The 72,089-nt window shown below is 44.7% G+C and overlaps 1 protein-coding gene across 1 annotated transcript; it reads left to right on the forward strand.

Annotated features, from left to right (window-relative positions):
- The first annotated feature begins 11,239 nt into the window (after window positions 1-11,239).
- On the forward strand, window positions 11,240-45,770 carry COPZ1 (COPI coat complex subunit zeta 1). The gene is made up of 9 exons (XM_073546265.1): window positions 11,240-11,424; window positions 25,128-25,196; window positions 26,392-26,473; window positions 27,226-27,317; window positions 31,388-31,443; window positions 33,933-34,010; window positions 34,646-34,697; window positions 36,058-36,096; window positions 44,901-45,770. Exons 1-9 carry the CDS (start codon window positions 11,311-11,313, stop codon window positions 44,946-44,948), a joined length of 630 nt encoding a protein of 209 aa, XP_073402366.1. The 5' UTR covers window positions 11,240-11,310; the 3' UTR covers window positions 44,949-45,770.
- Window positions 45,771-72,089: the final 26,319 nt, after the last annotated feature.

Genomic DNA, 72,089 nt, shown 5'->3' on the forward strand with positions numbered 1-72,089 from the left:
GGATGATCCAGAGGAGTTTTGGGAGAATGTCCTATGGTCTGATGAAACCAAACTGGAACTGTTTGGTAGAAACACAACTTGTCGTGTTTGGAGGAAAAAGTATACTGAGTTGCATCCATCAAACACCATACCTACTGTAAAGCATGGTGGTGGAAACATCATGCTTTGGGGCTGTTTCTCTGCAAAGGGGCCAGGACGACTGATCCGGGTACATGAAAGAATGAATGGGGCCATGTATCGTGAGATTTTGAGTGCAAACCTCCTTCCATCAGCAAGGGCATTGAAGATGAAACGTGGCTGGGTCTTTCAACATGATAATGATCCAAAGCACACCGCCAGGGCAACGAAGGAGTGGCTTCGTAAGAAGCATTTCAAGGTCCTGGAGTGGCCTAGCCAGTCTCCAGATCTCAACCCTATAGAAAACCTTTGGAGGGAGTTGAAAGTCCGTGTTGCCAAGCGAAAAGCCAAAAACATCACTGCTCTAGAGGAGATCTGCATGGAGGAATGGGCCAACATACCAACAACAGTGTGTGGCAACCTTGTGAAGACTTACAGAAAACGTTTGACCTCTGTCATTGCCAACAAAGGATATATCACAAAGTATTGAGATGAAATTTTGTTTCTGACCAAATACTTATTTTCCACCATAATATGCAAATAAAATGAAAACAAAACAGACAATGTGATTTTCTGGATTTTTTTTTCTCAGTTTGTCTCCCATAGTTGAGGTCTACCTATGATGTAAATTACAGACGCCTCTCATCTTTTTAAGTGGTGGAACTTGCACTATTGCTGACTGACTAAATACTTTTTTTCCCCACTGTAGCTCCCAGTAATCTGTGGCCGTGTAGCTCCCAGTAATCTGTGACCATATAGCTCCCAGTAATCTGTGACTCTGTAGCACCCAGTAATCTGTGACCGTGTAGCAGCCAGTAATCTGTGACCATGTAGCACCCAGTAATCTATGACCATGTAGCACGCACCAAGCAATCTGTGACCATGTAGCTCCCAGTAATCTGTGACCATGTAGCTCCCAGTAATCTGTGACCATGTAGCTCCCAGTAATCTGTGACCATGCAGCAGCAGCCAGTAATCTGTGACCATGCAGCAGCAGCAGCCAGTAATCTGTGACCATGCAGCACCCAGTAATCTGTGAGCATGCAGCACCCAGTAATCTGTGACCATGTAGCTCCCAGTAATCTGTGATCATGTAGCACCCAGTAATCTATGACCGTGTAGCACCCAGTAATCGGTGACCGTGTAGCACCCAGTAATCTGTGACCGTGTAGCACCCAGTAATCTGTGACCGTGTAGCACCCAGTAATCTGTGACCGTGTAGCACCCAGTAATCTGTGACCGTGTAGCACCCAGTAATCTGTGACCATTCAGCACCTAGTAATCTGTGACCATGTAGCACCCAGTAATCTGTGACCATGTAGCACCCAGTAATCTGTGACCATGTAGCACCCAGTAATCTGTGACCATGTAGCACCCAGTAATCTGTGACCATGTAGCAGCCAGTAATCTGTGACAATGTAACACCCAGTAATCTATGACCATGTAGCACGCACCAAGTAATCTGTGACCATGTAGCTCCCAGTAATCTGTGACCGTGTAGCACCCAGTAATCTGTGACCGTGTAGCACCCAGTAATCTGTGACCGTGTAGCACCCAGTAATCTGTGACCATTCAGCACTTAGTAATCTGTGACCATGTAGCACCCAGTAATCTGTGACCATGTAGCACCCAGTAATCTGTGACCATGTAGAACCCAGTAATCTGTGACCATGTAGCACCCAGTAATCTGTGACCATGTAGCACCCAGTAATCTGTGACAATGTAGCACCCAGTAATCTATGACCATGTAGCTCCCAGTAATCTGTGACCGTGTAGCACCCAGTAATCTGTGACCGTGTAGCACCCAGTAATCTGTGACCATGTAGCTCCCAGTAATCTGTGACAATATGTAGCAGCCAGTAATCTGTGACCATGTAGCAGCCAGTAATCTGTGACCATGTAGCTCCCAGTAATCTGTGACCATGTAGCACCCAGTAATCTGTGACCATGTAGCACCCAGTAATCTGTGACCATGTAGCAGCCAGTAATCTGTGACCATGTAGCAACCAGTAATCTGTGACCGTGTAGCTCCCAGTAATCTGTGACCGTGTAGCAGCCAGTAATCTGTGACCGTGTAGCACCCAGTAATCTGTGACCATGTAGCACCCAGTAATCTGTGACCATGTAGCACGCACCAAGCAATCTGTGACCATGTAGCTCCCAGTAATCTGTGACCGTGTACCACCCAGTAATCTGTGACCATGTAGCAGCCAGTAATCTGTGACCATGTAGCAGCCAGTAATCTGTGACCATGTAGCAGCCAGTAATCTGTGACCGTGTAGCTCCCAGTAATCTGTGACCATGTAGCAGCCAGTAATCTGTGACCATGTAGCACCCAGTAATCTGTGACCATGTAGCAGCCAGTAATCTGTGACCATGTAGCACCCAGTAATCTGTGACCATGTAGCACGCACCAAGTAATCTGTGACCATGTAGCTCCCAGTAATCTGTGACCGTGTAGCACCCAGTAATCTGTGACCATGTAGCACCCAGTAATCTGTGACCATGTAGCACCCAGTAATCTGTGACCATGTAGCTCCCAGTAATCTGTGACCATGTAGCACCCAGTAATCTGTGACCATGTAGCACCCAGTAATCTGTGACCATGTAGCAGCCAGTAATCTGTGACCATGTAGCAGCCAGTAATCTGTGACCATGTAGCACGCACCAAGTAATCTGTGACCGTGTAGCACCCAGTAATCTGTGACCATGTAGCAGCCAGTAATCTGTGACCATGTAGCAGCCAGTAATCTGTGACCGTGTAGCACCCAGTAATCTGTGACCATGTAGCAGCCAGTAATCTGTGACCATGTAGCACGCACCAAGCAATCTGTGACCATGTAGCTCCCAGTAATCTGTGACCGTGTACCACCCAGTAATCTGTGACCATGTAGCACCCAGTAATCTGTGACCATGTAGCAGCCAGTAATCTGTGACCATGTAGCAGCCAGTAATCTGTGACCATGTAGCAGCCAGTAATCTGTGACCGTGTAGCTCCCAGTAATCTGTGACCATGTAGCAGCCAGTAATCTGTGACCATGTAGCACCCAGTAATCTGTGACCATGTAGCAGCCAGTAATCTGTGACCATGTAGCAGCCAGTAATCTGTGACCGTGTAGCACCCAGTAATCTGTGACCATGTAGCACCCAGTAATCTGTGACCATGTAGCACGCACCAAGCAATCTGTGACCATGTAGCTCCCAGTAATCTGTGACCGTGTACCACCCAGTAATCTGTGACCATGTAGCACCCAGTAATCTGTGACCATGTAGCAGCCAGTAATCTGTGACCATGTAGCAGCCAGTAATCTGTGACCGTGTAGCTCCCAGTAATCTGTGACCATGTAGCAGCCAGTAATCTGTGACATGTAGCACCCAGTAATCTGTGACCATGTAGCAGCCAGTAATCTGTGACCATGTAGCACCCAGTAATCTGTGACCATGTAGCACGCACCAAGTAATCTGTGACCATGTAGCTCCCAGTAATCTGTGACCGTGTAGCACCCAGTAATCTGTGACCGTGTAGCACCCAGTAATCTGTGACCATGTAGCACCCAGTAATCTGTGACCATGTAGCTCCCAGTAATCTGTGACCATGTAGCACCCAGTAATCTGTGACCATGTAGCAGCCAGTAATCTGTGACCATGTAGCAGCCAGTAATCTGTGACCATGTAGCACCCAGTAATCTGTGACCATGTAGCACGCACCAAGTAATCTGTGACCGTGTAGCACCCAGTAATCTGTGACCATGTAGCAGCCAGTAATCTGTGACCGTGTAGCACCCAGTAATCTGTGACCATGTAGCAGCCAGTAATCTGTGACCGTGTAGCACACACCAAGTAATCTGTGACCATGTAGCTCCCAGTAATCTGTGACCGTGTGCCACCCAGTAATCTGTGACCATGTAGCACCCAGTAATCTGTGACCATGTAGCAGCCAGTAATCTGTGACCATGTAGCAGCCAGTAATCTGTGACCATGTAGCAGCCAGTAATCTGTGACCGTGTAGCACCCAGTAATCTGTGACCATGTAGCAGCCAGTAATCTGTGACCGTGTAGCACACACCAAGTAATCTGTGACCATGTAGCTCCCAGTAATCTGTGACCGTGTAGCAGCCAGGAATCTGTGACCGTGTAGCAGCCAGTAATCTGTGACCGTGTAGCAGCCAGTAATCTGTGACTATTCAGCACCTAGTAATCTATGACCATGTAGCACCCAGTAATCTGTGACCATGTAGCACCCAGTAATCTGTGACCATGTAGCAGCCAGTAATCTGTGACAATGTAACACCCAGTAATCTATGACCATGTAGCACGCACCAAGTAATCTGTGACCATGTAGCTGCCAGTAATCTGTGACCGTGTAGCACCCAGTAATCTGTGACCGTGTAGCACCCAGTAATCTGTGACCGTGTAGCACCCAGTAATCTGTGACCATTCAGCACTTAGTAATCTGTTACCATGTAGCACCCAGTAATCTGTGACCATGTAGCACCCAGTAATCTGTGACCATGTAGCACCCAGTAATCTGTGACCATGTAGCACCCAGTTATCTGTGACCATGTAGCAGCCAGTAATCTGTGACAATGTAGCACCCAGTAATCTATGACCATGTAGCACGCACCAAGTAATCTGTGACCATGTAGCTCCCAGTAATCTGTGACCGTGTAGCACCCAGTAATCTGTGACCATGTAGCTCCCAGTAATCTGTGACAATATGTAGCAGCCAGTAATCTGTGACCATGTAGCAGCCAGTAATCTGTGACCATGTAGCTCCCAGTAATCTGTGACCATGTAGCACCCAGTAATCTGTGACCATGTAGCACCCAGTAATCTGTGACCATGTAGCAGCCAGTAATCTGTGACCATGTAGCAGCCAGTAATCTGTGACCATGTAGCAGCCAGTAATCTGTGACCGTGTAGCTCCCAGTAATCTGTGACCGTGTAGCAGCCAGTAATCTGTGACCGTGTAGCACCCAGTAATCTGTGACCATGTAGCACCCAGTAATCTGTGACCATGTAGCACGCACCAAGCAATCTGTGACCATGTAGCTCCCAGTAATCTGTGACCGTGTACCACCCAGTAATCTGTGACCATGTAGCACCCAGTAATCTGTGACCATGTAGCAGCCAGTAATCTGTGACCATGTAGCAGCCAGTAATCTGTGACCGTGTAGCTCCCAGTAATCTGTGACCATGTAGCAGCCAGTAATCTGTGACCATGTAGCACCCAGTAATCTGTGACCATGTAGCAGCCAGTAATCTGTGACCATGTAGCACCCAGTAATCTGTGACCATGTAGCACGCACCAAGTAATCTGTGACCATGTAGCTCCCAGTAATCTGTGACCGTGTAGCACCCAGTAATCTGTGACCGTGTAGCACCCAGTAATCTGTGACCATGTAGCACCCAGTAATCTGTGACCATGTAGCTCCCAGTAATCTGTGACCATGTAGCACCCAGTAATCTGTGACCATGTAGCACCCAGTAATCTGTGACCATGTAGCAGCCAGTAATCTGTGACCATGTAGCACCCAGTAATCTGTGACCATGTAGCACGCACCAAGTAATCTGTGACCGTGTAGCACCCAGTAATCTGTGACCATGTAGCAGCCAGTAATCTGTGACCGTGTAGCACCCAGTAATCTGTGACCGTGTAGCACCCAGTAATCTGTGACCATGTAGCAGCCAGTAATCTGTGACCATGTAGCACGCACCAAGCAATCTGTGACCATGTAGCTCCCAGTAATCTGTGACCGTGTACCACCCAGTAATCTGTGACCATGTAGCACCCAGTAATCTGTGACCATGTAGCAGCCAGTAATCTGTGACCATGTAGCAGCCAGTAATCTGTGACCGTGTAGCTCCCAGTAATCTGTGACCATGTAGCAGCCAGTAATCTGTGACCATGTAGCAGCCAGTAATCTGTGACCATGTAGCAGCCAGTAATCTGTGACCATGTAGCAGCCAGTAATCTGTGACCGTGTAGCACCCAGTAATCTGTGACCATGTAGCACCCAGTAATCTGTGACCATGTAGCACGCACCAAGCAATCTGTGACCATGTAGCTCCCAGTAATCTGTGACCGTGTACCACCCAGTAATCTGTGACCATGTAGCACCCAGTAATCTGTGACCATGTAGCAGCCAGTAATCTGTGACCATGTAGCAGCCAGTAATCTGTGACCGTGTAGCTCCCAGTAATCTGTGACCATGTAGCAGCCAGTAATCTGTGACATGTAGCAGCCAGTAATCTGTGACCATGTAGCAGCCAGTAATCTGTGACCATGTAGCACCCAGTAATCTGTGACCATGTAGCACGCACCAAGTAATCTGTGACCATGTAGCTCCCAGTAATCTGTGACCGTGTAGCACCCAGTAATCTGTGACCGTGTAGCACCCAGTAATCTGTGACCATGTAGCACCCAGTAATCTGTGACCATGTAGCTCCCAGTAATCTGTGACCATGTAGCACCCAGTAATCTGTGACCATGTAGCACCCAGTAATCTGTGACCATGTAGCAGCCAGTAATCTGTGACCATGTAGCACCCAGTAATCTGTGACCATGTAGCACGCACCAAGTAATCTGTGACCGTGTAGCACCCAGTAATCTGTGACCATGTAGCAGCCAGTAATCTGTGACCGTGTAGCACCCAGTAATCTGTGACCATGTAGCAGCCAGTAATCTGTGACCGTGTATCACACACCAAGTAATCTGTGACCATGTGGCTCCCAGTAATCTGTTACCGTGTACCACCCAGTAATCTGTGACCATGTAGCACCCAGTAATCTGTGACCATGTAGCAGCCAGTAATCTGTGACCATGTAGCAGCCAGTAATCTGTGACCGTGTAGCTCCCAGTAATCTGTGACCATGTAGCAGCCAGTAATCTGTAACATGTAGCACCCAGTAATCTGTGACCATGTAGCAGCCAGTAATCTGTGACCATGTAGCACCCAGTAATCTGTGACCATGTAGCACGCACCAAGTAATCTGTGACCATGTAGCTCCCAGTAATCTGTGACCGTGTAGCACCCAGTAATCTGTGACCGTGTAGCACCCAGTAATCTGTGACCATGTAGCACCCAGTAATCTGTGACCATGTAGCTCCCAGTAATCTGTGACCATGTAGCACCCAGTAATCTGTGACCATGTAGCAGCCAGTAATCTGTGACCATGTAGCAGCCAGTAATCTGTGACCATGTAGCAGCCAGTAATCTGTGACCATGTAGCACGCACCAAGTAATCTGTGACCGTGTAGCAGCCAGTAATCTGTGACCATGTAGCAGTCAGTAATCTGTGACCGTGTAGCACCCAGTAATCTGTGACCATGTAGCAGCCAGTAATCTGTGACCGTGTAGCACACACCAAGTAATCTGTGACCATGTAGCTCCCAGTAATCTGTGACCGTGTGCCACCCAGTAATCTGTGACCATGTAGCACCCAGTAATCTGTGACCATGTAGCAGCCAGTAATCTGTGACCATGTAGCAGCCAGTAATCTGTGACCGTGTAGCTCCCAGTAATCTGTGACCATGTAGCAGCCAGTAATCTGTAACATGTAGCACCCAGTAATCTGTGACCATGTAGCAGCCAGTAATCTGTGACCATGTAGCACCCAGTAATCTGTGACCATGTAGCACGCACCAAGTAATCTGTGACCATGTAGCTCCCAGTAATCTGTGACCGTGTAGCACCCAGTAATCTGTGACCGTGTAGCACCCAGTAATCTGTGACCATGTAGCACCCAGTAATCTGTGACCATGTAGCTCCCAGTAATCTGTGACCATGTAGCTCCCAGTAATCTGTGACCGTGTAGCACCCAGTAATCTGTGACCGTGTAGCACCCAGTAATCTGTGACCATGTAGCACCCAGTAATCTGTGACCATGTAGCTCCCAGTAATCTGTGACCATGTAGCACCCAGTAATCTGTGACCATGTAGCAGCCAGTAATCTGTGACCATGTAGCACCCAGTAATCTGTGACCATGTAGCACCCAGTAATCTGTGACCATGTAGCACGCACCAAGTAATCTGTGACCGTGTAGCACCCAGTAATCTGTGACCATGTAGCAGCCAGTAATCTGTGACCGTGTAGCACCCAGTAATCTGTGACCATGTAGCAGCCAGTAATCTGTGACCGTGTAGCACACACCAAGTAATCTGTGACCATGTAGCTCCCAGTAATCTGTGACCGTGTACCACCCAGTAATCTGTGACCATGTAGCACCCAGTAATCTGTGACCATGTAGCAGCCAGTAATCTGTGACCATGTAGCAGCCAGTAATCTGTGACCGTGTAGCTCCCAGTAATCTGTGACCATGTAGCAGCCAGTAATCTGTAACATGTAGCACCCAGTAATCTGTGACCATGTAGCACCCAGTAATCTGTGACCATGTAGCACGCACCAAGTAATCTGTGACCATGTAGCTCCCAGTAATCTGTGACCGTGTAGCACCCAGTAATCTGTGACCGTGTAGCACCCAGTAATCTGTGACCATGTAGCACCCAGTAATCTGTGACCATGTAGCTCCCAGTAATCTGTGACCATGTAGCACCCAGTAATCTGTGACCATGTAGCAGCCAGTAATCTGTGACCATGTAGCAGCCAGTAATCTGTGACCATGTAGCACCCAGTAATCTGTGACCATGTAGCACGCACCAAGTAATCTGTGACCGTGTAGCACCCAGTAATCTGTGACCATGTAGCAGCCAGTAATCTGTGACCGTGTAGCACCCAGTAATCTGTGACCATGTAGCAGCCAGTAATCTGTGACCGTGTAGCACACACCAAGTAATCTGTGACCATGTAGCTCCCAGTAATCTGTGACCGTGTACCACCCAGTAATCTGTGACCATGTAGCACCCAGTAATCTGTGACCATGTAGCAGCCAGTAATCTGTGACCATGTAGCAGCCAGTAATCTGTGACCGTGTACCACCCAGTAATCTGTGACCATGTAGCACCCAGTAATCTGTGACCATGCAGCACCCAGTAATCTGTGACCGTGTAGCACCCAGTAATCTGTGACCGTGTAGCACCCAGTAATCTGTGACCATGTAGCAGCCAGTAATCTGTGACCGTGTAGCACACACCAAGTAATCTGTGACCATGTAGCTCCCAGTAATCTGTGACCGTGTACCACCCAGTAATCTGTGACCATGTAGCACCCAGTAATCTGTGACCATGTAGCAGCCAGTAATCTGTGACCATGTAGCAGCCAGTAATCTGTGACCGTGTAGCTCCCAGTAATCTGTGACCATGTAGCAGCCAGTAATCTGTAACATGTAGCACCCAGTAATCTGTGACCATGTAGCAGCCAGTAATCTGTGACCATGTAGCACCCAGTAATCTGTGACCATGTAGCACGCACCAAGTAATCTGTGACCATGTAGCTCCCAGTAATCTGTGACCGTGTAGCACCCAGTAATCTGTGACCGTGTAGCACCCAGTAATCTGTGACCATGTAGCACCCAGTAATCTGTGACCATGTAGCTCCCAGTAATCTGTGACCATGTAGCACCCAGTAATCTGTGACCATGTAGCAGCCAGTAATCTGTGACCATGTAGCAGCCAGTAATCTGTGACCATGTAGCACCCAGTAATCTGTGACCATGTAGCACGCATCAAGTAATCTGTGACCGTGTAGCACCCAGTAATCTGTGACCATGTAGCAGCCAGTAATCTGTGACCGTGTAGCACCCAGTAATCTGTGACCATGTAGCAGCCAGTAATCTGTGACCGTGTAGCACACACCAAGTAATCTGTGACCATGTAGCTCCCAGTAATCTGTGACCGTGTACCACCCAGTAATCTGTGACCATGTAGCACCCAGTAATCTGTGACCATGTAGCAGCCAGTAATCTGTGACCATGTAGCAGCCAGTAATCTGTGACCGTGTAGCTCCCAGTAATCTGTGACCATGTAGCAGCCAGTAATCTGTAACATGTAGCACCCAGTAATCTGTGACCATGTAGCAGCCAGTAATCTGTGACCATGTAGCACCCAGTAATCTGTGACCATGTAGCACGCACCAAGTAATCTGTGACCATGTAGCTCCCAGTAATCTGTGACCGTGTAGCACCCAGTAATCTGTGACCGTGTAGCACCCAGTAATCTGTGACCATGTAGCACCCAGTAATCTGTGACCATGTAGCTCCCAGTAATCTGTGACCATGTAGCACCCAGTAATCTGTGACCATGTAGCAGCCAGTAATCTGTGACCATGTAGCAGCCAGTAATCTGTGACCATGTAGCACCCAGTAATCTGTGACCATGTAGCACGCACCAAGTAATCTGTGACCGTGTAGCACCCAGTAATCTGTGACCATGTAGCAGCCAGTAATCTGTGACCGTGTAGCACCCAGTAATCTGTGACCATGTAGCAGCCAGTAATCTGTGACCGTGTAGCACACACCAAGTAATCTGTGACCATGTAGCTCCCAGTAATCTGTGACCGTGTACCACCCAGTAATCTGTGACCATGTAGCACCCAGTAATCTGTGACCATGTAGCAGCCAGTAATCTGTGACCATGTAGCAGCCAGTAATCTGTGACCGTGTAGCACACACCAAGTAATCTGTGACCATGTAGCTCCCAGTAATCTGTGACCGTGTAGCAGCCAGGAATCTGTGACCGTGTAGCAGCCAGTAATCTGTGACCGTGTAGCAGCCAGTAATCTGTGACCGTGTAGCAGCCAGTAATCTGTGACCATGCAGCACCCAGTAATCTGTGACCATGCAGCACCCACACATTATGTAGCACACTGCTCTGTACTGGACAGACTGCTTAGTGCAGAGGCAGAACCTCCTCCATTCCAGTCTCTGCGGACGGAAACGTCGATACTCGCCGAAACCTGACTATGACTGCGTTAGTGCGTTTCTGAAGCCACGTCCTCAGCAGTTACCATAGTAACTGGTGAACAATTGCCATTGGTCTACATTCTAGACCAATGGGAACTTAGAGCAATTTTTTCTTATTAGAAACTGAACCAATCACTGGGAAGCCGGAAAAGCACGTGACTACAGTAGGTGGGCGGGGTGTATTCGCAACGTAAACCAATTAGCTTAGGCCTTGTGACCTAACTTCCGCTTTTGATTTAGAATCGACGTGCAGTTTTCACTCAGAGCCCGGAGACGTACACCAATAGGAGCGCTCAGCGCCCACACTTCCGGGCTCTTACCAACAGTATCCAATGGGCAGTCATGTAAGGGCGGGGTTTAGTGTGGAGAGTGACAGCTGTGGTAACCAATCAGTGGTTTGGTCCACGTCGGCAGGACTGAGGAAGAAGATGGACGCGGTGCTGCTGGTGAGTGAAGCCGCTGGTGTGTGTATGGGCGGGCGGCCTCTGTGTCTGAGGGCAGGGAGTGTGTGACGGAAGGGTCGTGCGGTGCCGCATTCTCCTCAGCAGCTGCCTGTACAGGTGAACGTCGGGCGGTGACATGAGCGGTGGAGGCTGCTGCTGAGGCCCCGTCCTGCCTGAGCTGTGGCTGCAGCTGCCCGCCTCACTGGGCTCAGGTGCTGCCTCCTTTTCTGCGCCCGGCTCTTGGCCTCAGCCCCCGGCTCTGTCCTGGAGGTCGGGGCTTGTGCTGCACGGGGCCTGTTCTGTACCTGGAAGATGAGGAAAGGAGAAATGCTTTCCCAATAGCAATGTCTCCTGATCCCTGGCCATGCAGTGTGCTGACGGGACCGCTGCAGACAATCACTGGCCACAAAGACCGGTGGGAAGCAGAGGATTGGGAAGACTAATGCTGCTCTTTATTTTATGCTATTAATGGCAGCTGGATGAACATGATTTTTTTTTGGGGGGAAATGCCTCAGATTTGTTCTGAGGCATATAAGTCACTACAAGTCGATATAAGGCAGATTTAAAAGGTTCCAAATTATCAAGGTATATCAAAGGGGTATGTCTATCTCCAAGATCCTATCCCTTTATGTAGTAGGTGTAATGATATTAGAAATGTAGTATAGTTCTTCTGATTCACCATGTCACTTACCCCATGTGCAGGGAATTGCTGCAGGTATCCGTGGTTATGACCACTCATATATTGACAGTTATTGTCATAACCATGGATATCTAAGCTACTGCAATTACCTCAACATGCAGTAAGTGGCATAGATAATCAGAAAAATTATGCTACATTTCTAATTGGACGTATTTGCTAATATTATTATTACTACACCTACTACATGTTTGGATAAGAGCTTGGTGATGGGAATACTCCTTTGACGGGGTATAACTTGCTGACGGCTGGAGGTTTGACTGCTGAGACGCCCTGCGATCTCGAGAGAGGGGCATTGCAGTACATCTTGGATGGCACAGTGGCTTACATAATCAGCCACCGCTCTGTTCCCTGTCTTTCAGGCTGTCGGGAATACGAGAGCGGTGTACTCTGCTTTCTTCGGCAGTCTTATAGACTATGAAGTCATTGAACCTCACTATTTGTGCCTTGCCTTTGTTGACTTTATACATGCTAAAGTGACATGACAGAGAAACAGGAGTACGCGGTGACAACAAAAGAAATTCTTTTTTATATATAAATATAAATGTTTGTTATACATACAAAATATATAAATAGTAATACATAATAAGATAATAGTAGTGCACCAAGGAGCATGCGGGCAAAACACAAGGGCCACCCCTCTGGCAACACAATCCTATATAGGCAAGTGCTCCGGTCAAATGACCAGAAGAAAGAAATATATAGAGGGCTGATCAAAAAATTCCCACCATGGATCACAATAATATCGTAATATAGCTTAAACAGCCGAAGTTAACAAATTAACGGTGCAGCTTACCGGGATCAGAGAAGCCAGAAAGGGAGCCCCAGGGCCAGATGTCCGCCCCGACGCGCGTTTCGCAGGCACTGAAGCCGCTTTCTCAAGGGGATAGTGAGTGGTGAGGAATAGGACCTTAAAATAGCTCATGTGATAAGTCACGTGATGTGGGAGAGCCAATGACAGTGGTTTGTAACGGCGCATGCGCGGTGTGCGCGCCAGGTCCTCCACTCAGCCCGGGCGTCATGCCATCTCATGCACAGACGGGACAAGAACTATACCGGTGTGCATGGAGGCATAGAGACGCCCTGCAGCCAGAGAACACAGGCGCTCACCACCGCGGACGCGCTCATCCACTTTGGCTCAGCAAAGTTTGCCACCATGGGACATAATAATGAATACGAACCAACCATAAAGTACATAGTACATATGAGGACAGATAATCCGCCCCAATAATAATATTACAATAAACACCCGAAAAATAAGGAGAGGCTACAGTCATAATGTAACAAAAACAAAAATAGAGGCAGAATAGACAATAAAAACAAATACAAATATATCCACCAACGTGACGAGAGTAGAAATACAAACAATGAGCGTATAGTACAAAGTGATATAAAATTCAATACAAAAAATATATAGATGAATAAGTCAAGCTGCAGAGCAAATAGGGAAGAAATCATCACAGTGTGTCCATCAGTTTGGTATTTTTCCAAATTTCTGCAGCCATTTCAAGTATGAGAATTCTGAATATATCACAAAAAAGAAGGGAAGGATCTTATAATCACACAAAAATTAAAGAAGTTTAGAGTTAAAAACAATAAAAACAAAATAAAATAAAAACAAGGACATATGGCAGTGATAGAACCAACAAAGGATGGACATAAGCCATTTTATCAGGAACTAGATCTCATAGAAAAGGCGCAAAACTAAGATGTTCATTTAGGCCCTTAGGGGCCATAGTGTCCAACAAAACAATCCAACGAGTCTCCATCTGGGCCAAGATCTTTTTATAATTACCCCCTCTAATCCCCAGGTGGAGGATGTCAATGCCACGTATTCTAAGAGACCCAGCATCACAATTGTGATGGGTTTTAAAGTGGCGAGGGATTGTTTTGAGTTCCGAGGGGTCCGTAACTGCTCTTGCAGCGCCAATATCACGGACGTGTTCGCTCACCCGTACACGCAGCTCCCTTGTAGTCAAACCAACGTATATCCTGGCGCAGCCACAGGTGGCATATTAGACCACATTGGTGCTGCCGCAGGATATACGCTGGCATGTTAAAGTGAATAGGTTTATATTTATTACATACAATCGATTAACAAGTTTTCTGATTAATTTGCTTTAGCTTAGTGGCACCAGAAAATATGAATGGTAATCATTATTAACCACTGCATTTTGCTGTCGCTTTGGAAATTTGATACTTATGTGAAAGGTTGTGTCAGGGCTGTAGTGAAGCTCTATTGTCTGCAGACTTTGGAGGATGTTTTCACCAGTCGTAGCACTCGTCTCATTGGCACGTCTTGCTGTGTTCTTCTTACACTCCCTGTTAATCTTCTAAACCTTCCTTTGTGCTTCATATTATGTTGATCCATAGTATAATCTTTATTTATTTTTTATATAGCACTAACATATTCCGCAACACTTTACAATTTGCACACATTATCATTACTGTCCCCGATGGGGCTCACAATCTAGATTCCCTATCAGTATGTCTTTGGAATGTGGGAGGAAACCCACACAAACACGGGGAGAACATAAAAAACTCCTAGTATCTAAATTATGCTAGAATGTATTAAAAATCCCTTTTTTTAAAAAAAGCAGATTTTCATGAAAGACATTGTTGCACAATCACAAGGGAGATGCCATAAATTTCTAATACATGCGGCTCCCACCTCTGGTGCCATGGCCACTGAGACAGGAGAGGTGGCCTCCCATGCAAGTCTCTTGTACATCCTATGAAATCCCATAACATTGAATATAGAAAGCCGCACATGTGCGGCCAGATCTGACACTGCTGAGGGGCATCGAGGAACCCCTGTTTTGGAGATGGATGGGGTCCCGTACACCTACTACACAGTAATTTAAAGAACACGGGAGGAACTCTCAGCCATGCATCGACTCTCAGACCCTCTCATTACACCTATCTGTGTATCTTGTTTTTCTGGTGTTTACTGCTGAGCTGGTAATGTCATGAGGCCTAGTAGGATGTTTGTTTCCATCTACAGGAACAATGACTGAGTTGAGTCAGTAAATCTCCTTCATCCACTAGTCTGTTATTCCTTCTGGAATAGTGTCAACCTTCCTTTTTTTATTTTACCTGCTCAACTGTCCCACCAATAATACCTGACTCTCTATGGGGCAGTTGTTTTTGAATCCTATCTCATTAAAAGGGTTGTCTTTTCCTTCACTAGCGCTGTTCCAGGGATGTTGGCGCCAGGTCCCAGCGCTCACGTGATATTATGGCAAGTGAGGACTGCAGCCTTTACTATTTCTTTAGAATGGAAGTCCACTCTGATTTTATATTTATATATTTATGAGCATCAGATGATCAGTGACTACTGATTGGCTGCTGCATTGATATGACATGACAATGTCATATTACCCATCGGGAGTCACAGCGACAACATCGCTAGAACGGCACCATTGCGGGAGTTGAGTATATGTTTTTATTTTCTACGGAATGCTAAAATGATTAAGCTGGGGTTGTCCAATAGTGGACTAACCATTTTAATGAAGGGTTGCTTATGTTCATAAGGTCTATAGGGCATTGTCTCCTTATGCAGACTGGGAAGCCTGTGTAATGAGACTTTTAGGCATTTGCAAATTGGCTCTCCTCCAAAGGAAATATAGCCTTCTCTATAGCACAACCCATTAAAAGTTGCTACTGTATAATCTAACTTGCGACTCTTTTAATGCACCTTTCTATACGACTAGAGATACTCATCCAAACCAGAGTCTCCTCTAAGAAGAAAATATATCAATTCACGAACAGCAGGTTCAGGGCTATTGCCACTCATCGGTGCAGATCAAGTTACTGGTTGACTGAGTGAGAGATCTTTGACCAATATTTCGGATATATGGTTTTTCCTTGTGAAGGACACTAAACTATTGTAGGGAGACCTATAGGCTAGGCAATGCTTCCTTGTATAAAGGCATATCGATTAGCTCACCTCCAGAAGTAAGAAAAATGCTCATTGACCACAGTCACTAACCGTATATTATTATTCTTTGAAACTTATATTTTGGTTAAGGGATACTTGGAAATCTTTCACTCCTTTGTAAGATTGCCTGGAATTGGAAAATGGATCTGCAATTGGTTTGTAAGCGCTCCTCGACTTGCCTAGGTGTGCTAGAGGCGATTCAGGTGACTGCGCTATGAAGACATATGTCATTTGCACAATTTCATAGTGCAATAGTTCTTAGCAGCAATAGACCCACTCAGACCCTGTATTGAAGCACCTTATGAGCGTGTGCAAAGGATATTGTGAAGGAATTGGGAACAAGGACAGCTGTGACCGCCTAAGGGCTTGCTCACACCAGTGTAAACATCGGACGAGTGCTATCCCTTTTTTTATCAGATGGCACTCGGACCAATTTTATTCAATAGTACATTACTGATGCATGATTTTTTTTTTTCACTGACCGAGTCTGTCAGTGAGAAAAAATCGTAGCATGCCACAATTTCACTTTGAATTTGGATGCCACTCACCCATTCAATTCTCTGGGTGTGTGGAAATCACTTTACTGCGCTCTGATTACATCGGAGTTCAGTCCGATTTCTGCAGTGTCTCTCAGAATGGAGAAGATAGAACAATTTTCTTCTCCATCTGCTCCTCAGTGTACTATGGTTCTCTCATCAGTGTTTGGTCTGTGCAATTTGCATACTAGGTCTGGTTTACTGTGATGAATCTATGGCCATCTAACCGTAGCCTACTTGTGTGAATCCTGTGTACAGAAGTGTTACCTGTCATTGTAATCCTTCCTGTGATGATAATTGAGGCTTCTGAAAAGTTCTCTGGAGAACAGAAAGAATGAATCTAAAATAGTACCAGTGGCCAATATAAAAATTGCAAGATTGCTACTTTTTTTTTTTTTTGTGGTCTAAAAACATTTCCAAATAAATAACACAATAGAAGAAAAATCTGTGTTAGCAGTTCGGGCGTGCTGACTGCTTAACGGAATTGGCAATTCCTACTACAGTTAGGAGCTGGGATGCTGGAGGTTGAAGGAAGGGAACAGGTCTCGAGGACACTATCCGCATCCAGTGCTTTGGTTAATTCCCTGAATGCAAAAAATAGGGTCAGACTCTGTTGATGTACTTGTGGATTTTCTGGAAGAAGATTAAGAAACGCCCCAGTGACCAGTGAGAAAATTGCATGGTTTCTATTGTTTATTTCTAAAACTGTGTTGTGATTATTGCAAATTTAAAAAAAAACATTTAACACAAAAACCTAATTTACTCACTTCATTTCCTGACTTCCCTTTAAATTCAGTGCTCACCTGTGGAGACTAGTATACCACTGCTTTTCGTTTGGTGGAGTATTTAGGTATACTATTCAAACTAGGAGTTTTCCCAGGGTACACACCAACCCTAGCTATCATGGCCTAATAGAGAAAAATATCAAATCTGCACTGTGTGAACAAACCTCACTGGGGAATTGATCGCTGTTCCCTTATTTGTGTATATATAAATCTTCCTGCAATGAAATGTAATGTGCTGGGAACAATCAGCAGCTAGTAGATTTTGCATTTCTTGCATAGTTTATCTGGATTGAGGGAGAAGGGCCACCTCAAGATCTGATTACAGGTGTGTGAGTGATTTGAAGTCCCAGGCACAATTAGCGTTATGTCACACAGCAATGTCGCAGTCTGTCCAGCTTTTAATGGCCAGGCCACTATTTATTTCCAGTAATTGCAGCACTAATAAATAATGCTCACATAAGAATTAATTACTTCCATTCCACCAACACATCCAAATCACTCATCTTCCATCACGGGAGTGAGATTAATCATGTGTTCAGCGCATCATAGCTGCTCTGCTGCACTAGCAATAGATCTGTGAAATAATAAAAAGGGCTCTGTAAATGCCCGTGGTTTATTAGTAATGGGATATGTTCTGATTCATTAACACAAAAGTCTCCTGCTGATAAATGAGGATTGTAAGGGGCTTTAGCTTGGCTTGGTAAATGCTTAGCAGGCGGTTATGTATACAAGTCAAAAGACAAGAGCGTCTCCAGCTAAAATCAAATTTAATTTGACAGAGGTGCGCTCTCCTAAAACTTTCTTGTTTCATACCCCATACATATATAAAAGTGGTTTAACATTGATAAAAATATGATTGCTGCCACCCAGTGATCAGACCCCCAGAGATCAGACATTTATCACCTGGTCTGTGGATGGGTGACATATTTTGTTTATAGGTCATTCCATTTCATGTGAACCAATGCAGTTTTCCTCTGTATTTTGAATTCTTTTGAGATTATATACTCTGGTAATAGTGTGTTAGAGTGCCAAATATGAGGGGAAAAGAATTTTATATACTTTTTTTTTTTTTTTTATAATTTTTTTAAGTTTTGAAAAACTGTGAATTTCTGTGTTGCCTTTTTATTTTTCTTCATAACTCAGACCATAACCAAGATATCGAAACGGAGAAAGCACCATTTCACTTAGAACTGTACAGGCTTTCACCCAATATGTCACAAGTATCTTTTGTTTATATTTTACCCATGTGGACTCAAACACACAATTTTGAAAAGCATTTCCAAAAAACTGTTATATAAAATGTAAAAAAAAAAATAAAAAATAATCACATGTGCCTCCTTGCCTCTAATGCTCCTAAGCTCATCTGTAGCAAAATTCAAGTTGGGATCTCATAGGGACCAAACGTAAAAAAAAACAAACAAAAAAACATCAGTGACGCTTACTTCAGGGGCTAGTCCCTGCTCTGTCTACCTTGTGTAATGTGTCCCCCAGCGCAGTGTGCGATGAGCGCAGCGTTAGGTCTGTTGTCTGCTTAGCTGAACAGTAATAAGCCGGCAGCAGAACCGTTTCACTATACCCAGGGTGCAGGAGGACTAGTGCAGCCCCCGCAGGTGACAGCCCTGCTCTCTGTTGGGCATAGTGACACCTCTCTGCTGTTGGCTAAGGCCTCTTTCACACTTCAGTTTTTTGTGTCAGTTAAAATCCGCCAAAAAGGCGGAAAAGTGGATCCGTTCCTAACTGATGTGAACGGATGCAGCAGGATCCGTTTTTTGACGGATCCGCAGAATGAAGAATTGTAAAGGAACCACTGGCTGGGAAGGAGAGAGAGAGAGAGTGAATTTTTTTTCGTCCGCCAGAAAGGATTTCAGGGTTAATTTTCTCCCTGACTTCCTTTCTCTGGGCATGCGCACTGGAAAATGCGGATCCACCAACAAAAAAAACGTTGCAAGGTCCGTCCAGGCATGCCGGCGGACGCAAAAAATGTGGCGGATCCTCACAAAAACGGATCCAACGGATGGCCATCCGTCAAGATTCGCCAGTAATGCAACTCAATGGGGAAAAAAACGGATCCTCAAAAAAAAATAGCGGATCCGTTTTTTTTCAAAACCTGGCGGATTTTGACTGATGGTCAAAAACGGAAGTGTGAAAGAGGCCTTATTACTATTCATCTATGCAGACCGTAAACTGCTTTCATTGCACATGGCGCTGGGGGAAACTGTGCACGGAGGAGAGACGTTTCGTTTCAGGTTAGAAAGGGGGAGTTATAGCAGTTTCTGACAGCAGATGACTATTTGTTTGAGTATCCCATCATGCACTGGGGACTCTCGAACAAAGGAAGTGGGTAATACTGACAGGATTGCAATACAGAGTGACTGGTAGGAAATTTTACCACGGCTTAAAATGCAAAAGTTATTGGTTTTTAAAGATTTATTAATTGACATTTACCTTTTGGGTTTCAGACTAACCCTAAAAAAAAAACACATTTCTAGCTTGCCAACACTCAGACTACTACAATCGCCTCAAAGAAAACATCAGAATGAGACAGTAATAAGTTTAGACTTTTCAGAGAACTGTCCCTTTGTTATTCAGAATGAAGCATAGTCAGAAATAAAACACAAAAGTGTTATGATAAGTGAGCTGAGTGCTTACTTTCGTGATTTAAATAGCTGTTTATTTGAAAAAAATAAAAAAAAATTCAACAATATAATCTGACATTCTACCAACTTTGAGCAGTGCGCGCTGCCTGGGAACCGCCATAAAGCTATCGCGCCTGCGTGTTTCTGCGTCCCAAGATTCCCAGCCCCGCAGTGTGAATACTTCATAACACAATGCAGGGTGGGATCTGTGGACGCAGAAACACTCAGGCGCAATAGCTTTATGGCAGTTCCCGGGCAGTGAGCATGCCCGAGGACTCTTGTCACAGAGCAGGCGCCCGACAACATGTAACAGCAAATACAAAAGAAGGAAGCGGTGCAGGGATGCTGTAGTGGGGGGTTGATGGATAGCTGGGAGGCGGCAACACTCCATACCTCTGTGACAGAATGTAGGTATGAGCAATGATTTATAAAAGTCTATATTTTGGCGTTAATGGGGGTCAGAAACAGAAGAGCCACCTTCACAGAATGCAGCCTTAGTGCTGCCGAAGGTGGCTCTTTTTAGTTAAAAAAGCCCTGGGGGGTGACAGGTTTCCTTTAAGTGACCTGTGATTATGATCAGCACTACTGGCTGGCTAATGTACTCTACAAAGATTATGATAATGTAGAAGTGAGTTTTCTGCACCTTCTGGTCCATCACCGTCCATCCTGTATCCAAGAATACCAGATATATTAAAAGTAAGCAAAAATCAGATATTAATCCCATATCATGCCAGACATACTCTGACACAAGGAAACAGCCATTGTTAGTAAGAGATTGCGGACAAGATTACACTTCACCCAGTACAAGGGACAAATTGATAAAAGGTCAGTTTAAGGAGTTAGGGTACACATACACGTAGCGATGCACCAGCGATCCCGACAACGATATGGATCGCTGGTGCATCGCTAAGTGGTCGCTAGTGAGCTGCCACACAGGCAGATCTCACCAGAGACATAGCAGGGGTCGGGGGTCGCTACTTACCTGTCAGACAAGGCGATCCTGACGTCCTCCCGCCCGCGTCCACGCGTCACTCGTCGGCACCACAGGAAGCCCAGCAGGAAGTGGCCGACGAGGAATGGTCCAGGCCGTTCTCGCGCGACCAACGATGAGCAGCGGGGGAGCCAGTTGGAGGTAAGTATCACATGTAGCGATATCGCTAGCAATATCGCTGCTGCGTCACAAAATCGGTGACTTTACAGCGATATTGCTAGCGATATCGCAGTGTGTAACGGGGGCTTTACTATTAATTAATACTAGACTAGTTAATTTCTTATTTCATAGCTTGATGATTGAACTACTGTATTATTCTTAACATTTGAAAAAGGACACATCTAGTGATGTAATAAAAAAAAATGGTTACATGTATATTTAAAAAAAGGTGTTAAAATATTGATTCTTTTAATGTAGTATTAAACATATATCATTAGGATGAGATTGCATTTAGAAAATCACACTTAGAAATATCATCCTACAGGTATCCCAACTTGAGTCCCTGAACAAATGTAACCAAGAACACAAGTAACACACATGCATTTTTTGAATAATTTATAACATATTGTTTTCCAAAAATTGCATATCAAAATTGAGTATGACTCCTCAAAAACAAAATATTAACAATCATATACTTGTGACATATCAAATTAACGCCTGTAGAATTCTGAACAAAATGGTGCATTTCACATCTCTTTATCTTAATTCTAGCCCCAGATCTGATTAAAAAAATGTGAGGTCATAAAAGCCCAAAATTCTGGCTTTTTCGAAACGTTAGAACGCTATAAAAAATTAACTAATGAAGATAAAAATGTAAAACCTATTTATTTATTTTTTTTAATTCACTAAAGTAGCACTAAAAAAACAAAGAATAAATATGCTAATATGTCTGGTAAAAAAAATAATTCAGATTTGGATCACTTGACATGGAAGGGTGATCTACCATGTATACCGTTGTTATCTTTCATTGTGATCCTGTCTGCAATGATAATGAGACAGCTGGAAAGGGTGAATCTAGTATAAGGTCTAGTGTCCAGTGTTGAAAAAAATACATATAAAATAAATTTATAATAAAGACTAATTAAATAATAGGTCATTTTCTGATGACACATTTCCTTTAACTTCCAGTAGTTGCTCATAATGCAGAGCAGAAAGTTGAGTCGTTCATTGACATTACCCTGGTATCTACACTTTGTTTCTGTCACATATTGTTTATTGACTCATTTTATTCAGTTCAGTGCCCAGAATTGCTCTCCGACACCTGCTCTGTATTCATAGCTGTCTGCACAACACTTATGATTATTACACTGCGAAGAAGTATGGATCTGCACATAGTCCGTATGTAGGAGGGGAGGACAGTGTTCAGGAGTCTTTTTTTTTTTTTTTTTTTTTTCTTTCCCCCCCCCTTCTTATTTTGAACTTGCAGTTTTCTCATGGCACAGCTTATGTAAGTGTAAATGTTGTACAATAGAAATTGTGCCTCATATCCAGACTTTTGGAGCTGTGATACGACATCCATAAAGGTGTATGAGTCCAAACAAAGTAAAAACAGTCCTGTCCATTTTGTGGTTTGAAGTGTAAGTAAACCTTTTAGATGTATTTATATAATGAACCCCTTCAACTCCCTGTAGATTATGCTATTATGCTGTTTGCATCCTGTGACCTTCAGAAATTGCCGAGCAGGAGTGGTGAGCAGAGGTGTGTGGACCCATAGATTGCTTTTTCAGCCCCTACACTGCTATGTATGCTCTCATTCTGTTCTGTTCCTTGGGCGATCAGTGGTATCTTCAGACCCTGATTTTCACCAATCTATAGGGAGTTTAAATATAAAATAATTTACTTGGTTTTAGTTAGACTCCAAGGGTATAATAATATTTCCATAACACAGCACATGAAATTCCTTTGGCTATTTTGGCCATTTTCAAACAAGCATATTATAGCTGGTTGTGTATTCTTTTTACAGACACAAGTCCTGGCCTGGTTGCTGGGTTAGAACCCAAACTGACAGCTTTAGGGCTTGTGCAAACGGCAGTATTATTGGTCCTAGTGCACTACGACAAAACATCAGGAGCATTGATAGTTTATAGCAACTAATAGAATGGTTTTTAACAGGGAGAAATGCAAAGTACTACATCTGGGCAATAAAAATGAAAAAAGCATATATAGAATGGGAGGAATAGGGCTAAGTGACAGCACATGTGAAAAAGACTTGGGTATACTAATAGATCACAGACTGAATATGAGTCAACAGTGTGATGCAGCAGCAAAAAAGGCAAATGCAATTCTAGGATGTATTAACAGAAGCATACAGTCTAGATCACGTGAAGTCATTATTTCCCTCTACTCCTCTTTGGTCAGACCTCATCTGGAATATTGTGTCCAGTTTTGGGCACCACATTTTAAAAAAGACATCAACAAACTGGAGCAAGTTCAGAAAAGAGCGACCAGAATGGTGGCCGGTCTGCAAACCCTGTCTTATGAGGAAAGGTTGCAGGATTTGGGAATGTTTAGTTTGCAAAAGAGAAGACTGAGAGGAGACTTAATAGCTGTCTACAAATATCTAAAGGGCTGTCACATTGTAGAAGGATCAACTTTATTCTCATTTGCACAAGGAAAGACTAGAAGCAATGGGATGAAACTGAATGGGAGGAGACACAGATTAGATATTAGAAAAAACTTTTTGACAGAGTGATCAATGAGTGGAACAGGCTGCCACGAGAAGTGGTGAGTTCTCCTTCAATGGAAGTCTTCAAACAGAGGCTGGACAGACATCTGACTGGGATGATTTAGCGAATCCTGCCTTGAGCAGGGGGTTGGCCAGATGGCCCAGGAGGTCCCTTCCAACTCTACGATTCTATGATTCTATAGGGCCGTGCACTTTTCCGATTTTTCTTTATCCAGAGTCTGTCCGAGGAAAACTTCACTGCATTCCCAGCCTCAATGAGTACGGGGAAACCACTGGACTGCACAGAGAAGACATTTGAGTGCAGTCTAATTTCCGCACACTGACACAATTAAGAAGATGGAGAAATTATGTTGTCCATCTTCTCAGTGTGCTCCGATTGTCTCATCCAAGGGATGCATCCAGAGTTTGATCAGTGTCATTTGCATAATCTGCCCAATTCTCTCATATGAGAGGATCTATGGCCGTCTGCACGAGCCCTTATAGGGATCTATGAAGTACAGTACAGATTTTTAGACTGGGTTGGGGTGTGACTTGCGCCTGTAAGACTATCAACTGAAACTGGCCATAATATGTAGTACTATTAGGGTATGTGCACACTCTGCGGATTCTGCTGCGGTTCCGCAGCGTTTTTGGCCCTGCGGTTCCGCAGACATTGTACAGTACAATGTTAGCCAATGGGATTTTCAAATCGCAGTGCTCACACTGCGGATTTTTCCTCGCGGACTTGCTGCGGTTTTAAATCCGCAGCATGTCATTTCTTTCTGCAGATTCCGCTGCGGTTTGACACATGTTCCATTGTCCAGGTGTCATACCGCAGGGGAAAACTGCTGGCAAATCCACAGGTCACTTTACCTGCAAATCCGTGCGGAAAATTCCGCAGGTGAATCCGCAGCGTTTGCACTCACCCTTAAGGACTCGTGTTGTTGTACAGGATCTTTGTGCTGAGTGTTTGAAGACTCATCATTCTAAATAAATGAACCCTTGAGGATAAAAGTGCAAGTATCTATGTGATGACGATCGGCATTTGAGGTGAAGTTCTGTTATACACTCAGGCTGTGAGTATGTGGGAGTCAGTGCATCACAGAACTTTGTCTCGAGGGCTTTGGAATGTCTACAGGATGGACAACCATGAAAAGGCGCAAGCTGAATGGCAAGGTGTGAAGGGGAGTGACGGTCATAGAAAATATTTCATCTGCAGGTCCTCCTCTGTATCTCTTTCATAAGGTTCATCATGTGTTGACGTTTCATAAAGGGTATAAAGTAGGTAGAAAGTACATGGCAAAATAATCAGAAATCATAGTGGTTTCAATTGTGTCCATATTAAAGACAATAAGCACTCATCATCATAGGGGCTTCCCTAAATGAGGATTGTGTGGGAGGGAAGTGGGGTGTGGATGGCGACTGATAGTGATTTCTTTGTATTTTTTTATGGCAGGACCCTTCACTGTACACAGTGAAAGCTGTTCTCATATTAGACAATGATGGAGAGAGGCTGTTCGCTAAGGTAAATATTCAGTCAATTTATAGTCTGTGTTTGACTGTGAGAAAACCAATTCTTGGTTACAGCTGCAACTAATAAAGTAAGGAATAGTGTAGTGCACTAGTAAGATTTTTATTAGTTTGTGATATTAAAGGTTTTCTGTGAAATATAAACCACTCCACACATGCAAAACCTGTATGTAAAAAAAAGTTTTACTTAAGTCGAGTCACAAGATATTGATGACCTTTCTTTAGAATAAGTTTCATCTGATATTGATGAGCTATCCTATGACAGCTGGTCACTGCTGTATATTGCAGAAGAGCTCATATTAACAATAGTAGGAGCTGATCTGCAGCACCTGGCAACGGTCCCTACACATGGAGTGCAGCCTCGTAGTGCAGCGCTTTTCCATGTGTTTTCATTCAGCAGCTGGAGCTGACCTGATAGGGGTGTGGGTGCCAGACCTGCATAGGTCCTCAATGATAAAGCTTTGGAAATAGGAATAAAGAAAAATATCTTATGATTTTGTGCACAGCTCCTGTGCAGACCTGTGTTTTCATGTTTTCTCACGATGAAAAAAAACTCCCTTATATCTTTTTTACTTCTTGGAACTCTACATTTTTGCATGGGAGGCAAAAAAAAATGTGATCATGTTTACCATACAAGTTACATAAATGTATTTTTTTTCCTCTTGGCAGAGTGTAGGAGCCGATAGGTACACATACATGACGGGCCTGGGATCCTCTTTCACAGGGTTACAAATATAGTTACAGAAGATGCATCATCCCTCTAAGTCTTTGGTTGCTATTGACTGTGGCGTCCAAGGGGTTGAGAGGTTAGTTCTCTCTAAATCTAGTCGGTGCAGGGTGACGCCCACTGTGCTGTGCAGGCTCACATAATGTGCTAACTTGATCGTGCCATCAGATTGATAAGGGTCTCCCTGCCATCATGGCACTACTTATAACATAGCCATAGGTTTGGACAGTAAAATTCTGTCCTATCCAATTCTTGTTTTACAAACCACCTAGGTAGGATGTAAAGGGGTCCCTATCTTCTCCAAAAAGTTAACCTTTTTATCCTTGGAACCTCAAGCCCTTTGAGTCGGATTTGGCATTTGATGCATTAGTTGTGGGTAAATATTGGCCACATTGTAGACTACACATATTGTATACTGTAGAGACAGTGAATTGGATCACATGCTGTCCTGTTAACTCCACAGTACTATGATGAGACGTACCCCTCGGTGAAGGAGCAGAAGGCTTTTGAAAAAAACATCTTCAATAAAACACATCGGACGGACAGTAAGTGTGGGGTAGTATGAACTGCTTGTACCATTACTGAATATATGATACCTAGGAAAAGAAGCTGAGCAGATGAGGTATGAAATTAAGAACAGTGGATGTCTAATCACTTGAGCTCCAACCATTGCAGAGAAAGGGGACTGTTGATGAATAACTTTTACAGCATTTTTTTTTTCTTACAGGAATAAAATAAGTGGCTTCCAAACCCTGGCTCTTCCTCAGTCTATTTGTCTGCCTTTAGCTGCATTGGTATCAGAATGTACTCATTTGGAGTACAGGTGATGTCAGTGACAGGGTCATCTCAGCACCCATGTCTCACTAACTCTGGAAATAAACTGCTGCAGGAGATTGCTCTGATGAGAACAGGGCTCAGGATGAGGCAGTTGCTGACTTATCATTGCCATCATCCGTACTCTGAGTACCTGCTGATTTCAGTGCATGTAAATCGACAGTGGGAAAAGCAGGCGTTTGGAAGCCACTTACTTGCAATTTCTTTGCAATGAAAATCCCCTAATAAAGTGGTTTACAAAGCTTTGTAACTTTCCATGCTGCATAAACTTATTAAAAAGTATGAAAGTTAAAGTCCCTAACATCTGTCAGCTGGAGAGCAGCATGAAAATGTCCGTCACCACAGACTTGGGTGTTTCAGAAATGGCTTAATGCTCTTATTCAGACAACCCCTTTTGCAGTGAATGTATGTCCCTCTGTACTGTATCTGTCGACGCATCACTTATTGCTTTCTACCTGTGCAGGTGAAATTGCCCTCCTGGAGGGCCTGACCGTGGTCTATAAGAGCAGCATTGACTTGTACTTCTATGTCATTGGAAGTTCCCATGAAAATGAGGTATGTTTCACAGCTTGTTCTGCTAATACGTTTCAGAAGCTGCAGTCATTTGGTTAGATAACATCACCCCTGCCTGTGCTCAGAGCAGTTATATTACTGTGTACATTAGCTAATATTAATGAACTGCATTCGACAGCATGTTAATAGGGTGATATAAGCTAATGGTGATGATTAAGTCTGCCTACCTAACAGAAGTGAGCGCGCAAAGACATTCATCCCATAAACCTCTAAAGTGTCTGTGTGCCGTGAAGATAGATGGGTGCTATAGGTTCGGTCTCTTGCTTTATCTCGGTAGTCTTTCCTTTTAAAACCTCTTTGACTTCAGCAGCTGTTCATATTCCATAGTCTTTCATGGATTCTCCTGATCTAAAGTCATTTTATACGTGCCCATGATGGGGCTGTAGTTTAGTTAACGTCCTGCGGAAACTTCTTCTCTAGATCGATCTACAAGATCAAGGCTGTTTGGGCATACAAGTAGTATAGTTTATAGTTGTGTGTATGCATGTGTACTGTTTGGTATGTCCGTTCCTTGACCGTCCCAGACCGCTGGTTTCCTTAATCTGATAGTCTTTTATTCGCCTTACTAAAGTCTCTATCATTTAAAAATGTACTTGTATTCTGCAGTTTGCATCTGCTGTTAAGGCAGGACTAGTCCTGCAGGGAGTCGTTTCCCCAAGACTAGTCCTGCTTCAGATCCTATAATCCCACCCCCTTAGGTATGATTGATAGTTTAGAAGCCAATCTCCATATGGTAGTGCCTATGTGTGCAAGATATTCAGAAATCCTATTCAAATATGCAGAACAGAAAGGATAGGCCGCAGGCTGGATCCTTCTCTCTCCCTACATTCTCTGTAGGGGAAGACTCGGGAGGCTTCCACGCACATTAGATGATTTGCCAATCCCGATAATTTTTATCTGATGTGTTTCAGGGGCCTTAGCTATAGTTCCGATGCTGCATAAAACTATTAACCCCTTTATCTTGGCATTTTTTAATTCTTAAGGGCCCGTTACACACAGCGATCTCGCTGGCGAGATCGCTGATTTTGTGACACATCAGCGATCTCTCCAGCGAGATCGCTGTGTGTGACATCCAGCAGCGATCGCCCCCCGCGGGGTCTCGCTGATCGTGCTGGATTGTCCTGGCCCGTTTTTTCATCGCTGGTCTCCCGCTGACATGTGGCAGCGGGAGCCAGCGATGAGCGACGCTGCACGCTGGTTACCAACATAAACATCGGGTTTCTAAGGGCCGCGGGGCCCTTGGAAACCCGATGTTTACCCTAGATACCAGCGTGCACTGCAGGCAGAGCGGCGCACAGACCGGAGTAGCTGTGCCATCTGCTACTCCAGTTTGTCAGACCGGAGTAGCAGATAGCACAGCTACGCCGATCTGTCTGCGCCACTCTGCCTTCACCTCCTGCACTGCCTACAGTGCACGCTGGTATCTAGGGTAAACATCGGGTTTCTAAGGGCCCCGCAGCCCTTAGAAACCCGATGTTTACGTTGGTAACCAGCGTGCTCGCTGGTCCTGATCGCTGGAGGGGCTGTCTGTGACAGCTCACCAGTGATCAGCTAACAATGTCCCTGCGAGCCCATCCACGTCGGATCGTTGGTGGGATCGCTGGGACATCGTTACGTGTATGTAACGGTACCCTTAGTCTTTTGCTCCCCCTCTTCATACCTTTTTTTATTTTCCGTCAATATGGCCGTGTGAGGGCTTGTGTTTTGCTGGATAAGTTGTACTTTTGAACGACACCATTGATTTTACCATATAGTGTACTGGAAAAGGGGGGTGAAAAATCCAAGTGCAGTGAAATTGCAAAAAAAAAGTGCAATTCCACAATTGATTTTTGGGTGTTCTTTTTACCATGTTCACTAAATGCTAAAACTGACCTGCCTTTATGATTCTCCAGGTCATTATGAGTTCATCGATACCAAACATGTACAGGTTTTTTTTAAGTGGTGAAAATAAAATCCTAACTTAAAAAAAAAATAAAAATTTCTGGGACTGGGTGAGACCTTATTTTTTGTGCACCGAGCTGACGTTTTTATTATCATTTTGGAGTAGATGCAGTGTTTTGATCACCAGTTATTGCATTTTATTGCAATGTTGCGGCGACCAAAAAAACCTAATTCTGGCGTTTGTTTTTTTCGTTACGCCGTTTCCCAATCGGATTAATTCTTTTTATATTTTGATTGGGCGTTTCTGAACTCTGCGATACCAAATGTTTTTTATTTTTTTTATTTTGAGCTAGCTGAAGAGCCCGGCGCTGCCCGGGCATAGTAAATAACTACGGTTAGTTATAACAAATTATAATGATTATATCTATCTATCTGAGTGTATAGCCCCGCCCACTCCGCATAGCCACATTCACTATAATATCCCACATCATCCTGTCAGCCAGAGCCACCGGAGTACTAATATCCGCCATCATCCCGTCACAGCCGCCGGACTACTACCCCTAATATCCCACATCATCCCGTCAGCCATAGCCACCGGACAACTACCACTATTATGCCACATTATCCTGTCACAGCCGCCAGACTACTACCCCTAATATCCCACATCATCCCGTCAGCCAGAGCCACCGGACAACTACCACTAATATCCCACATCATACCATCAGCCTGGGGTCAGAACCAGAGCACTGAGTGGAATGGCCCTAACTTCCATACCGGGGATCCCTTTGAGAGGCCTGGCATCAGAACCAGAGCGCTGAGTGGATTTGACTTCCATACCAACGATCCCTTTAATAGAAGCCTGGGGTGAGAATCAGAGCGCTGAGGGATTTACCCTAACGTCTATACTGGAGATCCCTTTGAGAGGCCTGGGGTGAAAACCAAAGCGCTGGATGGATTTGCCCTGACTTCCATACCAATGATCCCTTTTAAGAGAGCCTGGGGTCAGTACCAGAGCATTTGAAGGCAATTGCCCTGACTTCCGAACCGGGGATCCTATCCCTTTAAGAGAGCCTGGAGTCAGAACCAGAGCGCTGAGTGGAATTGCCCTAACTTCCATACCGGGGATCCTGTAAGAGAGGCCTGGTGTCAGAACCAAAGCCCTGGATGGATTTACCCTGACTTGACTTCCATACCAATGATCCCTTTAAGAGAGGCCTGGGGTCAGAATCAGAGCGCTGAGAGATTTGCCCTAACTTCCATACCGGAGATTCCTTTAAGAGACCCTGTAGTCAGAACCACAGAGCTGAGTGGGTGTGAGGATGTGTGATGAGTATATAGGCACAGGAGGGGGGGATTCATTTCTGTCATGCGCTCTCTGCTCCTTTTTGGGGGGCAGACAATGGCTGGGAGCTTATGTTTCCGGGGATGCTAGATTTCTCCCACCTGGTCAGTGTCCGCTGAGGCGTTTTCTGGAGTGTGAAAACTGTTGCTCATAGCAACCAATAACAGTTCAGCTTCTTTTAAACAGCTCCGGTGAAATGAAAGATGTTTCGTGATTGGTTGGTGACACACACACACACACACACACACATTCAATTTTATATATAGAGATGGGACAAAAAACGGGGTGATTTGAACTTTTTATATTTTTAAAAACTTTTTTTTACTTGCTTCATGGAGACTTGGACCTGCAAGCTTTTGATCTCTTGGGCTACACATAGCAGGTCTGAAGCCCTGCTATGTCTAACAGAAATGCTCATCTGCTAAGAACGCTGGCCACGGGGCGGCACTCATAGCAGATCGGCAATTATCAACCACAGGGGTCTCGCCAACCTATTGGCGTCCTGCAATCATGTCACAGTATCACCGATGAGCAGAGCTAGTGACGCCCTTCCGGCGATTCCACCTGTGGCTGTTAGGGGCACATGACAGCCTGATCAGATCAGCTGTCATGTGCCTAAAAGCATGCCCATCAAAGAGGGGGGAGGTGACCTAGAACGTACCCATATGTCATAGTTCGTGAAGGGGTTAAGGATCAGATTAGCAATGAAAGTAATAACTGCTAATGTATTTTTAGCAATGTCTGGTATTCTGGTATTTTGCTTCCACTTCAAATCAAAAACATATTCTATTTTTGTAATATTTCTGTGTTTCCTTTTACCCACATATAGCTCATGTTGATGGCTGTCCTGAATTGCCTCTTTGACTCATTAAGTCAGATGCTGAGGTAGGTGGAGTGTCTACTGTTACCATAACTATCTGTATATCCTTTAAAGAGGGCTTTTTATTTTTTTTAAGCATGGCTATATATAAAGCATTGAACAACTGGGTGTTTGGTCCTTCTATTGCTATTTAGGGAGCTGTATGCTGTCGTTGGCATCCTGCTGAAGCAGACTTTTGGGATCAGTTTTGCTGTATCTGTGAAGTGCACTCAGCCAATCGGTGTCTGAGAGCTTTCCTGCTGCTGCAGCTCTCTGTACTCCTCCCAAATGTAATTTGCAGCTGGGTGCTGAGCATCCTGCAGCAGATGTAAGCTGAGAACCCTGAGCATCCACCACTGTAGTAACCCTGTATGAGAAGCTTCTATCGCTTCATCCCATAAATTGTCCTCTTGTACCACTGTTTACCACAAATTTATAAAATACACACATACGAAATATTTGCGTTTTAAAAGTCCAATATATCAAAATACAAAATTATCGTATTTTTTGGATTATAGGACGCTCCGGATTATAAGACGCACCCCAAATTTTGAGTTAAATAGGAATTTTTTTTTTTTTTTTTTTTTAAATAAAATGGTGTTGCTTCTTATAATCCACGTTACAGCTTGGAAAATGGCGACATAAATTATTTTCTTTTAACCACTTAAGTATTTATGCTGTACAGAGTTTTCTTTATTTTCATGACTATGAAAATTGTAGATTCACTCTGAAGGCATCAAAACTATGAATTAACACATGTGAAATTATATAATTAACAAAAAAGTGTGAAACAACTGAAAATATGTCTTCTATTCTAGGTTCTTCAAAGTAGCCACCTTTTGCTTTGATTACTGCTTTGCACACTCTTGGCATTCTCTTGATGAGCTTCAAGAGGTAGTCACCGGAAATGGTTTTCACTTCACAGGTGTGCCCTGTCAGGGTTAATACGTGGGATTTCTTGCCTTATAAATGGGGTTGGGACTATCAGTTGTGTTGTGCAGAAGTCTGGTGGATACACAGGTGATAGTCCTACTGAATAGACTATTAGAATTTGTATAATGGCAAGAAAAAAAAGCAGCTAAGTAAAGAAAAACGAGTGGCCATCATTGCTTGAAGAAATGAAGGTCAGACAGTCCGAAAAATTGGGAAAACTTGAAAGTGTCCCCAAGTGCAGTGGCGAAAACCATCAAGCGCTACAAATAAACTGGCTCACATGAGGACCGCCCCAGAAAAGGAAGACCAAGAGTCACCTCTGCTGCAGAGGATAAGTTCATCCGAGTCACCAGCCTCAGAAATCGCAGGTTAACAGCAGCTCAGATTAGAGACCAGGTCAATGCCACACAGAGTTCTAGCAGCAGACACAACTCTACAACAACTGTTAAGAGGAGACTTTGTGCAGCAGGCCTTCATGGTAAAATAGCTGCTAGGAAACCACTGCTAAGGACAGGCAACAAGCAGAAGAGACTTGTTTGGGCTAAAGAACACAAAGAATGGACATTAGACCAGCGGAAATCTGTGCTTTGGTCTGATGAATCCAAATATGAGATCTTTGGTTCCCACCGTGTCTTTGTGCAACGCAGAAAAGGTGAACGGATGGACTCTACATGCCTAGTTCCCACCGTGAAGCATGGAGGAGGAGGTGTGATGGTGTGGGGGTGCTTTGCTGGTGACACTGTTGGGGATTTATTCAAAATTGAAGGCGTACTGAACCAGCATGGCTACCACAGCATCTTGCAGCGGCATGCTATTCCATCCGGTTTGCGTTTAGTTGGACCATCATTTATTTTTCAACAGGAGAATGACCCCAAACACACCTCCAGGCTGTGTAAGGGCTATTTGACCAAGAAGGAGAGTGATAGGGTGCTACGCCAGATGACCTGGCCTCCACAGTCACCAGACCTGAACCCAATTGAGATGGTTTGGGGTGAGCTGGACCGCAGAGTGAAGGCAAAAGGGCCAACAAGTGCTAAGCATCTCTGGGAACTCCTTCAAGACTGTTGGAAGACCATTTCCGGTGACTACCTCTTGAAGCTCATCAAGAGAATGCCAAGAGTGTGCAAAGCAGTAATCAAAGCAAAAGGTGGCTACTTTGAAGAACCTAGAATATAAGACATATATTTTCAGTTATTTCACACTTTTTTGTTAATTATATAATTGCACATGTGTTAATTTCATAGTTTTGATGCCTTCAGAGTGAATCTACAATTTTCATAGTCATGAAAATAAAGAAAACTCTTTGAATGAGAAGGTGTGTCCAAACTTTTGGTCTGTACTGTATATATGTATAGATATGTGTTTGTGTGTGTGTATATATAGATATATATATATATACATTACATTATCGCCATAGTTGTGCTGACCTGGAGAATCATGTTGCCAGGTCACTTTTACAACCCTTGGCCCAACAATTCAATAGAAATGGTTATTTCTAAATTGTTTTTCACTCAAGCTTTGCTATCAACAGAGAAATCTATGGACAAATTTGACTAACTATAAAAAATGTCTAATTCTGCAGAAAAAATGTAGAAAAGAGAACTCTGCTGGAGAATATGGAAGGCTTGTTCCTGGCGGTGGATGAGATTATCGATGGCGGGTAAGAGATTCATTGGATTTCTGGCGTAGCCTTTTCTCTGTGACTGATAGCCGCCAACATCTGTTCCTGCATGTGATGGGAGTGAGCCATCTATCTACTCCTTCATTTCACCTCTCTCCATTTCTCAGGTTATAAAGCCTGTGCAGCATTAAAGGCTACAGTGCTCGTCTCCATCTTGTAAAGCATGGCGCTGGCAGAGTAAATGACTGGCAGCGCAGTGGTTAAACGTTCAGCCCGAACATTAAGGCAATTCACATTCACAAATGCAGACAGTAAAAGCCTCCTGTGATTGTAAATAGAAGTGTTAATCTGGAAGCCGTACATTTCCCGTCTGTGCTTGTTTTTGTTTGAATTGTGATAGCGCAGCAGTCACCGCCATAGAGGCTGTGTGCGGAGCGCGGCTCCTAACAGTGTCATTACTGTGTAAGAGCTGCTATGTCTCCGTGTAATGCCATCATTAGGAAGGCTTCCATCATAGGCTTCTGCAGATTGAGCAGCCGTGCTCCGGCTATAAAGACAGATAAGAATTGCCTGTTGTTTAACTCTGTAATGCCTGAAGCTCTCCACCGTCCTGCGGTGTACATTAAACTGCGTGCAGCTGATACAATCTTGTTGTCTTATGTTCCGCTTTACAGAGTCATTTTGGAAAGCGACCCCCAGCAAGTAGTTCATCGGGTTGCCTTGAGGGTACGTTGTTATTGTCTATTCTTTCCACTAGTCATCTGCTGATAAGTTCCTGGCATATACATTGTTGTCCCTGACTGCAGGTTATCAAGGAGAAACAAGCCGGACTCTACTCACCTTACCTGGGTCCACTGGTGAGTCTCTGCCGATTCTCCTGGTGCCTAACGTTGGTGTCAGCGTTGCCGTTACATAGACAACATGTCAGCCAATTAGTGCGTCAGCTGCTCTACAGGTGTAGGCTGATCGCCTACCCCCCCCTTAAGAGCCACTGGGCGCACTGATTGGCTGGCTGCCTTGCTGTCAACGCCGCCGCCAATGCCAGATAGTGGGAGTAGCGGGAGGATCTCGCTGGTGGACCCAGGGAAGGTGAGCACATTTTGTTCCTTTATAATATCCTGCTGCCGGGGACATTCATTTACTGCAAGGAAAGAACTCCTTTAAGTGAATCCATAGCCCCCTTTCACATGACAGATAACAAAGAAGTGTGATTTTCGTGTAGGAAAGTACAACCTACACTTTGTGTAGGGGCCACTGCCACATAAAAAGTATACACTTTCTCGTGGGACCCTGTGTTTCACTTGAGCCACTTGTACAGTGGTACATGTCAGCCTTTCATTGGTATAACTTGTAATATGCATACATCCTCTGAAGGCACAAGCATTGTATACAAAGCCAAATTTAACTTTCAAAAGCCGAAAAAAATCTTTCTTGCTCCCTGCTGGCAATCAGACTGTACTCATCATGATCCTGGATGGAGTCGTTCGATTTTGCATGGCGAGGTGTCAAATTAAAATTGTTCCTAGTCTTGGAGGCTTGGGACTAGTGGGCAAGGAATTGGAGTGAAATGTAATTATTATTTCTATTGAATGTCCTTAATATAAGGTCCAACGTGTGGCATTGCAGAAGGCTCGTGGTAGACTCTTCTGAATGGTGTGAATACTGCTGGATGCGCTTTTGATTGTGCTTTTTGATGTGACAGTGGTGAAGTGGTTAAGTGCCGTGTCGCCATATGTTGTTTCTCTTACTAGCATCTGTCCCCTGGGTCCTCCACACATCTCCCTGTGAATGCCTGCTGAGAAGGCAGATTTATGGGCTCCATTAGCATGCTGTTACAGTGTATGCGGTGCTCATAGGAGTCTGTGCCCAGCTACTGCCAGTGCCACCTGCTGAGCTGCGCAATGATGGAAGAGGGTTCACTACCCGCTGTATTGTAGTGAAGATCAGTGGGGTGTCAGCAAGGGTGGAGGTTAATCTGAGGAAGAGCTGCTATTTTATGGCAAAGTATTCAGGTGACAGGCCCGAGTGCCCCCAGTTGTACAAGAAGTATGGGAGTTCATATTAAACGTGATATTTTCTTTTCTAGGGAGATGATGTTCCCCTCACAGAACAAACAGTCTCACAGGTAGGTTGCCCAGACTCTGCAGTATGATCCTTATACTGTATTGTGCACCATATGATCCATGTTCATACAGCTATAAAGGGGTATTTCAGCCTCTACAAGTGATCAACATTCCCTAGATATGTGAAAACATTTAGATCAGGGTCACGGACAGATGGAGACAACCAGGAGTAGTTCAGTGGAGCTGCCGGACGCATGTGTGCCATGCTCTTGCACCCTCACCTAACAATCGTGCATGGAGAGGGAATAGCGCACTTGACACCTCATTCTAGGCTTTGTTCATGTCCTTGCTAATGGGGTTCGCATCAATCATAGTAGTTTGCCGCAAATCCATGGCATGATGAGCAAGCTTTAAATGTAAAAATCCTATATCGTCCACTAAAATCTGCATTTTTATTTATTTTTTTCTACCAGTTGTGAATATGGTTTGTATGCAGAACATTTACAATATTTTTTTTTTAACTGTTGGAATTAGAGTAAATAAGAAAGTTTGTGAAACCGTTTTAATCTATCTAATCTTTAATCAACTAACGACAGCACTTCACACCTTTTATATTGCGTTAATGAAAAATTAAAGCTGTGATCAGTTGCTGCAGGCCACAAAGACAGGATTTCTGGACTGTTTGATAAATGCCGTGCCATTAGGTCTCATAGCAGGCTTCATATGTTCATTATATTACCATCCCTTAATTTATTATTTTCAATGCACTTATTAGATTTGAAAATAAATGAATATGTGCTGAAAACACCTTAAAACATGAAAATGTGCACGTGGCTATATGCCTTACCTGCTGGCTTGTCAGTTCTATGATGCATACGTATGTGGTCTTCCGTGCTGGATAATGACACATCCATGAAGGTACGTGGAAGATACTCCTTTAGCTCGCGTTGTACCTGATCTGCAGAGTCGGCAGCGTGCAGATCGTGCTTGCTCTGACCTTCCTGCAAAAAGTTCAATAACTGCCGCCTTGTGTCTCCGTGACGTTACTAGACTGCAGGCTTTCTTCCGGGCTGTAAAGGAGAGAGAGAATCCTGGTTTATCGGACACATTTCTGAGGTATCGTACTCCTTTGTCAGGGAAACCAGGACTCTCTCTTCTATCCTTTATGCCCCAGAAGAGAGCCAGCAGTCGAGTGTCGTCACGAAGACACAAGGTGGCAGTTTTTTAACTTTTTTGCAGGAAGGTCAGAGTGAGTGCGATCTGCACGCTGCCGACCCTGCAGATCAGGTACAGCGTGAGCTAAAGGAGTAACTTCCACATACCTTCACGGTTGTGTCATTATCCAGCACGGAACATCACATACGTATGCATCATAGAATTGACACAAGCCAACAGGTAGGTATTTAGCCACATTCATATTTTCATGTTTTAAGGTGTTTTTAGCGTGTATCATTCACTTATTTTCCAGTTTATTTAGCTAATCGCGCACTAAAGCACACAAGTGCTCCAGTATATGCAGCTTCAGACATCGTGGGAGCTCTAGTGCATTTTATAATTTGCACTTTTTAGATTAGGTTTACATAGTAAATTTGTTGAAGTAGATGGTAATGGTTCTGTGGGTGAGGGGGTGGTATCTGATACCTGACCGGGAAAGAGGGTCTGCTGGATGAGAAAATGTGATGTGCATAAGAGATTGGGGCAGAAAAGGTTGTTCACTGTGTACCGGAACCACGTGTCTGTTAGATGTACACATTGCCCACACCACACTGCCCACCTGTGCACACCACACTGCACACCCTCACACACATTACTCATATTTACAGTTGTGCTCTAAAGTTTACATACCCTGGCAGAATTCTTGCTTTCTTGGCCTTTTTTCAGAGAATATGAATGAGAACACCAAAACTTTTTCTCCACTCATGGTTAGTGGTTGGGTGAAGCCATTTATTGTCAAACTACTGTGGTTTCTCTTAAATCATAATGACAGCCCAAAACATCCAAATGACCCTCAAGAGTTCATACCCTGGTGATTTTGGCCTGTTAACATGTACAGAAGATGACACAAATGGGTTTGAATGGCTACTAAGGGTATGTGCACACGTTGCGGATTCCTGTGCGTATTTTTCCTCGTGGAATCTGCAGAATCCGCAGGTAAAATGACCTGCGTTTTACCTGCGGATTTAGTGCAGATTTAGCCTGCATCTTTACACCTGCGGATTCCTAGAATGGAATAGGTGTTAAAACGCTGTGGAATCCGCACAAAGAATTGACATGCTGTGTAAAATAAACCGCTGCGTTTCCGCACGGAATTTTCCGCAGCATGTGCACAGTGGTTTTTGTTTTCCGTAGGATAACATGGTACTATCCCATGGAAAACTGCTGCGGATCCGCAGGGCCAAATCCGCTGTGGATCCGCAGACGAATCCGCAACGTGTGTACATACCCTAAAGGTGACATCCTCACCTGTGACCTGTTTGCTTGTAATCAGTGTATGTGTATAAAAGCTGAGTGAGTTTCTGGGATCCAGAAAGACTCTTGCATGTTTCATCCAGCCACTGACGTTTCTGGACAAAGCAAAAGAATTGTCAACGGATCTATGGGAAAAGGTAGTTGAACTGTATAAAACAGGAAAGGGATACAAAAAGATATCCAAGGAATTGATAATGCCAGTCAGCAGCGTTCAAACTGTGATTAACAAATGGAAAATTAGGGGCTCTGTAAAAACCAAACCATGGTCAGGTAGACCAACAAAAATGTCGTCCACAACTGCCAGGAAAATTGTTCGGGATGCAAAGAAAAACCCACAAATAACATCAGTTGAAATACTGGACTCTGAAAACTAGTGGTGTGGCTGTTTCAATATGCACAATAAGGAGGCACGTCAATAAAATTGGGCTGTATGGTCGAGTCGCCAGAAGAAAGCCATTACTGCGCAAATGTCACAAAGTATCTCGCCTACAAAACAGCCCAGACAAGCCTCAAAACTTCTGGAACAAGGTAATTTGGAGTGATGAGTAGAGAGGAGCAGACACCTGGATGTTCAGGTTTGGCCGAACAGTTACAAAAAGTTCGGGTACCAGAACAATACCCAAACCCGGACCTCATTCACTTGAATGTGGGGCCCGACCAGCCAGTGTTTGCTGCGCTTTCATGTGCATGACAGCGCGGCAAACACCACTTCTGATCAGTGGTGAAATCCTCCCCGCCGGTCAGAGAGCCACGGTTCTCACGCAGTCAAAAGACAGCGTGAGCGATCAGCTGTGATCGGAGATATAAAGTTAACCTCCGGTCACTGGTGTCAGCTGATTTGGACTGCTGATCCAATCAATCGACACCTGCTGCCGCTCATAACAGCGAGAACAGGAGCTGCTCATGGGGGTATTCATTAGCTGGCTCCTGTGCTGTAAATAAATAATTTTAAAAAACCCGGCATGGCTTCCCTTGGATTTTTGATAACTGCTAGGCAGTACTCACAGCTGGGGGTTGCAGCAGTCAGCTTCAACAAGGCTGGTTATCAAGAATAGAGGAGTCCCCACGCTGTTTTTATTTATTTATTTTTTTAAATTATTTAAATTTAAAAATAACGGTGAGGGGTCCCCCCCATTTTTTGACAACCAACCTTGCTAACGCTCACTGCTGGGGGATAGTTCTCTCAGGCTGGTAAGGGGCCATGGATATTGCGCCCCCCCCCCCCAGCCTAAAAATAGCAGCCCGCAGCAGCCCAGAAAAGGCACATCTATTAGGTACGCCAATTGTGGCGCTTTGCCCGACTTCCCACTTTCCCTGTAGCGGTGGCGAGTGGGGTTCATATTTGTGGGGTTGATGTCACCTTTGTATTGTCAGGTGACATCAAGCCCTAAGGTTAGTAATGGAGAGGCTTCTATGACACCCCCATTATTAACCTCATAGTCATATTGTAAGAAAACACAGACACCCAGAAAAAAGTCCTTTAACCCCGGGAGCTTTTATTGGTTTTGCGTTTTTGTTTTTCGCTCCCCTCCTTCCCAGAGCCATAACTTTTTTTTTTTAATTTATTTTTCGTCAATATGGCCACGTGAGGGCTTATTTTTTGCGGGACGAGTTGTACTTTTGAACGACACTGGTTTTACCATGTCGTGTACTAGAAAGCGGGAAAAAATTCCAAGTGCAGTGAAATTGCAAAAAAAAGTGCAATCCCACACTTGTTTGGCTTTTTTGCTAGGTTCACTAAATGCTAAAACTGACCTGCTATTATGGTTCTCCAGGTCATAACAAGTTCACAGACACCAAACATGTCTAGGTTCTTTTTTAGGTAAGTGGTAAAAAAAAAAATTCCAAACTTTGCTAAAAAAAAAAAATGGAAAATTGCACCACTTTTCCAATACCCGTATCCTCTCCATTTTTCATGATCTCGGATTGGGTGAGTGTTTAATTTTTGCGTGCCAGGATGACTTTTTTAATGATACCAATTTGGTGCAGATACGATCTCATGATCGCCCGTTATTGCATTTTAATGCAATGTCGCGGCAACCAAAAAACGTAATTCTGGCGTTTTGACTTTTTTCTCACTACGCCGTTCAGTGATCAGGTTAATCCTTTTCGTTTTTTTTGTTGATTGGGCGATTCTGAACGCGGCGATATCAAATATGTGTAGGTCTGAAAGGGCGAAAGGGGGGTGATTTGAACTTTTTATAGTTTTTTTTTTCATTTTTTTAATATTTTTAAACACTTTTTTTTTTTTTTTTTTTACTTTTGGCATGCTTCAATAGTCTCTATAGGAGACTGGAAGCTGCCGCAAGTCGATCAGCTCTGCTACACAGAGGCGATGATCAGTGGCACTCATAGCAATCCGCCACTGACAACCATAGAGGTCTCCAGAAGACCTCCGGTTGTCATGCCAACACACCGGTAACCCGCAATCACATAACACGGGTCACCAGTGTGCGTATTTACGACGTGATTGCTGGAAGCACTTGTTAAATGCCGCTATCATTTTGACACTTAACTGGTTAATAGCCGCAGGTGGATGGCGATTCCACCTGCGGCTATTGCGGGCACATGTCAGCTGTTCAAAACAGTTGACATGTCCCGGGAAAAGATGGGGCTCACCGCCGGAGCCCACATCAAAGGGAGGGAGTCCAACATTGGCGTAAATATACGCCCGATGTCGGAAAGGGGTTAATTGAAAAAATAACACAGACTCTTTTAATAATCTTAATTAAACCATACTTACGACCTCGCCTAATTCCACCGAAGCCCTCGTTCTCCTGTAATAAACCATAAATAAAAAAACATCATCTCTCACCTCTCCATCATTCTGTCCCACGCCGTAATCAATGTCTGGGGGAGAAATAGTTTTCAACCTGGACGGTGCCAAGATGCGACCGTCCAGGCTGAGAACCACTGGTGAATGAGTGACTAGCGGTGATGTCACTGAGGCTGTGTTCCAAGCCGAGCTGAACTGCGGTGACCTCGGTGAGATTCCAGCTAACACTGTGAGAGTTTTGCTCGTGGTGCTAGCGGAGATCTTACCAAGGTCACCGCTGTTCAGCCATTCTGGGAACGCAGCCTCAGTGACCTCAGGTAACCTCGATGACGTCACCTCTAGTCACTCAGGCTGCGCTCGCAGCAGCTCATTCAGCAGTGGTTCTCAGTCTGGACGGTCGCATCTTGGCACCGTCCAGGTTGAAAACTGTTTTTTTCCCCAGACATGGATTACGGTGTGGGACAGAACAACAGACAGGTATGATATATTTACAAATCAGAAAAGAATACATTGTAAATGCATAACAGGAGATCCTCAATTAAATACTATACGGACCAGGGAATTGTCCCAGTTGGTACACTCGCTCGGACATAGTATACAAAAAAAACTGAATGTAAACCCAAGAATCAAATTTGAATAAAAAAATCAATATTTTATTGAAGTGAACAATAAATCACACAGAATTAATATAAATACAAGCACAAAATAGGGTTCAAATTCAGGGAAGGAACAAACAAGCAGATATGTAAACCGGGCCTTATCAACACATCAAGAGGTGGGAAGGTGTCTAAAATGCCATATATATCATATATACAATATCCATGCAGCCTAAAGTGCAAGTGCCTCAATGTAAACTCTGAATATTGGCCTTACAAACAAGCAATACCATACAGGATCTCCCAAAAGACCCCAAATAAGCTGCCTAAATAGATAAATAAGTATCAAAGAAGAAATCAACAAATGTATTAATGGACACTCTTACCCATAGTCCCTCACTAAGGCTTCGGGAACACACAGTTTTAGGGTAAGAGTGTCTATTAATACATTTGTTGATTTCTTCTTTGATACTTATCTACTTGGGCAGCTATTTGGTGTCTTTTGGGAGATCTATTGTGATTGTTCACTTCAAGAAAATATTGATTTTTTTTTTTTTATTCAAATTTGATTCTTGGGTTTACACTCAGTTTTTTTTTGTATACTAGGTATGGTATATTGTTTTAGGTTTATTACAGGAGATTGAGGGCTTCGGTGGAATTAGGCGTTAGGGGAGTAACTGTGTTTGTTTTTTGTTTTAGTTTTTTTAAACAAAAATGGAAAACTGTGTTTAGTCTTATTTCTAATAAAGGACTTTATTCTGGTTGTATTTTTTTTTCCATGTAACTATAGGATTAGTAATGGGAACGTATAATGATACCAGGAAGCAGAGCTAACCAGCAGTGTTGGAACAGTGACCGTGAACCGGATTCATCCTTCAACACCCCTGGTTAGCTCTGCCTCCCGATATCATTACATGTTGTCACTGGCTGTTGTATGCCTCTTTGGGAGGTCTTTGTCTGAGCTTACCTTGTGGTTGATGGTTCTCCTATATTGATCACTTGATACACCTGGGAACATTTGACTTTACCTCTGTTAGGTGACCTTGATTTTTCTTGTATTGTCTTGGTGTTTTGTTATGATTTAATGTGTATTTTTTTTTTTTTTACTTTTATATGTTACTTAATAAAATTTATACCTATTTTACCATGTTTCACCTGCTACTCCTATTCCTCCATTTGTTCCCATGATTTTTGGAGGTGGTGTAGTTTTTTGAGAGTGAGCTATGATTTTTGTCACCACCCTGGCATGTAGTATGCTGCTGGGACTCCTGCTATTATTAGGGTTAGTAATGGATATGTGTCTTATAGATGTTTCTCCATTACTAACCAGTGGGCTTGATGTCACCTGACAATACAAAGGTGACATCAGCCCCACAAATATGAACCCCACTTGCCACCACTACAGGGCAAGTGGAAAGTGCCGGGCAAAGCTCCAGAATTGGCGTATCTAATAGATGCGCCATTTCTGGCCTGCTGCAGGCTGCTATTTTTAGGCTGGGGGTGGGGGGTTATATCCATGGCCCCTTAACAGCCTGAGAAAACCAGCCAACAGCTGTGAGCTTTAGCAAGGCTGGCTGTCATAAATGGGGGGGGACCCTACGCTGTTTTTTAAAAAAATTTATTTAAATAACTAAAAACGGCATGGGGACCCCTCTGTTCCTGATAACCAGCCTTGTTGAAGCTGATAGCTGAGGGTTGCAGCCCCCATCTGTGTGTGTTTTGCCTGGCTGGTTAACAAAATACAGGGGAACCCACTCCGTGGTTTTTTTTTTTTTTTATTGTTTATTTATTGCACAGGAGCGGCTGATGAATACTCCCATCCGCCGCTTCTGCTCTCACTGTTATTAGTGGCAGCAGGTGTCGGATGATGGGATAAGTAGTCCCACTGACATCAGTGACCGAAGGTAAAGTGCTCACTCTGTCTTTTGACAGCGTGGAAACCGCGGCTCTCTGACCGGCGGGGATGATTTCACTGCCGATCAGAAGTGGTGTTTGCCGCGATGTCATGCACATGATAGCGCGACAAACACCCAGTGTTCGGGCAGCCGAACCCGAACAGTAACAGACTTCCTGGTGAAGTCCGTATTCGGCGTCCATGCCCGAACAGTAGGTGTTCGGTACTGACGCCAAATTTTACTCTTCGACTTTGCCCATCTCTAGTGATGAGACCAAAATTGAACTTTTTGGCCACAACCATACACATTACATTTGGAGAGAGGTTATCAAGGCCTACAATGAAAGGAACATAATTCCTACTTTGAAGCACGGAAGTGGATCGCTGATGTTTTGGGGATGTGTGAACTACAAAGGCACAGGAAGCTTGGTCAAAGTTGAAGGAAAGATGAATGCAGCACGCTATCAGCAAATACTGGAGGCAAATTTGCACTCATCAGCCCGGAAGCTGCGCATGGGATGTACTTGGACGTTCCAACATGATAATGTTCCAAGACACAAGGCCAAGTCGACCGATCATTAGCTACAGCAGAACAAAGGGAAGGTTCTGGAGTGGCCATCTCAGTCTCCTGACCTCAATATCATTGAGCCACTCTGGGGAGATCTCAAGCGTGCAGTTCATGCTAGACAGCCCAGGAATTTACAGGAACTGGAGGCTTTTTGCCAAGAAGAGTGGACAGCTTTACCATCTGAGAAAATAAAGAACCTCATCCACAAAACACTTCAAGCTGTCATTGATGTTAGAGGGGGCAATACACGTTATTAAGAAATGGGGTATGTGAACTTTTGATCAGGGTCATTTGGATGTTTTGGTTTGTTATTATGATTGTAAAATGAGAAACCACAGTAGTTTGACAATAAACGACTTCACCCACCCACTAACCATGAGTGGAGAAAAAGTTTTGGTGTTATCAATGATATTCTCTGAAAAAAGGCCAAGAAAGCAAAAATTCTGCCGGGATATGTAAACTTTTGAGCACAACTGTTCCTACCTCTGGACTAACATTAAGAGACTCTGTCATTCCTATAACACAGTACTGATTCTCTCTATATCATGTGTTTCTCTCCTCAGGTGCTGCAGTCTGCAAAAGAGCAAATCAAGTGGTCTCTTCTACGATAGTTGTTGAATGTGAACCAATTTCTGATCATTCCATCTTGATGCGAGAGCTCGCCCTTATCCCACCTGCTCGCCATCGTTTTTTTAGTATAAAAACTTTATGTTCAGGGCATTGATGTATATTGGGCAGAAGTAAGCGGTATAACTAGTGGCACTGTTTGTGCACTTCTGACGTTATACTTTCTTAGAAGAAAAAACTTTTAATCAAGTTCCTTACCCCAGAATATTTTCTTGGTTCACCCTGTGTGCAAACAGTTTACTTATTAGTGCAGCCCTGCTGCTGCTATTAGTACTATTACAGCTGTATCCATACGTATCCAATCCAACATCTTATCTTCTAAGACTAAGACCGGATACATACATGTGTGTACCATGATCACAGTATTGACTGCAATGCACAGACCTGCTCTCGGTCTCCTGACTTAAACATGATAGTCTCATATCTACCTATGAGGCTGTTGTGTTCAGGTTGGGGACCCACAGCCAGTCTGCAAATCATGGTCCATGAAACAGGGATATGTGAATACAGCGTAAAGTTAATATCTTTTTATTCTTTGTATTACACATGCAAGGCCCATCTGTTTTACAGCAGCTGCTCACCGTCGAGAACTGGCACCACAGGAACCCGTCTACTTTTGTCTATAAGCAAAGTGAATATTTGACCATATGGACCAATATTACCAAAATAGGATGGCACAAGCTGGTTCTTATGGTGGCTTCTGTTCTCAGTATCGGAATAGAAGCAGCTGTAGGAACTGGGATTGTCCGTTCTTGTGCTGTACAAATCACACCTATACGATGATTAATAAATTACTGACAAAATAATGCCTTTGGTTTTTTGTTTTTGTCATTATCTTAACTCGGTCATTATACAAGACCTACACTTCAGAGCCATAATCTTTTTACAACGTTTCCCCAGACACATCTATGTAGATGTTTTATCTGCTGTATGGATGTCAAAACTGAGCCATAATTTTATGGATGGCCCAAAAGTTTCCATATATGCCCCTTATTGTTTAGGCCACACATTTAAACCACCCCCAACACATAGCCGGAGAACGGCACAACAGCACTGACCTGCACATTCTACAGAAGGCAAGGACGTGTTCACATGCTGCTGCAAAGTATTGTGGCTACAAAATGGGAAAACTAATTTCCTGCAGTCTCTGATAAGAGTGCTGACTTGTTTGCACTGTTCATGACTCGTAGACCATATACAAAATACACCAACCGGCAGCCATTAGTTGGGTCTTGTCTGTGAAAAACTTGAAATTTATATTTGTAAATGTGCAGTAAGCAAACATTCACATGGGTCCGATATACTGCTGTATCTTGGTTTCAGAATTCGTTCATTATATAGGAAGTTTTTCAAAATCTCAATCGCACATTTCAGAGAATGTTTGCAGCTTGTAAATCTAAGTATAAATTGACATGGTACAAATGTGCAGCTGCAGAAATCTGCAGCATACCAGATCTATGTGGGTGTAAAATATTACTGTTTGTACACTTCATACCTTTCCAAAGCAATAGAAAATATTTATTTTTAAATTCCCGATGTAAAACCAATACTTGTGTTGTGATGGTGGTTGGATCCACTGCTAATTAAAGGGAACCTGCCACCAGGTTTTTCCCATATGAGATAAGACCAGTACCTGAAAACCTTGTAATATGCTGTACATATGCCCCAAATCCTACCTGTAAGACAAGAAAAAGCGCTTTTATTATACTCCCTTATTCCTGAAAGGCTTTTCTGATCTTGCTCCGGTGCCTCCTCTCATCTTTTGATGCCGTTCTCCTCTGCTTCGTGTGGATGACGCATCCTACGTTGTTCACGCAGTAACCAGTATCGTGGTTCTGCATAATTATATTTCTCTGCTTTAAGGGCAGCATAAAGAACTTCAGTGTGCAGGAAAAGGCCAAAAAGTGTCGGTGCATGCGCACTGCAGTACTTTACTCTGCCTTCGACAGGATAGAGAGAAGTACACTTGCTCTAAGGAGCGCAAGGCTAGACCCTGTGTATGATGTAAGACATGTCAGCAGCAGGAGCAGTGCCAGAGCCATGCAAAATGACCTTCAACAGGCCACTGACATCCATGTGTCTGCTCAAACTGTCAGAAACAGACTCCATGAGGGTGGTATAAGGGTCCGACATCCACAAATGGGTGTTGCGCTTACAGCCCAACATTGTGCAGGGCGATTGGCATTTGCCAGAGAGCACCATGATTGGTAGATTTTACTTTGGCACCCTGTGATCTTCACGGATGAGAGCAGGTTCACACAGAGCACGTGACAGACCTGACAAAGTCTGTAAATGCCGCGGAGAACGTTCTGCTGCCTGCAACATCCTACAGCATGACCGGTTTGGCAGTGGGTAAGTAATAGTTTGTGGAGGCATTTCTTTGGAGGGCTGCACAGCCCCTCATGTGCTAGACAGAGGTAGCCTGACTGCCATTAGGTAGTGAGATGAGATCCTCAGACTCATTGTGAGACCATATGCTGGTGCGGTGGGCCCTGCGTTCCTTCTGATGCATGACAATGCTAGGCCTTTTGTGGTTGAAGTGTCAACAGTTCCTGCCTAATGAAGGCATTGAAGCTATGGACTGGCCCGCCTGTTCCAGACGTGAATCCAATTGAGCACATCTGGGACATCATGTCTTGTTCCATCCACCAATGCCATGTTGCATTACAGACTGTCTAGGACAGAGGTCTCAAACTGCAGTCCTCAAGGGCCACAAGCCATGCTTGTTTTCAAGATTTCCTTAGCATTGCACAAGGTGCACGTGATTAAATTATCACCTGTGCAATGCAAGGAAATAGTGAAAACATGACCTGTTTGCGGCCCTTGAGGAATGTAGTGTGAGACCTCTGGTCTAGGAGTTCACTAATAATTTAGTCCACGTCTGGGAGGAGGTTCGTCGGGGGAACATCTGCCGCATTAGAGGGAGGTCATACAAGTACGTTGAGGCCACACCACTGACAGACAGATGGAAATGGGCCCCTGTTCAAGAACAATATATGGGCCCTTTGCAGCCCATAAAATTGCACCTGTTTTGGAGGTAGAAATGGGACCCCTTAACTCTTGGGCCCCTGTGCCACCGCACAGATTGCATCAATGATATGTCCGCCCTTGGGCCACACACGTTACTGAGCATCGTTTACTTGTCTTGAGGAATTTCCACTGAAGTTCGATCAGCCTGCAGTTTGGTTTTCCACTTTGATTTTGGGTATCATTCCAAATCCAGAGCTCCATGGGATGTTAATTTTGATTTACAATGATTATTTGTTTCATTGTTCTCAACGCATTCCACTATGTAATGAATAAAGAGATGATATTTAGGATGTGGTATTTTAGTCTTCCCTTTATTTTTTGAGAGTTGTATTTATCAGTGGAGCTTTTTATGTCTTGTTTAATGTCTTAAAAGATTCATAGAAACATTCAGAATATTTGTGTAAATATATGGGACTTAACGGGAATCTGTCAGCAGGTTTTTGCTACCACATCTGAGAGCAGCATAATGTAGGTAAAGAGAAGCCAAATTCAAGGATAAATCACTTAATTTACTGGATGCAGCCATTCTGACAGTTTTTAGATTTAGCAATACAGCAGAGCTGAGGAAACTAACCTCGCCCACACCAGGCTCTATATACAATGTCCATAGACAGTGAGCTGCCTATCACAGGAGAGGGTGTGTCGGACTAGCATGCAGCGCTGCTGTATCACAGCAATGATAAGCTCCTGGTGCTAAAACAATCATTGTAAGCAAACAAAACCACTGAGCTTGATAAGAGAGGCATAACTGAAATTTGTGTTTTAGCCCCTACATTATGCGATACTCAGATTACATAGCAAATACCTGCTGACAGATCCCTGTTAATACTTGTGATATTTGACTAGAAAAGAGTGCTCTCAAGAGATCTATTTTAGGCCAAATGTAATAATTGGACTAAGGAGAGATTACCCCACTTCCGTATTTGAATTATATTAATGTGTAGATTCAATTAAAAAGAGGGAGTTTTACTCAGGACATTACTCATTACTTCACAATGGATTTGTCTTTTCTGTGAGTTCATTAGATTTGCGCAAATTTATAGTGTAAAAACCATCCACTCGTAGCAAATGCCTGCGAAATCAAACTGCACCAAATTTATTAAGAAACACGTGCCGTTTAATTATCTTGTAACCCATCCTGACAATTACAGTCTCCATTTTGGCTAGTGTAAGATTCGTCATTATTACTGATGAGCGAACATGCTCGGGTGCTAACAGTATCTTCGACGTGCTAGAGCACTATGTTGGAGTTCCTGCGGCTGCCTGTCTCCTGGCTGTTTGACAGCTGCAACACATGCAGGGATTTCCCGTTCCTTAGGCAATCCCTGAATGTGTGGCGGACTCAAACATATTACTCAAGCACGCCGAAGATACTGTTAGCACACAAGCATGCTCAGATAACACATTATTCGAGCACGTTCGCTCATCACTAATCATTATGAGTAAATATGGCCATGTGTGTGAAGATTTAGAAGGACTAGCCTTTGTTTCCCATTCAGATGAATGAGACCTGGGCACCAGTTGCCTGATTACCAGTTCACCGATTTGTCCTGGCAGGTTAGTTATCTTCAGACCTCCAAAAGATAATAAGTCTCTGTCTTGTTCTGTTTCTCATATGGCAAATACTGTAAATAGACAGCGCAAGAAGGAAAAACAAGAAATATACCAATACTGAATACCCAAATAGTACCAGAACACCTTGTAGCGTGCTGTGAACTCTTTGTATTGTGCCGGGAAGACATCAGGGGCAAATTTCCTTCTTCAGTCTTTGAAGGTGTCTCTAATATCTGCTTCAAAGAAAAAATATCTTTGGAATTTGACATCTTAATGTCAGCTTAAAAGAAGTGTTCGCCAAGTACCACTGTACCAACTAACACCTTACTGCATTCCAAGTGCCTGGATTTAGCAAAGTTCCTGCTCTCTACAGTTAAGGTTGACATACAAATACTACAGTAATTAAATCCATCCTTTCATCTGTATTTCATTTCTGTTTTGCACAAGAGCCACCCATAGAGAAGTGATGGCAATATAATACTAGCATATGACATACACAAGGGGAAAAATAGGTTGTGCTTTATTTTAGAATTTAAAAAAAAAAAACCCACCTGAAATATCCAGATTAGGAAATCTGTGATACACACCAAGAAGTATAGAAAACTTGTAATTTATTCCATCCGCACTATAGGAGCATAGAAGAGAAGCCTATGGGTAAAAATGCAGTCGGCATCACTGCAAATCCTTTTGAGCATTTGACCTCATAACCGAATAGTGGCTGCAAAGCTGAATGAAACAAAAGTTTTCATTTTTTAACTTCTCTCTGTTTTGGAGATGTTTCCTTGTAAAGTTTGTTATAATTTATGATCAGCTTAAATGGGCATTATCAGAAATTTGTTTCTGAGGTCATGTACTTCTTACCCTGCATGAGGTTGACAAATCATAAGCATATAGCAACATACAGGGGATAAAAAAAAAACATGACCGCATGACAGGAAATTTAGATTGTGAGCCCCATCGGGGACAGTGATGATAAGGTGTGCAAACTTTAAAGAGCTGTGGAATATGTTAGCGCTATATAAAAATAGAGATTATTATTACTTGGTTAGATCATCAGGGGAGAAATACCAACAACCTAAATAGGGGGATTTGTAGCGTGACCACCATCATGTTCCTCATACGCGTTGGGAGCTGATATTACTGGCGACAGAATATGAATGGCTCGATGCTATGCCCTTATGATGAGGTATTGTATGGCTACGTGTGAAGGCTTCCCCCATCGAAGTTGGTCAACCACGACTCTGGGAGCATCCCTATTTGACTGCAGGAAGGAACTATTGGGTGAAATTGTTCCTTTTATAAGTTTACACAAACCAAGGCACTGATCTTTGTGTTTTTTATTGCATCAACTCAATGTGAAGTAATTCTATATCTGTGCTGAGATCTTTGCCATTGGTTGTGATATTGGGAGTAAGGTGTAGAGGAGATTATTTGTAATTATCCACTCCCCCACTTTTTGTGTTTTCTCACTATGCTATAATGTTTTTTTTGTCTCTGTGATTTTTTTATTTTTTTTGTTATTTGTTTGTTAAATGTTTGATTTCAATGGACCTCAAGGGCTCTTCTTATCCTGAACCATTAAAAGTTATATTTTAATCACATATCTACCTTGCTGTTCTCATAATATTTGATTGGTAGGTTTATAGCCTTTTTTACGTTAATTTTAATAACTGGGGAGGGCAGTACAGCAGTGCTGAGCTTTGTCTCGTTATAAACACTTTTAGCAGCTTTCACAGTGCTGTCAGTTCTTCTGTGCTACCCCTCCTCCCTCATTGCTGTAATATGAAAGGTATACAATTTCTGTTGCTAGATTCATTAGTATCTACAGCACTATTTGTTAGAAAAGCATCTAGCGATTTTTAAAATGTTAATATATTTGTCAGTACTACCTCTTGGGGTCGGGCATTCACCAGTATGACAATCCTGACTATAGAACCCTTTCTTATTTGGATACTGTGATGAACAAAGCAGGATATAGTGCTCCAATGTTGAATAGCAAGGTCTTTTAGTATGATAATGAGATAAGGCCCAAAACAGAACTTCAAAGCTTGAGTAGGAGCCACGCCAGCATGGGGCAGGAAGGGGCCTGGGGGCTTCAATTAGAATATACCTGTCAGCTAGACACAGAAATACACATCTATTGTCTCTCCCAGCTGCCCCGACTCCATCCTAGGATCATGGATTATGAGCACATCTTTCGAGTAATGGACTCATGGAAAATATCCGAGTGACCCTGAGGAAATCGCGCATCTGGCAGTGTGACTCCTGAGTCGGTGAGGGCTCTGGGACCTGAGATATAGAGAATGGCTCTCCACAGCAACCCAATGGGGCCATATTTGCTCTCCACACGACAGGCAAAACAAACCGCATTCACTGGTACCTCTCATGTCCTGATCCGATCATGTGGTTGAAAGTTACCCCCTTTCTTAGATAATGGGAATAAGTTCTGCAGGGAGCTAAAGGGTGGAGATTATTAGCCCACCCTCTGACAGGGGGAGGGACCCAGCATGCTTAAGAACAGCAGCGCATGGCAGAGACACTCTCAGAAGAACCAGATGATCTAAGAAGGAACTGGGGACAGATCTGCCAAAGGGAGCAGCGGCCGCGCTTTGGGGTCTGTCCGGCAACTAAGATTCTTGTACCTGTGGACTGCAGAGCTCCCGGCACCCACATGCAATCTACAATCTGGTAAATTGACCTCCAACTTAATATCTCTAAGTCTTGTACCCTTATTGTTATATTTTACTCTGACTGCAAATCCACTGTAATTCCATTGAATAGCTTACTGTATATTTCTGTAATTATCTAGTGCGCCCTTAAGGCAATTAAACCATAAAATTAATCTTGGGCTGATGCTTTTACTCTGATTACGAATCTTAGAATACCCAGCGGGTAACAAGACATCCTCCCCGGCGGCCATTTGCTCTATGCAGTTCCCTTACTGACCTGTGAGACAAAGGGGGCGCCAGAGAGCTGTGCCTGTGTAACGTCACATTGGTGTCGGAGGAACGGGTCCTGTTCCTCCACATTGGTGGCAGCGGTGGGATCAGAGTAATAGTGTGCGTGGGACCCCTACTCCCAGACACGACTACCAGCGGTAACTTTCACTGCTGGAGTCTTAAGGTCAGCCCAGCACTAGACGGTCAGAGAGTAAATATAGTAAGTTGTGTGTGAGGTCAGGGTTGCAGCTGTGTCAGTAACCAGAAGTTCCCAAGATGGCAGAAGGCACCAGGAGTAAGGCAAAGGGGGAGGCCAATGCTATGGTCTATGAGGAGGTGGTGGAGGACAATACCAATGAAGGCGAGGGGGAGCTCAGCCAGGGCTCCCCAAGGAGCCAGACCCCCGTGCTCAGTCCCGCAGTGGACTGTCCACCACCTGCCCGCCCCAGCCTGTCCAGATCGGAGGCCCTTTTCCAAGCGGCTATGGCACAGCTCGAGGCTGGTAACGACGCCACCCATGACAGACTCCTGGTGGCGGCAGAGAAACCAGCAGAGCGTGAGCATGCCGAATGTGTGCTCCAGAACGCTGTGAAGCTGCAGAACGCCGGCACCGACTGGAGATGGCTCAGCACGGGCTCCTGCTGGATGCTCCAGCCCCACCGGAGACCAAGGCTTCCAAGATCCGGGCGGAGGACTTCCCCCTGCTTGAAAAGGATGGAGATCTGGATTCCTTTCTGCTGGCCTTTGAGAGAACCTGCCTCCAACACCATCTAGCCCTGGATCAGTGGGCAAGGTACCTGACCCCCCATTTGAGGGGTAAGTCCCTGGAAGTTTGGGGGGTTTTACCTGCCGGGGAGGAGCAGGACTACAACAGCATCAAGCGGGCCCTGATCCAGCACTACAACCTCACTCCGGAGTCGTACCGCAGGAAGTTCCGGAGCCTGCAGCTGGGCTCAAAGGACACCTGGACCGACCACATGCGGGCACTGCTGAGAGCTGCGGAGCACTGGACCTCGGGTCTAGAGCTCACCACCTGCCCGGAGGTCCAGGAACTGTTCGTCAAGGAGCAGTTCTTGTGGAACTGCCCAGAGGACCTCCAGCAGTTCCTCCATGACCGGAAACCAAAGGGGGCTTCTGCTACAGCCGCTCTGGCAGACGAGTATGCCAACAACAGGGCGTCCGAGCCAAAGAAGCCTGCTAGCAGCACCTGGAGAGGGGGTAAGCCCAATCCTGCCCCTGTCCCCCCAGCCCCCAGAGTGCAAGGGGTGTACCCCCCTGCTGCCCTCTCCAGGCCAGGAGCAGAACCCAGACGTTGTCATCATTGCAACCAGCTGGGACACTCTAAGGCTGCGTTTCCCCAGTGCCATAAGGCCCCATCTCTGTCCCAGAAGTCGTCCACTGTTTTGTGTGTGGGAGGGGGTGGTGGGAGGTCACTGAACAATTACCAACCTGTCACCATCGGCCACTCAGCGGTCATGGGACTGCGGGACACAGGCGCTGAACGAACCCTGGTACGTCCTGAGATGGTATCCCCTCAAGACTTGGTGCCTGGGAAAACCCTTTCCATCTCCAGAATTGGAGGTGTTGAACCGGCGCTGCCCGTCGCCAAGGTGTTTTTGGACTGGGGCGCCGGGAGGGGAATGCGGGAGGTGGGAGTAACGCCAAAAATTCCTGCCAATGTGTTGCTTGGGACCGATTTGGGGCGGCTAGTGTCTCAGTATGTGGCCACTGAGCCCCCAAGTCCGGCTCCCCAAGAATGTCATGACTCTACTGTGAATGCTAATGTGTTGAATGTGCCTCCAACAGTGGAGGAGGGAGTGAAACCTGATGGTAAGCCATGCACTGATACTACACACAGGGCTCACAGTGAGGACAGGTGAGAAGACTGCAGGGGAGAGCTCAGAGGTGGAAGGAGGGGCTGCTATGGGCGGTGTAGAGCCCCTAAGTGAATCCAGCCTGCGGAGTCTCGGGCCTCTGCAGAAAGAGGAACAGGCCATAGGGGGAGGGGGCGTCCCGGGAGAGGAGCCACCAGGTAAGACCCCAGGGCAGGAGTTCCCCGCATCCAGGATGTCAGGAGGCCAGGGAAGTCTGCCTGACCCGGCGACTTGGTCAGGGGCCGAGGGGAAGCAGGCGCTACCTGTGGTCTCAGCGGTCGTGGCCGCTGTTACCAGGAGTAGGAGCACCAGAGCCCAAGGGGCCTCGCGGAGGTCCAACAGTTTCCCCCTCCCCTTCGACCAAGTGGCTGCCGAGTCAGACAGCGGCCAGGCAACAGATCCAGGGGAGCTGACAGAGGATGCGTCAGTTTCGTCAATTCTTGCCACATCGAGTCAGGGATTTCAGGCAGCGTTGGAAGCTGACACTAGCCTGAAAGCCCTCAAGGAGCAGGCGGCATAGCCTCCCCTGGAGTCCGACCGCGAGCAAGTGGTCTGGGACCAGGGACGGCTGTACCAGGTAACGGTCCAGCAGGGTTCACCGGAGGCATGGCCCAAGGACCGACAGTTAGTGGTACCCTATCCGTTCAGGGCAGAATTGTTGCGGATCGCACACGAGATTCCCATGGCCGGACACCTAGGGATCGCTAAAACCAGGGTCAGGCTAGCTCAGCATTTCTACTGGCCGGGAATGAGGACCGAGGTGATTGCCTACTGCCGTTCGTGTGACACCTGTCAGAGGGTGGGGAAGGCGGGGCGGCACCCCAAAGCCCCACTGACAAAGGTCCACCCCCAGCCACTCCGGGAAATGCTTCATACTAACGGTAGTGGTGGACTATGCCACCCTGTACCCGTAGGCAGTAGCTTTGTCGTCCATTTGGGCTGACAAAGTGGCCACTGCCTTACTGGAGATTTTCTCCAGAGTGGGGTTTCCCCAGGGAATGCTCACCGACCGAGGGACCCAGTTCATGTCGCAGCTGATGGAGTCTCTGTAAGCAGATACAGGTGCAACATCTGGTAGCCAGCCCGCACCACCCATCTGGTAGCCAGCCTGTGTGAGCGGTTCAATGGCACCTTAAAGCAGATGCTGAAGATGTTGGTCGACTCCCACGGGAGAGACTGGGAGCGGTATCTCCCACAGATGCTGGAATCCATTTTGCTCTCTTATGCACGTAGGTGGCGCACATGGTTCATGGACCCACAGTGCAATAGGATTGGGCTTGCCTAGGAGAGGTGGACCTGTTGAAGCGCATCAAGCGCGAAACGGCTGTTGTCCGTCTCTCAGCATATTGTTCCCGTGTCAATGCCTATGCCCTGTACACAAGAAATAAAGTGATTTGATTCATATGAACGGTGAGTGCCATCCTACTTCTTTTTTCTCTCTCAACATGAAGTTTGCTGTTTTTTCAATTGGGATAGAGCACCCGTTCTAAGTGGGATTAAGGTGTTTCATGCATTCGTGGACTAAGGAATACATGTGCAAGCAATTTGGGTAATTTTGTGACATAACGGTGTCAGACATCTATTTCCTTCATTTTGGCTTACCTAGGAGAGGCACAGCTATGTGGCAGTCTGGTGTTCACTCGAGCTCTTGATGGTGGAGTCAGGTTTGAGCTGTAGGTAGCTGCCAGGTACCACTCCTAGGCAGTCTCTCTTACTGCAGCTGCTGATGCCAGAGTCAGGTACACAGACACAAATAGGACTTGGGCTCCATTTGGACAGGTTCTGGATACTCTGCAGAATGGTTACTGACAGAATCAGGCACTGTTCAGACTACTAGGTTCAGGATCCATGGGTACAAAGGTTCCTGACCCGGAGTCTCAGACAGTGCTGATTTGGAGACTTAGGACAGTCCGAATACACAGAATATTTGGATTGGTACATGTTCAGATGCACAGGCCTTGGATATAGATTCAGGTACTTCCCGCATACGCACAGGGGGGATGAGGTTGAGGCACTTGCAGCACAAGAGCCAAGGGTTTGGTTTTAAGACTGGCCACACAGTGACCAGGGACTACGGGTTCAGGACTGGCCTCACAAGGACCAGGGACTTCGGGATCAGGACACTCGCCACACCAGGACCAAGGGACATCACAATTCACTAGTAGACTACCACACTACCTTTTGATTTAATGTTGCTTCTGCACCTCCCTATTGGGGAGGGTGCCTTTTTACCCCTTGCCAACCTGAGGCATATCCATATATCCCTGTGACCTGGGCCTTAATGACTATTGGCTGTGCGGGCACAATTGCCGTCGGGTGTCAGCTGATTCTGACAGCTGACACCCGTCACTCAATGCCAGAAGCGTTCCCTCGCCGCTCCTGGCACTTTCACCCAAATTGGATCACAGCATTTCGGGAGCAGGCAGAGGGAAGACAGCCCCTCTGCCCTTGGATCGGAGACCCTGCGATGTCATGCGGGGTCCTGAGCGTTGCCATGGTGGCCTGATATCCAGGTCACCAGAGCTAGCAAAGTTGCTAGATCATGCTCAGTGCATGATCAGCAACTTTGTCAGTGCAGAGATGACAGTTTGCCTAACATAGGGATGCTACTGCCTACAAAAAATGAAAGTCCTATAGTGAGACAAAGTTAAAAAAAATTGTCAAAATATATATAAAAAATAAAACTATATTGTACCTATATAGAAATATTTTTATGAAAAAGTACACACATTTGGTACTGCCGTGTCCGGAACAACCCAACTATGAAACTGCAGAATGTGACTCTGTTTTTATCAATTTGTGGATATATCTACACGTTTTTATATGGTGTGAAATAAAGAAGAATTGTTTTTAATTATTCAGCTGTGTGATCCGACAACTTTTTTTTTTTTTCAACTATGAAACTGTCCCACTAGTTAGTGAGCACCATAAAAAATAAAGAAAACAAGGCAAAAAACATTGCCTTTTCATCAAACTGCCGGACAAAAAGTGGAATAAAACGAGATAAAAAATGAATATAAATAAACATGGTACCGTTGAAAATGTCATCTTGTTCCGCAAAAAAAGCCATCATACAACTCTATCAGCGGAAAAATAAGTTACAGCTCTCAGAATAAAACGATGCAAAAATAATTATTTTTTCTCTAAAATAGTTTTTATTGCGTAAAAGCGCCAAAACACAAAAAAATATATAAATGGGGTATTGCTGTAATTGTAATGACTTGAAGAATAAAACTGCTTTATTAATTTTACCACACGCGGAATGACCTAAACCCCCTCCAAACAATTCCTGAATTGCTGGCTTTTTTTCATTCTACCTCCCAAAAATTGGAATAGAAGCGATCAAAAAATGTCATATGTCTGAAAATGGTACCAATAAAAATGTTAACTCGTCCTGCAAAAAAACAAGCCATAACATGACTCTGTGGGCCGAAATATGAAAAAAATATAGCTGTCAGACGTGGTGATAAAAAGCGTTTTTTTTTTTTTTAGTGTGTGACTGCTGCCAAACATAAAATCACGATATAAATCTGGTATCGCTGTAGTCGCACTGACCTGAAGAATAAAGTGGCCTAATCACTTATACTGCACAAGGAATGGCGTAAAAAATAAATAAAACAAATTCTTCACCTGCTGTTTTGTTCATTCTGCGTCCCAAAGATCACTGTAAGCCTCGGTGCACACCAGGGTTTCTGTGTAAATCTCTGAAATATGTGATTCATATGAACCCCCGGCAGAAGATTACCTATGATGAGGCAGATCGAGGTACTGTGGATGCCATGAGACTTGTTTTCCAGCGGTGTACGTCTTTTTTTTTTTTGAGGATTGCATAAAAGTTCCATTGGCCACCACTGGAGCAGCTGACAGGTCACAAGCTGCAGGAGATGGAGTGGAGTGGCAGCAAAAACAGATGAAAACGCTGGAATATGAGGGTGGCAGGGGACTTGTATTTTAAGCACCAATCCAGCGATGAAATAACAAAAAAAAATGCTGGAGTGGTGCTTTAAATGTGATGCAGCTCATGGTTACTATATGGGAGCTTGTTATACTAATACTCGTAAAAGACCCAGCTGGTAAGTATAAAAAGTCTCCTACCGCCTCATCACCAGCCTCCCCAAACAGGAACTATTACATGTTATGGAGTGCATATAATCTCATAACAAAACAGTATAATAATCCAGCCCTCAGAGCTCTGTCCCCCCTCACCCACCTTCACTTAAGCCCCCACAATACCCCCATGGTCTCACATTCATCCCCCAGTGCACTGTCCACCTCCCCATTTCAGGTGTCTCAATACCCCTTTTCTCCCCCAGTGCCCTGTCCCCCACCTCCACTTTAGCCCCCACAATATCCCCATGGTCTCGCATTCACCCCCCAGTGCCCTGCCCTCCCCCCCAACTCCAGCCCCCACAATACCCCCATGGTCTCACATTCATCTCTCAGTGCCCTGTCCCCCCTCCCCTACTTCAACCCCCACAATACCCACAAAGTCTCACATTCACCTCCCAGTGCCCTGTACCCCTTCCCCACCTCAGCCCCCACAATACCCTCCATCCTCTCACATTCACCCCACACTGACCATGATATATCTGAATTTAGTAAACCTAAAATTTCATCCCCAATATATTTGCTGATGGGATTATTATTGTGGGGTAGCCCACATTTTTCTTCCTCCCCTCTTTCCCCACTTTCTTGTACTGCCCTGGTACTGGCTGTGCGCATCGCACTTTGGCTGGGTACCGTCTGTGTTGGGGCATCTCTGTCGTGTGTACTACGTCCGGGGTTTTCTTCTCTCGGCGCGTGCGCAGTGTGCATGATGCCTTTTTCGCACATAGGACCTCACCGTTCCAGTGTGCATGCGCCACCATTGGCCGTCTACAACCACGTGACCGGGTTCAAGGGGCTACTTGAAGGTCCTGTTGGGACGCTGGTTACATCCCCTTGAGAAAGCGGCTTTGTTTTGCCGCAAAATGCACACATCGGGGCGCGCCCCATCTCCTGCTCCCTCTCTTCCCCTCCACTTGGTAAGCTTTGGTGCTCCTTTATTTTATACTTTCTTACATTGATATCAGATTGAAACACAAGAGAACACAAAATGACAAATTTGCACAAATACTCTGTAATAAAACATGACAGTAATCAGCAAGTGCTGTATAACAAATACAGGGTATTTAGTTGATACATTTTTTGCAAAAAATATATACCAAGCTGCTTCATCACGTCACGGTAATCCTTCACGAAGCAGTCCCTATCTAATGTATTTAAAACCTGAACATGTGAACAGTGTCTAAATGAACAGGATACAGACAGGCGCCTCCTAGCATATGGGCTTGTGGTGTAAGACAGCTCATTTATGTGCATGTCACACAGGAGAGGGGTGGGGTCTCCCAAACCATGCTGAGCATGTAAAAAACAGAATAAAAACATATGTGACATGCATAATTGCTTCTAATTATGCTTTCGGGATTTTGTGTATCAATACTGATGAAATTTGCAGGCAGGAACAGGAAGTGTCTGAGTGAAATGCAAGGTGGGCACTAGGACCCAGCGTGCCTGTATAAGAAACGGCAGGAGCGTGGGATTCAGTAAAGGATTGGAAGCAGAGCAAGGGTTAAAAAATCGTTTCGTAAATTTTTGTTAAAAAAATGAGAAATCGATGGTTAACTTTTAATCCTTCTAACTTCCTAACAAAAAGTTATGTTTCAAAAATTATGCTTATGTAAAGTAGACATGTGGGAAATGTAATTTGTTAACGATCTAGTTTTGACATAAGTGGTTTAAAGGCATAAAAAATAAAAATTTGAAAATTGCAAAATTTTCAAAAATTTTAACAAATTTATGATTTTTTCACAAATAGATGCAAGTCATAGTGAAGAAACTTTACTAATATCATGAAGTAAAATATGTCACAAAAAACAGTCTCAGAGTCAGTGGGATCCTTTGAAGCGTTCCAGAGTTATTACCTCATAACGTGACACTTGCCAAAATTGTAAAATCTGACTTTGCTATGAAGGTAAAAACGGGTTCGAGGGGGTAAAGGGGTTAAAGGGTTTTACGAAATTGGGCGATTCATCAAAAATGATGTTTCTTACACAAATCTTTGAGAAAAATACTGATAGAATTATAGTGTATGTTAAAATGGATATTGTAGACTATCACTTTAAATTACATAAAAATAAACCTTATTTGATATGACCATCCTAAATTGCATTGAAAATTGCCTTGAAGGAGATGTCCAGTATATGTGGAAAAACTGAAAAATCCTTCACAGGAAATCTAGTCTAGGTAAGGGAGAGATCTTTTCAAAGAGGTCTTCTTTTGGAAAGATTTCACTGGATTTGAGAAAAGCATTACAAAGTTTTTAAATTCTCCATGTCTTTTTGATCTGCTTTACAACAATGCCACCACATGTGTGTATTCATTGTGGTGGTAGAGCAATAGGGATATGATTACTGTAGTTTGCCCAAGGAGCCTATACTTTATTGAATTTATCACCCTTTTCAGACAATGTGATCATATACCATGAGACCTGATTCTTCACTTCCATCAGATCTAAACTTGGTTTTCTCCAGGTTTAGGCATTGGTTTGTGTAGTAGCCAGGACAATTTTGATAAAGAAATGCCAAATGACTAAACCATGAAAAAAAAACAGGAACTGAGGTGCAGAAAAATGACAGCAGGTGCTCTGGACTGATGAGTCAAAATTTTAAATATTGACTGAAAGTGACATTAGTTTGTTCACTGAAGGACTGGAGAGCGGTACAGTAATGAGTGTCCACAGACAACAGTTTCACTCTGTGCAAGCTCGGATTGGCTCACGTGTAAGGGGAAGAAGCAAGGCAGGCGTACCTTTTCCGTGACGGATCCGGAACTGTTGGTGCTGTCACCCCTGCTGAACGGGGGAAAGCTTATTGCACCGGACCCAATTTTGCACCCGGTAGTAAGGGGTGCGGCTAAGCTAAAAAGGCCGCAGCATGCGGGAAACAGGTCAGACTTGGCGGGAACGCGAAGCACACAGGTGGACAGTGTGAGTGCTCCGACCTTAGAGCGTTGTGTCGGAGCAGGTCCAAGTCTGAAAGGCCACAGCTCCACTACCAGAGAAAGTTGACAGACACTCACCTCGTGTCCACTGCTACCGCTGACCCCATCGACATCGCTTACACATCTGATAGCGAGTCATAAGGCCCGTGGGAGGAACGCAGACACTCTCCCGTACCAACAGGAAAGCCGAGTGACCCGTTTTGAACTGTGCCCTGACAAATCCGCATATCAGTGATAAGCACTGCCCAGGATAGAGACTTTATCTTTTCCGGACACCACTTTCTCTTGGACCACGCCGGACTCCTTATGTGCCACGGCCTTGGCGCCAACTCTTATACCCAGGACTCCAACTGCTGAAGTCACTGGTTTGATAAGTTTAACACTTCTGAACTTCTTGCCTTAGTTGCCTAAATCTGTTTTTTACCCTAGTTATAATTTCCCCGCCGAAGTAAGCCCTTTTCCCCACTTCTCCCTGCGTGGAGTATCCACTGTATTATTAAACCCTCTTTTTATGTTCCACATCACATGATAGACTGAAATTCTTGCCCATTCTTCCTTGGCAAACAGCTCGAGCTTAGTGAGGTTTGATGGAGATAGTTTGTGAACAGCAATTTTCAGCTCTTTCTACAGATTCTCGGTTGGATTCAGGTCTGGACTTTGACTTGGCCATTCTAACACCTGGATACATTTATTTGTGAACCATTCCATTGTAGATGCTATATGTTTGGAATCATTGTCTTGTTGTAAGACAAATCTACATCCCAGTCTCAGGTCTTTTTGACTCCAACAGGTTTTCTTCAAGAATGGTCCTGTATTTGGCTCCATCCATCTTCCCATCAATTTTAACCATCTTCCCTGTCCCTGCTGAAGAAAAGCAGGTGCAAGCCATGATGCTGCCACCACCATGTTTGACAGTGGGGATGGTGTGTTCTGGGTGATGAACTGTGTTGCCTTTACGCCAAAGATATCGTTTGGCATTGTTGCCAAAATGTTCGGTTTTGGGTTCATCTGACCAGAGCACCTTCTTCCACATGTTTGGTGTGTCTCCCAGGTGGCTTGTTGCAAACTTTAAACAACACTTTTTATGGATATCTTTGAGAAATGGCTTTCTTCTTGCCACTCTTCCATAAAGGCCAGATTTGTGCAGTGTACGACTGATTGTTGTCCTATGGACAGACTGTCCCACCTCAGCTGTAGATCTCTGCAGTTCATCCAGAGTGATCACGGGCCTCTTGGCTGCATCTCTGGTCAGTCTTCTCCTTGTTTGAGATGAAAGTTTAGAGGGATGGCCGGGTCTTGGTAGATTTGCAGTGGTATGATACTCCTTCCATTTCAATATGATCACTTGCACAGTGTTCCTTGGGATGTTTAAAGTTTTGGAAATCATTTTGTATCCAAATCCGCCTTTAAACTTCTCCACAACAGTATCACAGACCTGCCTGTTGTGTTCCTTGGTCTTCATGATGCTCTCTGTGCTTCAAACAGAACCCGGAAACTATCACAGAGCAGGTGCATTTATACGGAGACTTGATTACACACAAGTGGATTATATTTATCATCATTAGTCATTTAGGACATTGGATCATTCAGAGATCCACAATGAACTTCTGGAGTGAGTTTGCTGCACTGAAAGTAAAGGGGCCGAATAATATTGCATGCCCCACTTTTCAGTTTTTGCATTTCCACAAAAATTTAAAATAACCAATAAATTTCATTCAACTTCACAATTGTGTCCCACTTGTTGATTCTTCACCAAAAATTAACATTTGATATCTTTGTTTGAAGCATGATATGTGGGAAAAGGTTGAAAAGTTCCAGGGGGCCGAACACTTTCGCAAGGCACTGTATCTCATAAATGGAGAAAAACTACCGTTTGTTGCACGTCAGGGCTCAGAAAGGAAGGAGTGATGTTTTGGAACACAGACTTTGATGGAATGGTCTGCAGATGTCATTTTGGAGAGCCCCTGGTGTGCATAAACAGTGGAATTCTCCAAAAGTGACTCCATTTTGGAAACTAGACCCCTCAAGGAATTTATTTACATGTGCGGTGAGAACCTTGAGCCACCAGATGCTTCACAGAATTTTAAAATGTTGATCTATGAACATGAAAAAAATAAATTTTTCACACAAATGTTTTATCCCCAAATTTTCACAAGGATAGCAAGAGAAAATGGACCCCAAAATATTTTAAGCAATGTCTCCCGAGTGCAACGAAGAAGTGCCATATTGGAGTTCAGATTTTGCTGGAATGGTTTGAGGGTGACATGTCACATTGGCAGAGCCCCTGAGGTGCTAGAACAGCAGAAACCCCCCTATGTGAACTCATTTTACCAATTACACCCCCTGATGAATTCATGTAGGGGTGCAGTAATCATATTGACATCACATATGCTTCACAGAATTTTATTACATTAATAATAAGCTAATTACGCTTGCAAAATGCTAGTTTTTCCACGGGAAAATCGTGGGAATTTAAAATGCGATTTTCCCGCGGAATGGAATTCCGGAATTCTCGCGGTAATTTCCGCGAGAGTTCCGGTACGTGTGCACTTAGCCTTATTTGCATTGGACTCGTTACTGTGCGAGTAATCGCTTGGAAACTCGCAGAGTACCGACTCCTGCGAGTCCCCTACTACTCGCAGAGTAACGAGTAGATTCGCCCATCCCTAGTCATAATGCAAAAACCCATACAGATATCCAGGGCACAAAAAACTGCAAGGAATGAATCAACACCACAGAAAAATATTCAGAATTGAGAGTCCTCAGTGGATGATACCTTTCAATGGCTAACTGAAAAGATGGTAACACATTGCAAGCTTTCGAGACTACTCAGGTCTCTTCATCAAGCATAGACTAATACAAAATCTGAAGAGTCACATATTTATGCACAATACAGCACAGAAAAAATGCAATAAATGAGACAAGTAACATGAAGCAGAACTTATGGGAGAGGGAGAAACATAAATATTGCTCCAGTTCATAGATAAGTCCAAGGTCATGAATAGGGTTAAAGGGGTTGTTGGGTCTAAATAGAAAAGTCTGCAGTCACTCTGTATGACTGCAGATTTTTGAATCCCCAAGAAACGCAATGTTTCTGAGAAATGCAGAGATGTGTGAAATGAATGTTCCTGGGCAGAAGCTGTCTATTCGGCGTGGCCTCACTCCACGCAAGTATATAAATCGAGGCTGCACCCACTAGACTGCTGCGCCTGCTAGACGGCCACGCTCACTAGACAGACCCATCTTCACTACTTACACTTGTATGAAGTGAGGCTACACTCACCAGATGGCTTCTGTCCGGGAGTATTCATATGACATGTATAGCTCGGTGCGAGGCGGTAGCCGCGGGTGAGGCACTCGTCTACTTTTACATCCGGTGTGCTACATGAAAGTGTCGGTTTTTGCTGGAGTATGTGAACTTGTGCTGCTAGGGCATTACACCTGTGCAGATCGCATGTAGCCAGTTGTGTGGGCTGGCAAGGACCATAGGTCCCACAGTTCATTAAAGGAGTCTGCTTTTTAAAAATAAAGTCTTAACTGAACTATAACTTGGCAAAGGTTATATTCAAAGAATAGCGGGTACAAAATCTTATGGTCGTTTCCTCTACAGTATAGACAGTACAGAGCATTCTCCTTCACACAGTATCCTTCCTCTGTAGTCTGCTCCATGGCTAGTGAGGACACTTTTTTGTCCTACTTCACCACAACCCAGCTTCAGAGCCACTGTTTTGAAATAACAAGTCTCCCTATTCACTCAACGATTTAGCATCCCATTTCTTCCACTACTGATGCCCCAGATCTACCTCTCGGGACACTCACTAGTCCCATGAACTCATTCCTGTTTAGTCCGTTACTTTCGGCATTACAAGCTTGGGCGTTCGTGTCTCTGCGTCCTCTCCACTGACCTTTTTCTAGAAGTCCTCTGTCTCGTCACTTCTCTTTAAAGGGAATCTGTCACCTATTTTTTTGACTATCAGCTGGCGGCACCGCCATCAGGTGCTTATCTACAACATTCTGTAATGCTGTAGATAAGCCCCGGATGTATTATACTCAACCAGGGCGGTCCGGGTCCGGTTTTGGTCCAATGAGTGTCGCGGTCCGGCGCTCTCCATCTTCTAGCGATGACATCCTCTTCTTTGCTTCCTGTCGCGGCTCCTGCGCAGGCGCACTGCTCTGCCCTGTTGAGGGCAGAGCAGAGTACTGCAGTGCGCAGGCGCTGGGAAAGGTCAGAGAGGTCCGGCGCCTGCGCACTGCAGTATTCTGCTCTGCCCTCAACAGAGCAGATAAAGTATGTCTGCGCAGGAGCCACGACGGGAAGGAAAGAAGAGGACGTCATCGTTAGAAGATGGGAGGCGCCGGAACGGACCGCAACACCCATCGGACCAAAACCAAACCTGGACCGTCCCTGGGTGAGTATAATATAACTCGTTTTTCTTCTCTTTCAGGTTACATCGGGGGCTTATCAACAGCATTACAGAATGCTGTAGATAAGCCACTGATGGCGGTGCCGGCAGATCTCGCTATCCCTCACCTACGGTCTCATCTTTTTATGGATAACCCCTTAGGCAGCCTTGCTCACTTAGCACTCCATACTGGAACTCCTCTCCCTGCAGGAAACAGTCATTTGCCCTAACAATAACCCCACCCCATATGGCTAGTCCCAAATATTAACTCTATCTTACCCTAATGTCACCTATGCTACGGTCAACTATCAAACTATCTATTCCTATTCTACCTAACGTATACACTATGTCTTAGTTAACACATCTTACACTATGCATTACTAACATTGCTTATCTTACATTACATATAGTACTATTACACGCTGAACATTACAACACAATTCACATGACACGATATATACAAAGACGCATGACATAATACACGTTACAATACAACACAATGTGATTGGTGCCATCAGGGGTAGGAACGCGACAGCACCGTCCACCATTCTTACACATACATCACCACCGTTCCAGACTCAGACACTAGTGCATACTCGCAGTGCACAATGTGTGTGTTGGGGGGATTCATAAGTCTGCAGTCATTCTGGATGGCACAACAATGTGTAAGGAATGTGCCACTGACTGCGGTGCCCCTCCTCCACCACAGAATCATACAACCGGGTAGTAACCTCCCCTTCTCCCCCCCCTCTTACATTCTTTGGTAGTTGTGGGTTTGCCCGTATTACACGGGCCAATGGCATTTTAGACATTTCAGTCCCTCCCCCTGGCAATACCTGGGTATTTAAGGGCAGTGGCAGTGAGGATCCTCCTCTTCCCCTTTTTAGGTCCCGGAGGTGCCCGTGCCACCCTCTCCCCCCCCCCCTTTTTTTGTAAGGGTAATTAATACTTGTTTTGTTACAGATGCAAAGTCACAGATGCTGTTTCAGTAAAGGAAGCAATGGAATGGTGAGGCTAAGTAGGCTGACTTGCCGGCAGATGTTGCAGGGCATTTGGCTACTGGCCATTGTGAGTTTTAAAAGTGCTTCCTTTTATTGTTATTGTTATATATATTTATAGAAAAGAAATTAAAAGCTGTGACCCTCACCCAGCAATTACTTGTGTTTGTCTCATTATTATAAGGTAGTTTTGGGGAAGGGGAGTGTGAGAGATATGATTGGGATTTTGGTTGGGGGTCACTGCAGTCTGTGACCGGAACTTCAGGGAAATGCTGATCTCCAGCAAGTCCTCAAGTAGAATAAGAATGATACACTTAGAAATGTTTCAAAATTTTGCTTGTGAGTAGTGATGAGCGCACGTGCTCACCACTACTCGTTACTCGCCCGAGTATCACGGTACTCGGTGTACTCGGTGAGCACCGAAAATTTCCGGGATTATTTGGCAGGAACTCGGATCTCCACCCAGCTTTTTTGGCGGACTTTACAGACTCAATCACAATGCAGGGATTGTCTGCCAGGCAATGAAATGCCATCTTTGTTGTGGTTGTGCAGTGATTGGCTGGCCACACAGCATCCTCAAGGGTATAAGAGACCAGATGCCGCCCTGCTTGGCACATTCAGCTCCGGATTGAGATAGTGTAGGGAGAGCTGCTGCCTTGATAGGGTCAGAATTGGGGATTTATTAGTTAGTGCGGGGTCTACCATCCTAAACTACTCTATTCCAGCTAAACCAACAGTCCTTCTAAGGACTAATTCCGGAGTATATAGGTTCCAGTGTTAGGTAGGCAGGGTAGTGTACGTCACTCTATACACATCAGTGAAAGGCCTGCAGGCACTGTATGTGTGTATATAGATCATTGCATACATCAAGAGGGTCCATTCCCTTCCTGTGCTCTGGTGCTCCTGCTACCTGTAGGATATATTGGCTGTATATAGCTAGCCCCAAGAGTAATTGGAATAGGTTAGGTGGATTCATAACTGGCTTAGTGATCGGACCCAAAGAGTGGTCGTAAATGGCTGCACATCCAGTTGGAAGAATGTCTCAAGTGGGGTACCACAGGGCTCTGTCCTGGGCCCTGTATTGTTCAACATCTTTATCAACGATTTAGATGAAGGAATTGAGGGTAAACTGATTAAATTTGCTGATGACACAAAGCTAGGAGGGATAGCTAATACTAGAGAAGAGAGAGAGAGGATTCAAAAAGATATAAATAAACTGGAGAAGTGGGCAGCAACTAACAGAATGGTTTTTAACAGGGAGAAATGCAAAGTACTACATCTGGGCAATAAAAATGAAAAAAGCATATGTAGAATGGGAGGAATAGGGCTAAGTGACAGCACATGTGAAAAAGACTTGGGTATACTAATAGATCACAGACTGAATATGAGTCAACAGTGTGATGCAGCAGCAAAAAAGGCAAATGCAATTCTAGGATGTATTAACAGAAGCATACAGTCTAGATCACGTGAAGTCATTATTTCCCTCTACTCCTCTTTGGTCAGACCTCATCTGGAATATTGTGTCCAGTTTTGGGCACCACATTTTAAAAAAGACATCAACAAACTGGAGCAAGTTCAGAAAAGAGCGACCAGAATGGTGACCGGTCTGCAAACCCTGTCTTATGAGGAAAGGGTGCAGGATTTGGGAATGTTTAGTTTGCAAAAGAGAAGACTGAGAGGAGACTTAATAGCTGTCTACAAATATCTAAAGGGCTGTCACATTGTAGAAGGATCAACTTTATTCTCATTTGCACAAGGAAAGACTAGAAGCAATGGGATGAAACTGAATGGGAGGAGACACAGATTAGATATTAGGAAAAACTTTTTGACAGTTAGAGTGATCAATGAGTGGAACAGGCTGCCACGAGAAGTGGTGAGTTCTCCTTCAATGGAAGTCTTCAAACAGAGGCTGGACAGACATCTGACTGGGATGATTTAGCGAATCCTGCTTTGAGCAGGGGGTTGGACCAGATGGCCCAGGAGGTCCCTTCCAACTCTACGATTCTATGATTCTATGATTCTATGATTCTATGAATACAGGCCACACATTTTTTGGTGTGGTATCTCCGTGACAGCTCATATCTGTGTGTGCTCAAAGTTTGGCCAGTTTACGGCAGTTTTCTTTTTTTGTCCTGGGTGAAACTGTACTTATATACAGCACTATATAGCCCCAAAAAAAGAAACAAAAAACACATTTGTCGTAGTGGTATCTCCGTGCCAGCTCATATCTGTGCATGCTCAAAGTTTGGCCAGTTTACGGCGGTTTTTCTTTTTTTGTCCTGGCTGTCACTGTACTTAAATACAGCAGTATTTAGCAAAAAAAATGCAGGCCACACATTTGTCATAGTGGTATCTCTGTGACAGCTCATATCTGTGTGTGCTCAAAGTCTGGCCAGTTTACAGTGGTTTTCTTTTTTTTTTTTTTTGTCCTGGGTGTCACAGTACTGAAATACAGCACTAGCTAGCTCAAAAGAAACAGGGCACACATTTGTCATAGTGGTATCGCCATGCCAGCAGAGATCTGTGCGTGCTCAAAGTTTGGCCAGATTACGGCAGTTTTCTTTTTTGTCCTGGGTGTCACAGTACTTATATACAGCACTAGTTAGCCCCCCCCAAAAAAACAGGGCACACATCTGTCGTAGTGGAATCACCGTGCCGACTGGTATCTGTGCGTGCTCAAAGTTGGGCCAGTTTTGGCTGCTTTTCCTTTTTTTGTCCTGGGTGTCACAGTACTTAGATATAGCATTAGTTAACCGCAAAAAAAACAAAAAAACCCAGGGCACACATTTGTCGTAGTTGTATCGCCGTGCCAGCTGATATTTGTGCATGCTCAAAGTTTGGCCAGTTTAAGCTGGTTTTCCTTTTTTTGGCCTCGGTGTCACTGTACTTATATACAGCAATAGTTAGCAAAAAAATAAAAAAAATACAGGCCACACATTTTTAGGTGTGGTATTGGGTCGCCCTCCCAGGGCCGTGGGGTACTCGGTACCGGGCCGGTATCAGTGGGACGTGTCACAGCAGCGGTGACCCGGACCGTGGCCCTGGGCGCCCAAGTAATAAGAAGATGTGAATGGTCGAATGTAGTTAAATGAATAGTTCATGACGCCACCTGTGGTGTTCGGCAAGGAAGGTGTTAAGCCGACGCTGCATGTAGATCCGCTGGGACTGATGGTGTGGTGCAGCAATGATGTTATAGCCCTCCACAGGCAGGGCTGTCGTCCCAGGGCAGTGTAGATGTGGAGACACTTAGATGGTGTAGTGTTTGGCGCAGGGGATGTAGCAGTGCCAGGCGGACAGACGCAGGAAGGAATGGAGGACACCAGTGCATGTAGTTCCAAAGCTTTACTCACAGTCTGTAGTGCCCGCTTCTGTGCTGTGTCCTCCGGGTCAGGGACTCACTCAACCTCCAAGCAAGATGGAATGCTCCCTTCCACACTCCGCCAACTTACGTGCCTTTTCTGAACGTCTCCTCTATAGCGCCTTTAAGTGTGAAGATCTCCTAGTACTGAGTTACACTGGAGTTCCTCCTGACAGATGTTCCCAAGAACTCTACTTGTATGGCAGACAGCTGTAGCCTGCTTCGGGGACTCTCTACTCCTGAGTCCCGGCTCTCTATCCAAATTGCTGTTGTGCCCCCAAGCCTTAGATGGGAGTAGTGCATTTACAGCCCACTACTCCACCGATGTCTGCTGCAGAACCATTAGTGTCCATACAACCTCGGGGACCGGGCCCCGGCCTTGCACTTAGAACTTCTAGGCAGGGTTCTTCCTCTAACCCACGTCCTCTGTGTTCCCTTTTACTCCTACATTCCGTACTTGTCTTTCTCTCCTATGGAAGCTCAGGCTTCAGTTCAATGTCTTTCTCCTTCTTTCCTTTCCCGTGCCAGCTGGCTCAGATCACTGAGGCAGCTGCAGCACTCCTTCCTCCATCCCTCTTCCAGGGATCTCTTTTCCTCACTCCTCTCTGAGTGACTTCCTCCCTCACACTCACCGACTGACTGACTGACCTGTAATCCTAAACCATCCCGCTCTTTTATGTATTCACAACTCCACCCACCTCCCTGCACGTCTAGTGTTCCAAGCAGGGAACCACCAAAGGTGCTCTGCTACTCTCTAAGCAAGGAGCCGCAATGTGGTTTTGCTGAACTACTCTACTGTGTGGGGTGCGAGTGTTGGAGAGTGGTCAGGAGCCTCCAACTTACCTGGATGGTGGGGCACCACACCTTAGGAGAATGTGCAGTATCTCTGTGGCGACTGAGCCTCAGGGGCGCCACAGTATCTCCATGCCAGCTGATATCTGTGCGTGCTCAAAGTTTGCCCAGTTTAGGCCAAAACATTGTTTCTTTTTTGCAGTCTTTTCATGTACTTATTAAATCTGATAAGGCAAAAAGCATTTTTACCTAAAGTCCAGATAGGTAAAAGTGTGGTTTTCAAGCACACATATCACATACAAGTTGCCTCCCAAATCACCCTTTTGTAGTGAACGTGTATAATATTCTAGTCCATTTAGAATGGGCAAGGCGCGTGGCAAGGGACAGGGATGGTGCAGGCCGAGGGCAAGCTGAAATTGGCCCACCAAAAACACCCACATCTTCTCGCTGGACCTTAGGGTCCGAAGTCCTAGGGGACCACGGCAAGACAGCACTATTGAAGTCCGAGCAGTGTGAAAAGGTTGTTGGTTGGATAGCAGATAATACTTCCAGTTACTTATCCACCACCAGCACCCTGTCTTCAACACGATCAAGTCACAGTAGCCGTGAATCTGGACAGCATATTCCTGACCCTGATCCTCCTTCCTCCCACCATGCTGAGTGCTCTAAGATAACTAATTCCACACTCGGAAGAGCTGTTCAGTTTTCCATTTGGAGATTAGTGCCTCTCGCCCATTCCACTTGAATCGGGGCAAGATGATACTCCATGTAGCGATGCACAAATCTTTGAGAAGCCATGGTTACAAGAGGTGGGCGATGATGAGACACAATTGCTGGAAAGTCAGGAGGAGGACCAGGGTGGGGAAGTGGAAGATGAGGTGGTGGATAATGTAGTAACAGACCCAACCTAGCAGGAGGACACATGCAGAGAGAGGACAGCTGCACACAGGGAGGCAGGCATCTCACCACTTCAGGCAGGAAGAAGCAGTGAGGTGGCTGCAGACACAAGGTGTGCAACCGTTCCACGTTATACCAACCTGACGGAAGTTGCCAGTCCAACTGTTAGGTCTTCCCGAGTCTGGTTATTTTTTAAAGACTGCCGATAACCCCAAACAGGCCATTTGCAACACCTGTCA

Source organism: Dendrobates tinctorius, unplaced genomic scaffold (assembly GCF_039654945.1).
Source record: "Dendrobates tinctorius isolate UK_male_01 unplaced genomic scaffold, ASM3965494v1 ptg000145l, whole genome shotgun sequence".
Lineage (NCBI taxonomy): Eukaryota > Metazoa > Chordata > Amphibia > Anura > Dendrobatidae > Dendrobates > Dendrobates tinctorius.

Coding starts and splice junctions, on each gene's coding strand:
- COPZ1 (XM_073546265.1), top strand. CDS start 11,311: ATGGGCAGTCATGTAAGGGCGGGGTTTAGTGTGGAGAGTGACAGCTGT. Junction 11,425..25,127: donor AGATGGACGCGGTGCTGCTG/GTGAGTGAAGCC, acceptor TTTTTATGGCAG/GACCCTTCACTGTACACAGT. Junction 34,698..36,057: donor TTCATCGGGTTGCCTTGAGG/GTACGTTGTTAT, acceptor TTTCTTTTCTAG/GGAGATGATGTTCCCCTCAC.